The sequence below is a fragment of the Leguminivora glycinivorella genome, chromosome 8, assembly GCF_023078275.1.
Source record: "Leguminivora glycinivorella isolate SPB_JAAS2020 chromosome 8, LegGlyc_1.1, whole genome shotgun sequence".
In the NCBI taxonomy this organism is placed as follows: domain Eukaryota; kingdom Metazoa; phylum Arthropoda; class Insecta; order Lepidoptera; family Tortricidae; genus Leguminivora; species Leguminivora glycinivorella.
The window spans coordinates 24,167,472-24,239,560 of NC_062978.1; the positions used below are offsets into that span (position 1 = coordinate 24,167,472).

Consider the following 72,089-nt stretch of genomic DNA (forward strand, 5'->3'; position numbering starts at 1 on the left):
GCATGCATCATGATCATTGATGTTTTGGTAGTAGGTACATACATATATCCCATAAATAGGCAGAACACATGAACTACTTATGTTTCAGTGCCACTCTTCGCAAAAGGGGTTGAAAGAAATCGAAATTGCGAGATTGCAGTGACAGGTTGCCAGCCTCTCGCCTACGCCACAATTTAACCCACAATAGTAAGTAAATATTATTTTCCCCTCACTTGCTCGGAAACACGTGTTTTGTCCTTTAATACCAGCGGGTAAAAACGCATTTTATCCACTAGTGGATAAAGTAATTTGACCTTGAATAGAGGCAAATTTTCTGCTTTAAAATTGATAAAAGTGGATTAATCTACTGATGAAGATGTTTTACCACCTGTGGAACTACTGGAAGCAGTGATAAACGCGTTTTTTGCGTTGTACTTTCCTCGCTATAGTGAGGGGAAAAGTTTTGTGTTACACACGAGTGCAAATGTATTTTACTTCTCGTGTGTTGAAAAACTCGCAAGCTCAGGATTCTATTCTCGAACCACTCGCTTCACTCGTGGTTCAACTATAGAATCCTTTCGCTTGCTCGTTTTTCAATTCCACACTCGGCGTTAAAATACAACTTTGCACTCTTGTATAACAAATAACTATTACTGCACCATTTTAGCATTTTACATGTAAACAAATATACAGAATGTTGAGTGAGAGTATAACTAGGTAACCACAGGCGGTCTTATCGCTACAAAGCAGTAGTAGTAAAACAGTAGAAATGAAACATTTTATTTTTTATCATATCAGGCCAGTAGGTATCTACTATCTAGGTATGTAGGTATATTTCCAGGCTTGTATATTTATGATGCCATAAATGTACAAGCCTGGCTCTATTGTGTTGCGGTATCTATAACGGTGTTAAGCCATTTGAGGATAACCGCCTCAAAACCTTAGACGAAAAGCGCCAATTACGAAAAGAGAGACATAAGCCCTCCTACGTATACACTTATATTACTACACGTGCCAGTGAGTATTAAAAAGCAAGTTCGGCCTAGCCAGACACAATGATGATGATGATGATGGAGTCCGACCGATTTCGGCCATGGCGACCACTTCGACCCCTAAATAATGTTCCGACGCTCATGCGCCCGAAGATGGCTGATGTAGCCTATCTTTGCGGCGAAACTCCGTCCACATTGAGGACACGTAAGTACGCCGTGAGTGTAATTATAGGATATGGCAGCGGGTGGGCGGGCCTTGAGCTGGTCGCGTCTAGTATCGAGGTCAACTTTACGTTGATCCTCGAAATTCCGCACTTTATTAAATATCAACCTGCGCCATTCTGGTCGTTGTGCTGCCAAATGCTCCCATTGAGAGGGCTCTATGCCACAACTCTTCAAGTGACGCTTTTGGACATCCTTGAACCGAAGGAGTTGTCCGCCATGCTTTCGCTTGCCCTCCTCCAGTTCAGAGTAAAATATTCGTTTTGCCACTCTCTCCTCCGGCATACGCGATACGTGACCACACCAACGAAGCTGCCGACGCATTAAATAGGCCTCAATGCCACCAACATTGGCTCGTCGCAAGACTTCGGTGTTGCGCACTCTGTCGGACCATCTGATCTTCATGATGGAACGGAGACATTTCAGGTGGAAACGATCCAGAGTTCGTATATGGCGACGGTATACACACCACGCCTCGGAGGAACACACACAATAAGAGCACACGCGAGGAAACGTCCATAAATTGTAAAGGGTCGTTGTCATCAAAAATGTTGAAGAGGTCTATATTGCGTTGCTCTGTCTGCGCAACACTCTGTGCTTCCTCTCAACCCTAGCCAGCCACAATAAGAGCACACGCGAGGAAACGTCCATAAATTGTAAAGGGTCGTTGTCATCAAAAATGTTGAAGAGGTCTATATTGCGTTGCTCTGTCTGCGCAACACTCTGTGCTTCCTCTCAACCCTAGTTCAACTAACAACTGGGCGATCCGCGTTACATTACAAAGCATTTTCTAGTTCACGACACAGCCCCTCCCTCCCCCCACTGCATCTATTTATGAGTGATATAGAACAGGAGGTCAGCTTCAAGTAACGGCTCAACCACGACATTGGTATAAGCGCGACGGCGGTGAGCGGCGGCCATACATTGGGGCGAGACCAAGCGATGGGACTTTTCATTCGCACGTCGTATGGCTGCCGCTCACCGCTGTCGCGCTTAGACCAATGTCGTGGCTGGGCCGTAAGGCCTGAAATATTGGGCGTGCAGTGGCGCGGGGCTGCGGCGTGCATGTCAAACAATTGAAGCTCATACAAGTGTCCTGAGTAGACGCTGTGTGGAGTGGACGCACGCTCGCCCGCCGCCGCTCCGAGCGTCTACTCAGGCCTTACGGCTTGGCCATGACATTGGTCTAAGCGCGACAGTGGTGAGCGGCAGCCATACGTGCGAATGAAAAGTCCCATTGCTATGTCTCGCTCCAATGCATGGCCCCCGCTCACCGCTGTCGCGCTTAGACCAATGTCGTGGCTGAGCCGTTACACTAAAACAGAAGCATTAGTAAAAAATGTGTCTCAGTCTAAATTGCGAAGGCCGAAAGACAAACGCCCGAAGCGTCCAGAAAGTATGTGTACTTTGCGCATTGACAATAAATCCTAAGATTTGGCGTAAGCTTGTACTAAAGTGTTACGAAAGTAGTTTTTACGAAAGTGACTACTTACCATCTGATCTTCCGGTCAGTTTTTAGGGTTCCGAAGTCAACTAGGAACCCTTATAGTTTCGCCATGTCTGTCTGTCCGTCCGTCCGTCCGTCCGTCCGTCCGTCCGTCCGTCCGTCCCTCCGTCCGTCCGCGGATAATCTCAGTAACCGTTAGCACTAGTAAGCTGAAATTTGGTACCAATATGTATATCAATCACGCCAACAAAGTGCAAAAATAAAAAATGGAAAAAAATGTTTTATTAGGGTACCCCCCCTACATGTAAAGTGGGGGCTGATATTTTTTTTCATTCCAACCCCAACGTGTGATATATTTTTGGATAGGTATTTAAAAATGAATAAGGGTTTACTAAGACCGTTTTTTGATAATATTAATATTTTCGTAAATAATCGCTCCTAAAGGAAAAAACCGGCCAAGTGCGAGTCGGGCTCGCGCACAAAGGGTTCCGTAGCAGCAAATATAATAAACTTATTATGTCAATTTATACACCTGCCAAAATTACAGTTAAATCAACCTATCTCAAAAACTATAAGAGATACTTTGATCAAACCAAAAATCGTTGAAAGAGTTAATTAGCATGCATCACCTCTATTTTTTTTAGAATTTTATACCCCGTAGTTATAAAAATAGAGGGGGGGGGGGGACATACTTTTTACGACTTTGAGAGCTGATATCTCAAAAACCGTTCACTTTAAGAAAAATGTTTTTTAGAAAACTTTATATCATTTTAAAAGACCTTTCCATTGATACCCCACACGGGTATGTACATCGAAAAAAAAAAATTTCATCCCTCAGTTACATGTATGGGGGCCCCACCCCAATTCTTTTTTTTTACTATTTAGTGTCATAATTTTGTAGCGGTTCATACAACACATATTCCCATCAAATTTCATCACTGTAGTACTTATAGTTTCCGAGTAAATCGGCTGTGACAGACGGACAGACGGACAGACGGACAGACGGACAGACGGACATGACGAAACTATAAGGGTTCCGTTTTTGCCATTTTGGCTACGGAACCCTAAAAAAGTGCGTCCCCCCCCCTCTAACTTTTGAACCATATGTTTAAAAAATATGAAAAAAATCACAAAAGTAGAACTTTATAAAAACTTTCTAGGAAAATTGTTATGAACTTGATAGGTTTAGTAGTTTTTGAGAAAAATACGGAAAACTACGGAACCCTACACTGAGCGTGGCCCGACACGCTCTTGGCCGGTTTTTTAGTTTAACTACCCATAAATGTACGAATCATTTACATATATCCATAGTATCCATACTATTTAATATTATAAATGGAAAGTGTGCATGTCTGTGTGTTTGTCCATGTTTAACGGTAAAACGGAGCGACATATTGACGAGATTTTTTAAGGAGATAGTTGAAGGGATGGAGAGTGACATAGACTACTTTTTATCTCTTTCTAACACGAGCGAAGCCGCGGGCAAAAACTAGTAGGTACATACATATAATCAAGCCTGTATTCCATAAATAGGCAGGCAGATGACATGAACTACTCAAGTTTCAGTACCACTCTTGGCAAAAACTGGTTATTTGTTTGCATAATATACCAGTGAGATAGCAATCCTACACAATAATTTACTATCCTAAAAGTGTAGATGCAACCAGGTAGGCGGAAAACTAAATTGCTTACATAACACTGGTCTGAAATGCTGAAGACTAAAAAATAGGCGTAAAAAAGAATTGTCTCAAGCGACCTAACTCACTAGAGCCGTAAGAACATTGTTTGTCCTATACGCTAAGGGTCAAACTACGCTGGACCTTGGTTAAAAAGGAACCGTCTTCAAGATGCGAAGTAAACAAGACTCAGAAAATAAACACTTTTGAGTGAAATTACGAGGAAATGGTTTTAAGTCACGATTGGTCTACAGTCAAAGTTTGACATAATTTTGGCATTAACTAAATTAAAATTTAATGTAGGATCAATTGCTAGATAAATAACTAAAATGAATATTTGAGCAGTTTCCGAATACTTTGTACGTAGCCACGTCAGCAAATTTTAATTGATCCTATTTTGCTACCAACATTTAGTAATATAAGTCGACTTTCGTAAGATATATAGGTACAGGATCATTGCTATAACTAAGAAAATATAGATACTAGAGAACCTTAATGACGAAATAAAACTTACTAAAATCTCAATTCATCAAAAAAATCTTGGTAACAAAATAGGAATTTAACAACAACAACATACAACATACAATCACGCCTGTATCCCATAAAGGGGTAGGCAGAACACATGAAACTACTAAAGCTTCAGTGCCACTCTTGGCAAATAAGGGGTTGAAAGAAAACGAAACTGTGACATTGCAGTGACAGGTTGCCAGCCTCTCGCCTACGCCACAGTTTAATCCATATCCCACAGTCGCCTTCTACGACACCCACGGGAAGAAAGGGGGTGGTGAAATTCTTAACCCGTCACCACACAGCACACAGGCAGGAATTTAACTTTTTCCTTAATTTTGGTACAAACTTTTCGAGAACTGCTGATTTATTTAAGCTTCTCATCATCCTCCTTGTGTTATCTGCCCAGTGGAGCCTGGAGTCTGCTTTGACAACTAATCCCAAGACTTGGCGTAGGCACCAGTCTTTAAGAAACCGACAGCCATCTGACCTTCTAACCCAAAGGGTAGTTTCCTCACGACGTTTTTCTTCCGAATGTCGTCTGATTCTAATAAAATATTTAAGTTCGCTAACTTAAATATTTTATTAGAATGTTCAATTTTAATTTATTTCAAGTTAGTTTCAGATAACCACAAAATTAAAATTTAGAAAAAAACCCCAGACCGCGACATTGTAGACCGATTTTCATGAAACATGTCTAAGAACACTCCCAACTAACTCAGCTTTCAGACAAAAAAAAACGAAATCTAAATCGGTTCACGGCTACGATGCCGCAGACAGACACACACAGAGACAGACAGACAAACAGACAGACAAACACACAGACAGACAGACACGTCAAACTTATAACACCCCGTCGTTTTTGCGTCGGGGGTTAAAAACCAGATCTGCTTAAGCTTTGGAAGTAGTTATTTGAAAGAGCATTTAAGAACAACTTCTATTCCAAGTTTTTCAAATGGATTCGATTACGGACCCTTGAGTTCAACGACCTTACTTCTGTCTCTTACAGAATACTGAATAACTTATGTATTTGTACGCGACTGTTCTTAGTTACTAGCGTTACTGAAATTATACAGGTACACCAATGAAAAATTGTAGGATTTGTATGGTGATATTGGTGATGGATATCCTTAAATAGTACATTTCGATACAAGGGCGAAAAAGAGGAAGTTCGAAACGAGTGGCGATAAATTAAAACACGACCGAAGGGAGTGTTTTAAATCGACACGAGTTACGAATTCCCTTTTTGACTGAAAAAGTAATTAAGTTTTTATTTTATTTTTATTGAGAAAAAAAACTCTGATCCCACAGTCAAACTGTGAAAACCGTTTTGTGGGACATATGTTTTTGTTATAATTGTACCTCTTATGTTAATAAATAAATAAATAATAATACAATGTTGCCACTCTTTTTAGTCAGACTGTAAGTTAAGAATTTCACCCTTTTCTTCCCGTGGATGTCGTAGAAGTCGACTGTGGGATATGGGTTAAATTGTGGCGTAGACGAGAGGCTGGCAACCTGTCACTGCACTGTCACAATTTCGATTTCTTTTAACCCCTTTTTGCCAAGACTGGCACTGAAACTTGGTAGTTAGGGTCCCCCCACATCTAGCGTCTCGCGAGCGTCGCGTCGGGCCAACTGTATGGAAAAAGACGCCGCGTCGACGCGACGTCGACGCAGCGTCAGGCTTTGCCCGCTAGATGTGGGGGGACCCTTAATGTGCTCTGACTACCTCTTTATGGGATACAGGCGTGATTATTGTATGTATTATGTATCTAATACAAACCTTTTATTTTTAATTCGTTGCCTGCGTGCGTAGCCGAATGCACAAACGCTGGATATTATCGTGAAAATAAAATAATATCTGGGGGGCGATTTTTGAATCTCGCATACGGGATTTTGTCACTAAAATACCGGTTGAAAACAGTGATTTGCTTATTATTTTCAGTAACAATTTTCTGAATTCGAACTCGTGAGACTCAAAAATCGAACCCCTGTTTCGTAGCTATCTATCTCTATAGCTCTTGCGTATTGGTGTGACAGATGTAGACTGCATTTCTGTCGGCGTCTGGCGATGGCGTCGCCATTCGCCTAAGTCGGCTGGAGCGCGTAAAATAAGGTTCAAAGTTTCCAAGGGGCCAAATCCTAGTATTTTATAACTTGTATGTGCCGCCCCCGTCCCCCGTCCCCCCCGGCGTCACACTTCAATCCGATTGTGTTCAAAATGTCCTGTCAAAAGAGAGAAAAAGAAAATACCGTCTTTTGTTTATTATATCCGAGTTTCTCTTATTTCCCTTTGAAGTTTACAATAAAGAATTTGTATTGTGTTAACTTTCCACCTGAACAATACATTTTTGACTTGTTTTAATATTATTGTTTTAAAATCTCTGTCTGGCTCTGGCTCTGTAATTTGAAGTACGTCGATGTTGAGCACAAAATGCGAATTTAATCAATTTAATTATTATGTCAGTGGCCAAATTAGCGTTTCCTTATTTAACGCCTTTTTCAACACTGCCATATCCAAATAATATTGTACTTATCTGTGTTTATTTCACTATAGAGAGATTGATCTACACACTTCAGACATTGACACTTGACACTGACAATAAAATTCTGTGTCTATTTCTGGGTTGAAAAGTAACATTGATTCTCAGCAACCTCAGCGTCTATATTTGTGAGTGTGTTAAGTAAAGCGTCCCACTTTGTCGGTTACCATAAGAGATTCGCTTATATATTTATGTGAATAAATTTACAAAGCTGCTTTTTAGCAATCGAAAAAGTAAGATATTTTACTAAACACACTCACATTTCCTTGTTGCACGAATGGCGAAGTGTCACTATTTAATTGTGAAATAGGCCACTTGACTGTATTATGTAGTCTAGGTCTTACGTATATTTTCATTTCAAATCAGGCAGATAGACTATTCATTCTTAGTGCATTTTCACATTATAAATAAATAAAATAAATAAATAAATATTATAGGACATTCTTACACAGATTGACTGAGGCCCACGGTAAGCTCAAGAAGGCTTGTTTTGTGGGTACTCAGACAACGATATCGACGCTGGAAAGGCTAATTGACTAACAGACCATTTTTGGGCATATTGAGTTATATACATCATTGGAATCAGCGATTTTTTCTGCGTCTAACGAGCCAGGTTTCAAAACGATCTGAAGACTTTTTTGGCTTGTTAGCAATTTGGAAAAAGGCAATTTACTAAAAACATTTTCTCTAACAAGCAGGGACCGGAACCGCTTACCATAACCGGGGTTTTTCATAGGCTTATTTTAGAAGTTGTTTTAAAAACCCCAACCATAATGGTAACCTTTTGTAAGGGTGACTGTTTGATAGGGTAAGCCTATCTGATACAGTTAACTTAAATAACCTCTAACGAAAACCAAAATCAGTCTTAAAGGTTACCCTATCATTTTAGTTATTAAACCGTTTAAGCAACTTTAATCTCTGCGCACATTGAAATTCAACTTATTATTGAATAACCATAGCGAGTACAAGCTCATACGTATCGTCTCTAAACAAGTTTATGTCGATTCAAATAACGTAGTTTTATGTCGATTCAAACAATATTGGACTTTAAAACCTTACACTAAAATTTAAAACATAACTGACCTGAATTATCATAGTGTGTTTTGGCATTGAATGCATTCGTAGCGCGCGCCGGGTCGTTCTATTGTTTATCTATCTTACCCGTGCGTTTCCGAACAATTCTAGTTTTAGCTTTTTAAAGATCAACCTTTTGTTTGGCCGCCGGACCATCTCAGCAAAGACGCTCATACTCGAGAGCAAATTTTAGTAAAGAACTAACTAAAAAAATATTGTGGAAGAACAAAGCAAATAATTATATCGATATCTTACGATTCTTCTTCTTAGTCGTATACTCTTGTCAGAGTAGTCGTGGTCATTGGGGTCGTTGTGCTGCCTTTTGAATGGTTTCCCGCCATATTGCTCTATTTGCAGCGTTCCGCGCGCAGAGATTTAAGGGTGACCCGGTGAGAGCCCTCACTTGGTCTGTCCATCGCATTGAGGGGCGCAGTCTTATCTTACGATTGGATAATTGAAAACATCTTCTCAATTGGGCTTTGTTAAAAATGTCAAAATAGCTATTTATGCAACAAGTCAATTTCTGATGAGTGTCATATAAGCCGATACGAGTCGGAATTTCGGAAATCATCTTTGCGCACATGTTTCAAAGTTTTCAAACAATGCTTTACTTTGCATTGTGCGAGTAAATAAAAAAACATAATAAGACAAAATACTTTAGTAATTATTAAAATTAAAAGTTATGTTAGTACAATTTTCGAATTTGAAAGACATTGGTTTTATGGGACTTATAATAGTAAAGTTCAAAATAAAATAAAAAAATTGAAAATTAAAAAGCACTAGTGCGGAAAAGTATTACTTTCCACACGATTTTTATGGGACTGATAATGAAGTTAAAGTTAAGTTTAACTTCACTATCAGTCCCAGTCATCAGTTAAGTTAAAGTTAAAAGCAAAATAAAAAAAATGTTAAAAGCACCAGTGAATATTGTGGAAAAGTACCTACTTCTTTCCGCACAATTTTGCTTCATAGAAAACGCACTTTTCGAGCACATACATTCTAATAGCTATTTTTAAGGGACTAATAGTGAAGTTCAAAATTTAAAGAAAAATGAAAAGTAAAAAGCACTAGTGCGGAAAAGTAATTTCCGCACGATTTTGCTTCATAGAAAACGCACTTTTCGAACACATACAGTGCTATTTTTATGGGACTGATAGAGAAGTAAAAAATTAAAAAAAAAGTAAAAAGCACTAGTACGGAAAAGTACTACTTTCCGCACGATTTTTCTGGGATAGACAGTGAAGTTCAAAATTTAAAAAAAAATTAAAAGTAAAAAGCACTAGTGACTAGTGCGGAAAAGTAGGTACTACTATCCGCACAATTTTGCTTCATAGAATACGCACTTTTCGAGCACATACATTGTAATAGCTATTTTTATGGGACTGATAGTGAAGTCCTAAATAAAATAAAAAATTAAAAGTAAAAAGTACCAGTGCCGAAAAGTACTCTACTTTCCGCACGATCTTACTTTATAGAAAACGCACTTTTGTAATAGCTATTTTTATGGGACTGATAGTGAAGTTCAAAATTAAAAGTAAAAAACACTAGTGCGGAAAAGTACTACTTTCCGCACGATTTTCCGGGGACGGATAGTGAAGTTCAAAATGTAAAAAAAAATAAAAGTAAAAAGCACTAGTGTGGAAAAGTATTACTTTCCGCACGATTTTGTGTCATAGGAAACGCACTTCTCGAGCACACATACATTATAATAGCTATTTTTATGAGACTCATAGCGAAGTTCATAATTAAAAAAAAATTAAAGTAAAAAGCACTAGTTTGAAAAAGTACTACTTTCCACACGATTTTTCTGGGACGTATAGTGAAGTTCAAAATTTAAAAACATTTGAAAAGTAAAAAGCGCTAGTGCGGAAAAGTACTACTTTCCGCACAATGTTGCTACATAGAAATCGCATTTTCCGAGCACATACATTATAATAGCTATTTTTACGGGACTGATAGCGACGTTCATAATTAAAAAAAAAAAGTAAAAAACCCTAGTGCGAAAATGTACAACTTTCCGAACGATTTTTCTGGGACGGATGGTGGCCTTCAAAATTTAAATAAAATTGGAATTTAAAAAACACTAGTGCGGAAAAGTACTACTTTCCGCATGATTTTGTTTTATAGAAAACGCACTTTTCGAGCACATACATTGTTATAGCTATTTTTATGGGAGTGATAGTGAAGTTCAAAATTTAAAGTAAAAAGAACTAGTGTGGAAAAGTACTACTTTAAAAGTACCTACTACTTGCTGCACGATTTTGCTTCGTAAAAAACGTGCTTTTCGAGCACATGCATTGTAAACGCACTTTTTGAGCACATGCATTGTTATAGTTATTTTTATGAGACTGATAATGAAGTTCAAAATAAATAAAAATTAAAAGTAAAAAACCGGCCAAGAGCGTGTCGGGCCACGCTCAGTGTAGGGTTCCGTAGTTTTCCGTATTTTTCTCAAAAACTACTGAACCTATCAAGTTCAAAACAATTTTCCTAGAAAGTCTTTATAAAGTTCTACATTTGTGATTTTTTTCATATTTTTTAAACATATGGTTCAAAGTTAGAGGGGGGAGGGACGCATTTTTTTTTCCTTTAGGAGCGATTATTTCCAAAAATATTAATATTATCAAAAAACGATCTTAGTAAACCCTTATTCCTTTTTTAATACCTATCCAAAAATATATCATACGTTGGGGTTGGAATAAAAAAAAAATTCAGCCCCCACTTTACATGTAGGGGGGGGTACCCCAATAAAACATTTTTTTCCATTTTTTATTTTTGAACTTTATTGGCGTGATTAATATACATATTGGTACCAAATTTCAGCTGTCTAGTGCTAACGGTTACTGAGATTATCCGCGGACGGACGGACGGACGGACGGACGGACGGACGGACGGACAGACAGACAGACATGGCGAAACTATAAGGGTTCCTAGTTGACTACGGAACCCTAAAAGTAGGTACAAAACCTTGCTTGCTGTAAAAACCTACTTCATTTTATTCCCTTATAATATACTGATGAGTACGAGTAGGTCAATAATTGTACTATCAAATACAGAAACTAAATGACGTACATGTCAAATGGTAATAACTACGCAAATTCGAGTGCATGCGTCTGAGACAAGCTCTATCTATAGCAAACCAGTTTAAATGTAGAAAGACAACAAGGAACGGATAAAGCTTACCATAACTCAATGAAAACAGGTTTTAAAAACCCTATCGCGATAGGGTTTCGGAGTTAACTTAGTTAGTAGTTATGGTAACCTCATAGTAACAGATTCAATAAGCTTACCGTTTTAAAAGGTTACCTTTAAAAAAGCTTACCATTTTATTTAGTAAGTAAATTGATTGGGTAAGCAAATTGATGAAGTTAAGCCTAAAAAGGGGTTTTCCGGTCCCTGCTAACAAGCCACTTTTTTGACCAATTATTGAGATACTGGCTATATGTTAACGCCAAAAACACTTGTTTGGATGTTAGTCAATTTCGTTTAATGTAATTTTATATGTTTTAGTTTATAAGTAATTTTACCAGAATGAAAAAAATGTTATGATTGCACGTTAACCATTTATCTAGAACCGCGGTAGTAAAGAACTGCACGTTAGCCGTTTATCCAGAACCGCGGCAGTCAAAAACTGCACGTTAGCCGTTTATCCCAACCGGCGAAATAGTGGCTTAGGTGGTTTAAGCAAATATCCTAGAAATTAATAACACAACATTCTCCTTTAATCCATTTTACTTGTCTTTGGTAAATAAAAATTACATTTAATAGTCAAATATCCTGACCGAATAATTATATTTTAATTTACGTTAGTGAATTTAAATGAACTCTTCACTCATAGTGTAATGCGTATTAGGTATTTTAAAACCAAAAACTGACCTTGAGCGTAAACATTTTACAAGGGGGAAAGGGACGGGCGACTCTTTAGTCAACGCTTAGTGCTACTCGAGTTAAGACGTGACAGCTATCGTGCGTAATTGTGGCGATCATTCATTTCGGAGTGTTTAGAGGTAACATTGGACAAAAATCTACAATGGACTCTTCATATAAGAAAACTAGCAAACAAATTAAGTTCAGCCGCATACGCCGTTAGGAGAATCAGGCAACTGACTAATGTTGAGACAGCTCGCCTAGTGTATCATAGTTATTTTCACAGTTTAATGTCATATGGTATTCTGGTTTAGGGCAAAGTAGCTGACATACAGACTATTTTTGTATTACAAAAGAGAGCCATTCGTTCTATTTACAACTTAGGAACACGTGAAGAGAACTTTTCAAAGAAATAAATATCTTAACTGTAGTTTTCCAAAACATCTATGATAGTATCATTTATGTTGTTAAGAATTTAGACTGTTTCACTAAGAATTCTGATATCCATAATTATAACACTAGAAACAAAAATAAGCTCGCCATAAAGAAGTTTCGTGTCCGCAAAGTACAGAAATCATTTGTTGGGCAATGAATGCATTAATTTTTATAATAAGTTACCTGACACTGTTTTGAGATTACCCCTCCCAGCTCTTAAGAACTACTTAAAAAAATCATTGATATTAAAGGCTTATTACAGAGTCGAGGACTATTTGATAGATAAACAATATATGCATGGCCCGAACCAGAAACTGCAAAAAACAAATAGCAATTAAAATAATTGTATTATGTGTAGAGGACACAGTTCAGATAAGAAAGCACATAAAATATTTTATGTTTTGTAAGATCATAATATATAATATATGTACCTAATTAACTATTCATAAGAGCTTGTAACTAGGCCTACATGAATAAATATATTTTGAATTTGAATTTCAATTTGTACATATTTAATGATATTGAGATTTATATTATCTTTTTCTTCTGTGACAATTTGATATGTTTTCTCTGAAGAAGAACGACGTATTATTAAACTACAGTATAATTTATTGAAATTAATTTCCATAGAGTACCTACCTAGTCTGTTAATTTTTTTTGATGAATACTTTTGCATGTTAAATTTTATCTTGTTATTTAATGCATGTTAATTATAAGATGTAATGTATTGAAAAGAAGTGGCCCGCCGAGTTTCTTGCCGGTCCCATAGTGAAGGTGAGCGTCGAAGGTGCAATAGTAGAAACCTATGTCTGTTTTCGTACAATCAACAGCAAAAGTAAGTGTTGACCATCTTCCTTTTCATAATATAATAAGGTCTACAATCGAATAATGATCACTTACTTTTGCTGTTGCCTGCACAAATAAGTTTAACTTAATTAAAGATTCTTTCATGAGAAATACAATAGTTTTCAGTATGACATCTCATCTAAAAACAGGTGTTAGTTTTTGGTGAAGTGCCTTTTAAGCTGTTATACCAGTGTTTCATAATGTTTGCTAGTGGCTGTTATGCATTTTCTTCGATTCTAGTTTTGTTTGAAACGTCTTATTATATGTTCTTTTGGGTTGGGTTTTAAAGCTAATAGTCGCATAAGTTAAGTATCCGTTCCCTAAGAAACTATGAATATGGTGGTTAGACCTTTATCCTGACTTTGAAAAAATGACAATTGTCTAACGTGGACTTTATTTCGTAAATACGTACATATATCGGAATACAATCATATTGATCAAATAAACAACACAAATACCTCCAACTTCGTAGTACGTCATTTTATTGTATAATAAATAAACAAAAAGTTATGATTTTTTTTCCAAAAAAAAAAGTTTATATTGGCTCTCCTGTAAAGTTTGCAAAATGCACGTTAGTCAATTAGCCTTTCCAGCGTCGATATATATAATATATAAATACTTATATACATAGAAAACATCCATGACTCAGGAACATCTGTGCTCATCACACAAATAAATGCCCTTACCGGGATTCGAACCCGGGACCGCGGCGCAGCAGGCAGGGTCACTACCGACTGCGCCAGACCGGTCGTCAAATTAATCGACCGGGTCGGTATTATCCGATCCGATATCGGATGTCGGACCGATATCCCATACATTACAGGCGCCATCTTGGATTTTTTCCATTGAAATCCTTCCGACATCCGCTATCGGATCGAATAACGTGAAAACGGACTTAAACAGCGGATTGTTTGTTAATAAAATTCCCCAGCAGCCAAACTACAGTTCCCCAAATTTATAGTCCAGCTACGCCATCTATCACAGATATTATTAAATGATTGCGGAGTAACTAACAGATGGATCCCTGGTGGGCGCAGCGGGCAGCTGAGAGCTGATCAGCGGTTTTTATATTATTATAAGCTTATGACACTAGCTTTTTCCCGCGGCTTCGCTCGCGTTAGAAAGAGACAAAAAGCCTATGTCACTCTCCATCCCTTTAACTATCTCCACTTAAAAAATCACGACAATTCGTCGCTCCGTTTTGCCGTAAAATACGGACAAACAAACAGACACACACACTTTCTCATTTATAATATTAGTATGGATAACCTAACCACAAAATTAAAATTTTGAAAAAACCCCCGACAGTGACATAGTAGACCAATTTTCATGAAACATGGCTAAGAACACTCCCGAATAGCTCAGCTTTCAGACAAAAAAAAAATTAAATCTAAATCGGTTCATCCGTTCGGGAGATACGATGCCACAGACAGACACACACACACAGACAGACATACAAACAGACAGACATACAGACAGACAGACAGACATACAGACAGACAGACAGGCGGACGGACAGACGGACAGACGGACAGACAGACAGACAGACAGACAGACAGACAGACAGACAGACAGACAGACAGACAGACGTTTCGCCACAGATTATTAATAAGTTACTAACATAACAGTACTTTCACTTGCCCGCAAAACGACAAATACATACTTAACTAATAATAATAAGTTGCAGAAGGCGGTGATCTTGGACACGGCGCGGATAGTCCGACGGTTCCTCTCTCTGCAGCCCTAACCACCGGCAGCTTGGGCCCTGCCCCGCTGCTGGCGGCACCCTACATAGGTCAGGTTTCTTATAATGTGTTTATATATTTTGTATTGTTTTGTAAGTGGTTTTGTATTTTACTTTTAATAATCATAATTAAAGAGAATAAGTTACTACGTAAAACTCAGAAGAGTAGTAGGTACGTGCCACACGACTACGAGTGACAGTAAACAATAAACAATTTGGTTTTACACGGGGTCGCTCAACAACCGACGCTGGTGGTGAGCTAATCAAACAGATTTTCGATGCCTGGGAGGAGTCACAGGATGCCTTGGGTATCTTCTGTGATTTATCTAAGGCTTTCGATTGCGTCTGTCATGAAACACTGATCAGGAAATTGCACTACTATGGAGTGAGAGGATCGGCACTGAATTTAGTCAAATCTTACTTACACGATAGAATACAAAGGGTCGACGTGAATGGACAGCGCTCACCGGGGTCACTAGTCTCTATGGGTGTACCGCAGGGATCAATATTGGAGCCTTTCCTGTTCCTTATCTACATTAATGACCTGCCATATCTTGTAAAGACCCACCATGATATAGTGTTGTTTGCAGATGATACTTCCCTTATTTTCAAAGTCAAACGTCAGCAACAAACTTGTGAAAATGTAAACAATGCTATTTCCGAAGTAGTTAATTGGTTTAGTGTTAATAACTTATTGTTAAATGAGAAAAAAACTAAATATATTAAGTTTGTAACGAGTAATGCTAAAAATGAACAAGCAAGTGTCGTTGTGAAGGATGAGGAATTGGAACTGGTAGATAGTACAGTTTTTCTTGGCATAACTTTAGATTCTAAACTTCAGTGGGGTCCCCATATTGCTACCCTCTCGAATAGACTGAGCTCTGCAGAGTCTGCAGCATTTGCAGTGAGCAAGATCCGTCAGTTAACAGACGTGGAAACAGCTCGATTAGTTTATTTTAGTTACTTTCACAGCATTATGTCATATGGTATTTTACTATGGGGCAGTGCTTCAGAGATAAATACCATATTTGTTCTGCAGAAGAGGGCTATTCGAGCAATATACAAAATGAACCATAGAGACTCACTTAGAGATAAGTTTAAGGACATTAATATAATGACAGTGCATTGTCAATATATTTATGAGAATATTATGTATGTACATAAAAACATTTGTAAATTTAAGAAAAACTGTGATGTACATAATATAAACACTAGAAATAAGCATAAGCTTGCAGTGCCCTTCACTCGGCTCCATAAAATAAAAAAATCATTCATGGGTAATTGTGTAAGATTTTATAACAAACTTCCTAATGCCATCACTGAACTGTCTTTTAATCGATTTAAACATCATGTAAAGCGTATACTGATCTCTAAAGCCTACTATAGCACACAATAAATACATAATAAATAATTCTTATTAACTAAACATAGACTAGTATATTGCTAGGCCCAATTAGTGAGTTAGGTACATCTTTTTACCTTATAGTTAAGTTAATGAGTTAGTTTATAGTTACGTCTTCTTGATACATAATTATGATTGTGTTAAAATTGACAAGTTTTCTTAGATTATCTGTCTGTGGATTTAGATTACGTTTTTGGTTCTTGCATAATAGAGCCTGACCGGAAATATATGACTACGCGCCATCTTGCGGAATTTCATTAGAACTATTTTCTTCATACTAAACTGAACTATCACTCCATACATCAGAATAACAGCGCCCTCCTGACAATACTCATATATTAAGCCATAGTTTTAGTACTATAATAACATACATACAAATATTAGACTTTTTTCGGTGTTCCGATAATAATTCTTGTATAGTCGGTAAAAAAGAATCAATTTTCAGTTGAATTACATACAAATAAACGATATGGGTTATCATCATAATTAATTTGTCAGCATAAAATATAAAGTTCCAAACAGAACCGTAACTTTTGACACTGACATAATCCAGAGTATGAATCAGATCTTAAAGTTCGAGCGCGAGTGTTCACTTTGTAGACGAGACAAGTTAAATATGCAGAGATGTTCTGAATTCATTTAAATTCATGAAGACGTTTACCAAGCAATTAGGGCGACGTCTGAGGATGGGACAAGCGAGACGTATTAAAAACAATACGTATACTATTAAAAGAGCTGCTGGGCCACCCCAGAGAGTCAAGGCACATTTGTGATCGATGCGGCAGGAAATGCAGATCCGACATTGGCTTGTACAGCCATCACAGCCGATGTAGCCTGTAGAATACCTTCTCAGAATACGGTAGGTATATCTTTACTTAGTCGCTGCAACTAACATCTGTAGCCGAATGGCATTTCTCCGACGCAAAACGAAAACGAAACGCCGCGAAAGTTAGTCTGGCTCTGTCGCGCCAATACGCAAGAGCGATAGAGATAGATATCTACTAGCGTTTCGTTTCGTGAGCGTTTGTGCCATTCGGCTACGCACCCTGGAAAGATGCTGTGGCCAATGACTATTATAAAAATAGTTTAGTGTTGTTTATATCTTCATGACATTTTGATGGAACCAGCTCTTCCGTGATCACGACCGAAACATTCGGAGAAAAGGTTAATAAATGTTAATCTATCGCGTTCGACGCGTTGTGTTTTAATTTTGTTGTCGGTTTTCAATGAGGCGCTATTATCTATAACTTCTAAATTATTATTTATTTAATCGTATGGCAAATTATATCTAAAAGCAATCAGAGTGTAGCCTTGAGGTTGCTAAGCCAGGCTAACTTCTAAATGCGGTAAACAACACTATTACTATGTAGCTTTTGGTTAAAAACTTTATTTCGTGATTCTGAGCCTGAATATCAAATATATATTATAATTATATAAGTAGTTAAAAATAAACGTTTATCTAATTGTTATCTTCGTTCTTTTTATTTGTATCTTCTTATCTTTTATTTCCACGTGCTTATAAGAGGTTTCTAAAAATACAGCAATTTTTAAATCTTATAACTAATTCCTTGTATTATTGTCCAGTCCAAGAATGCTCCTTATGATAATGTCCTATATGTTTATACAGAAGGTCTAGAAAGCTCATCCGCTCGTGCATCGGTCTGGACCCTAGGCGTAGTTCAGTGTTTATCTCCAAATATGGCAGCTTGTCATGCGACACGCGTGGCCATTGCAGAGGGACCAACTTGGATGGTTTCGGAGTCGGATTTCTGGAAATATGACATATAAATAATTATTTGTTACCTTTTCAGAAAGCCAATATCAATAATCATCAAATAAATTAAGTTGGGATATCAAATATCCTTGTGGATTTAGTTAAAAAGGACTTAACGCTCCACACCATTGCCGTAGAAGTTGAAACACGAACTGTAAAGTGACAAAAATTGTCCTTTCTATAAATCGGGAAGTAGAATATCGTGAATACACACCCATATTTAGCAAAATTAGTCCAAAGTTCAGTCATCACATCTACAATAAACATGTCTTCATCACGCAGCCTCTCCTTCATGTAAGAAATGTCAAACAGATATCCCAACTCATCCGCATGCGCAGCACCACCCTCGGTATACGATACATTGTCTTTATCCTTGCAAAAACTCCTTTCACCAGAATATGAAAACATGTACAAATACATGTTTATTCCACTATTTAAATACTTTCCAACGGTTCTTAATATCGGATTGTATTGTCTAAAATCAGCAAATATGTTTACTCCCGGTCTCCTATTATCTGCAGTAAGATCTCCACCATAGTAAAACGACCTGACGATTTGTTTCATTTCATCTAAAAGTTTACTTTCATTTTTGAAATCATATGCTTCGAGAAGCTCGGATACGAAGTCTTTACTTTCAAATTCCTCTTTGCTCATCGTCATGATTTTAACGTATTCTTCGTCATTATTAAAGCCAATTAAAACATCGACATCTTTAACATTGTTCATAATAGCTGGGTATTTTGTTATATAGTTATTAGCTTTTTCGAAATTCTTTTCAACACAAGGTAAAAAAAACACACCAGGATACTTTGTCGCAGCAATAAGTTCATGGGGATCTACTTTGTTCAAAAATGATATAGCATCATTGATATCATTTGTTGTATAATTCAATCGCTGTGCTAATTCCAATGCAGCATCTAGGTTAGGACGCTGAATTACCCCATTAGTTAATAAAACGCCGCTTTGTAAAATCACTCTGTTATAAAGTGGTTCTTCTAAAAAGTTTTGATGCAAATCTACCGACATCGAACCAGCGCTATTTCCCATTAAGGTGATCTTAGTGTAATCTCCGCCAAAATATCGAATATTTTCTTTGATCCAGCGTAGCCCTTGTACCTGATCTTTTAAGCCCTGATTCCCGGGTATTTTTGGAGTATTTAGACAAAAGAATCCATATGGGCCAAGGCGGTAGTTGATGGCAATGAAAATAACATCATGCCTGACTAAGAAGCGTGGTCCGTAGATGTATCTGCTAGGAAATCCAAATTGAAATATTCCTCCAAATATGAAGATCATGACAGGCAAAGGATTATCAATGCTGGCGCTGTTCGGTATATAAATGTTGGTGTGTAGACAGTCAAGTTTCCCCGTTATTGTCTTGTTAAATTCTTCTTCTTGGGGACATATTGCGGTGTCATCCACTGCGTCAAATGTGCCTTTAAATCTCACTGGTAAAGAATTCTGGAAAGAATAAAGAATTGTAATGGAAAATAAGACCAGACTAATAGAATACCGTAATTAAATAAATAATTTCTTATTTAATAATAAAATGAAGAGAACAGAAAAATTATTGATTTAAATTATTTATTGATTTTTCTCAATACTTACACCAAAAACGTTGTCCGGATCAACTTTCGCATACGGAATACCAAGGAACATGGAGTAATCCCCGTCCGGGGCCCGAAGACCTCGGAAACTGCCCACTGGAGTATGCACTATGGGTCTGAGAGGCTCCGTGTCTGATAGTCTATCTGAAATTGACTCAAAAAAAAAAACATGTCGTGGCCACTTATTGCCTGCTTGTTCACAAAGATCTGAACAAGCTTCTATTGTTTTTGAGTTTTTTAAGCACCTCAAGATTCAGAAATCGAAGCCTTTGTTATATCTGTCTATCTATCTATTACTAGCTTTTGCTCGCGGCTACGCTCGCGTTAGAAAGAGACAAAAAGTAGCCTATGTCACTCTCCATCCCTTCAACTATCTCCACTTAAAAAATCACGTCAATTCCTCGCTCCGTTTTGGCGTGAAAGACGGACAAACAAACAGACACACACACTTTCCCATTTATAATATTAGTATGGATATCTGATGATGATTGTACGTGTGTATAAGTGGCCTACCTTTTTTTGTAATATGAGTATAAACCTTGTTTTTTCTTTCATTAAATTCGACACGCAGTTAGGTTCATCATCAGGAACCATACATAATAAATGAATTAAGTGTGAGAGGACCTTAGTCATAAATTACACTAAAGTCAGTGTCAAGTTTCTGACGGCACATGTCAAAACAAATAACATAAGGAAGTGGTAAGGTATGCCACACACGTGTTCAGTTTTTGTTTTTAAATGATTTGATAATTGTAAGAATTAGGACGCTAGTTTCTTAAAGAATTTGATCTAAAGTTAACGAAATCCAATAAAAACACGGTGCATGTTAGGGATGAAAATAGTGTAAAAATACCTGTTAGAGAAGCTTCGGAGTACTCTAGTGCTATTACTAAAAGGCAGAAAACCAGCTCCTTGCAGGTATGGGCTCTATTGAACATTGTGGCCTTGTGATATCTGTTAAAAGTACAAATTATCATTTATTTGTTATACATGGGTGCAAAGTTGTATTTGTGGAATTGAAAAACGAGCAAGTGAAAGGATTCTATAGTTGAACCACGAGAGAAGCGAGTGCTTCAAAAATAGAATCCTGAACTTGTCTAGTTTTTCAATACACGAGAAGTAAAACACACTTGCACCCGTGTGTACAGTCAGCCAATAAAGTGGTTTACGACCTTACCTTATGTGTTTGAAATAAAGTCGAACAGTGGTAAACCACTTTCTTGGCTGACTGTACCACAAAACTTTTCCCCTCACTATAGCGAGGAAATTACAACGCAAAAAACGCGTTTATCACTGCTTCTAGTAGTTCTACAGGTGGTAAATCATCTTCATGACTACATTCACCCACTTTTATCACATTTCTGGTTTTGTCGAGGCCTCAGACTGTAATAAAACATATGGGGCTAGTGCATTATAATACAAAACTAATTACCATGACTGAAAATAACAATATATATATCAGACAAGGTATTAAAAAAATGAGGCATCACAAAACGGAATAATAGCAGGTCACAAAAACTAATAACATTTGGTGCGGGTGACGTCATGTTGCATACAGGTGAAATAACATAAGATACTTTGCAATAATAAGGCCTGTAGTATAGATAGATAGATAGATAGAATACTCTTTATTGGCACACCTCAGCAAGAGATACAGAAAAAAGATACAGCGGAGACAAAACAAATGATTATAAATAGAGGCAGACAACAGGCGGTCTTAGTATATATATAATAAGGCCTTTTTTATGTTGGGGAAATGCAATTGCGCCTAGCAGCCGGTCCGGGGGAACCAGGGGCGATGACGGACTAACCAGTCTGGGACGACCGTCTAAAACTACCAACGAATTCTGTCTCCGACTTGGGTAGAGTGCCGCAGAGGTCACTATAAGCTTTCGACCGCGTGCAGTATAAAAATAAGGCTTACCTAACGAAAAATGGTGAAGGTACTTGCAAGTCTTGACACTTGTCGATAAGTAGTTAAATTTAAAGGTATGAAAATATAAAATGGTAATCCCGATTTTCAAATCGGCAAAGTTGTAGGCGGATTGAAATCATTCCACGTGTCACAAACAGCTAATCGTGTGAGTGCAATTCGATGATTAGTAGCAGCAGCATTGATAATTATGTCAGTGTTCTTTAAGAAACGTTGGTCAGACTTAGAACTGAAGCAAGCGCCTCACTATCCACGTGGTCTTGTCTGTACTACACCTACAGAATTTTTTTGAATCAGAGGACGTCAATCACGCCTGCTGTGACGGAGCGTTTGAGGCTGGTTGCTGAACACCTTAGAAACCAGGAGCTGTTTTCTTTGTTTTGATGTGAGATCTTACCTGAGCCACTCTTCATTTTCGACCAGTCTAAAACCATGGTCTCTTAGTAAATATTTTTTTAGTGTTAATACAACTATTTTATGTACAATTAAATGAAACAGTACAAGGTTTACTAGTAAGCAGTTTTTATCTCAAATATTTATTTATTATAAATTATTGTCTATTTTATTCCTCAGTCCATAAATGCTCTTTATGAAAACGTCCTATATGTTTGTACAGAAGGTCTATGAAGCTCATCCGCTCGTGCATCGGCCTGGACCCTAGGCGCAGTTCAGTGTTTATCTCCAAATATGGCAGCTTGCCCTGCGATACGCGCGGCCATTGCAGAGGAACCAACTTGGATGGTTTTGGTGTTGGATTTCTGAAAATGACAGTTAATTTTAACATGGATTTAGCCATTTTAGACTATGTGGACATATTTTTTTTTAAATAAATACGCCATATGATTGAAATATAATACATATTTACATCTCTGTTTATGTTTTTACGACGATAAAAAACTACTGTCTTACTGTCTGTTTTTTATCGTCGTCATCTAATCAATGTCACAACTGACAAAGGCATAAAAATGGTTGTAAAAATGACACACAAATTGGTAAAATGACTATCTAACGAATATGTTAAAAAAACAAAAGAAACTTCAGACAACTATAGCATTTTTAATTTAACTTATTCATGCATAAATTTATTAATAAAACAGTACCTACATTATGCTTAATGAAACAGTCTAGTGCTGTGCTGCATACATACCCGTATTTAGCAAAATTGGTCCAAAGTTCAGTCATTCTATCTACAATTAACATGTCTTCATCACGCAAAAGTGTTTTCATAAAAGAAACGTCAAATAAATATGCAAGGTCATCTGCGTGGTTAGCGCCATGTGTATGTGATCTATTCTCTTTATATTCCGAAAAACTCCTCCCACCAGTGTACGAAAACATATACAAATAAATGCTTTTTACACCGCTGTCCAGATATTTTTGAATACTTCGTAATATCGGATTGTACATTATGAAATCGGAAAATATATCTATGCCTGGTGGAGACCAGGCATAGATATATTTTCCGATTTCATAATGTACAATCCGATATTACGAAGTATTCAAAATAATAGGAGTATTATTTGCATCATTAATGTCATCGCTAAAATAAAACCTCTGGACTATCTGTTTAACTTCTTTTGAAAGTTTACTTTCATTTCTAAAATCATAATAAGCATCCAAAAGCTCAGACACAAAGTCTTTACTTTCATATTCCTCTTTTCCCATTGGAATTATTCCTGCAAATCCTTCGTCATTAGTAAAACCAATCAAAACGTCGACGTCTCTTATATTTTTCACATTAGGTGGATATCTCGTTATATAGTTATCAACATTTTCGAATTTCTTTTCAACACACGGTCCAACAAACAAATCCAAATCTGTTGTTGCAGCAATAAGTTCATGTGGATCTACTCTGCTGAGAAACAACAAAGCATCATTAATATCATTCGTTGTATAATTCAATTGCTTTGCTAATTTCAAAGGAGCATCTAAATCACCACGTTGAGTTACTCCATTACTCAATAAAGTGCCGCTTTTTAAAATCACTCTGCTATAAAGTGGTTCGTTGAGAAAGCGCTGATGAAGATCAATAGACATTGAACCTGCACTGCTTCCCTCTACAGTGATCTTGGAGTCGTCTCCGCCAAAATATCGTATATTTCCTTTGATCCACCTTAGCGCTTGCACTTGATCTTTTAAACCCTGATTTCCTGGTACTTTTGAAGTGTTGAGACAAAAGAATCCGTATGGGCCAAGGCGATAGTTAAATGTGATGACAATGACGTCATGTCTAATTAAGAAACGTGGTCCATAAGTGTCTCTAGCCGCACATCCGAATTGGAACCTTCCTCCATATAAGTGGATCATGACAGGCAAGGGATTATCAATACTGGCGCTGTGTGGTACGTGTATGTTGATATGAAGACAGTCAAGTTTTCCCATTATTGTATTGTTAAATTCTTCTACTTGAGGACACCTTACTGAATCGTCGACTGCTTCAAATATGTTTTCAAAGCGGACTGGTATAGATGGCTGAAATGATTAAATACTTTAATTGCAAAAATCTTACTTCATTATTAATTTAACTTTTATTGCTTTTTTAGTACTTACACCAAAAATGTTGTCAGGATCTACTTTCGCATACGGGATACCCAGGAACATAGAGTAATTCCCGTCCTGGGCCTGAAGACCTCTGAAACTACCCGCAGGGGTATGCACTACGGGTCTGAGTGATGCAGGGTCCAATGTAGTCTCTAAAAAGAACAACAAAGTTAGTGAAAAGTGGCGATGTGCCGTTCACGAAATTTTCTAGAGAACAGAGAAATTTATCGGAAACGTTCTCGGAAATTGCCGAAAACGGTCTCTGGGAGCTAAATCCTTTTTGTGACAGACTAGATAAATGATTCGGTTAAACCAGGTGTTTTTTGAAAAAAAAAAATTAAATCCAAATAAAAATAAATGCGGTTTGATACCTTAGCGTAAGATGCTTTGCGCACACTAGCCCCCCCCCGCACCTGACGCAACCCCCCCTTTTATACCCTAAAATATGTTCCAAAATTTATTTAATTTTTATTTTTGGGGAAAGTATACATTTTAGAAAAAAATTGTCAATTAAAGAAATAATGGTTATGAAATTCCCAAGAAGAAAGGTCTTATAATATTTTTTGATATCATGCACTATTTTCATGTTATCTACATACATAAAAGGCAAAGTCAAGCCCTGAGTGACTGACTGACTTAAATCGAGGTAAAGCCCAAACCGCTGATGCTAAAGAATCCAAATTTGACAAGTACGTTACTTATAAGGTCTACGAACCCGCTAAGGAAGGAATTTTCAAAATTCATCCCCTAAGGGGGTGAAATGGGTGTAAAAAATCGTATGAGGATCTACCTTTATTTTGAGAATATGAGCTTGAAACTAAAGACTATAAAGGTAAAATTACAATGGAAAGAAACTAATTTCAGCGTTTTTGGATTTTTATCCTTTAAGAGAGTTAAAATGAGCGGCCGCGGTAGGCCTAAGAAGCGCTGGCTGGACGTCGTGACAGCGGACATGGAAGAGAACAATCTCTCACCTCAGGATGCCAAAGACCGGGCAAAGTGGAGAAGGCTGAGCAGGAAAGCGGACCCTGGCGCTAGGCCGGGAAAACGCTAGGTTGAAGAAGAAGAGAGTTAAAATGAGGCTGGCTGAAGTTTGTATGAGGAATAAGTTTTATTTCAAGCTACAGGTTTGAAACTTGGTGAAAAGGTACTTCAGAAGGGCAAAAACTAGTAGCTTGATAAACTTTGTCAAAATTCTGAAATTAAACCACTAATACACATGACTATTTCATTAAGTACTGAGTTATATCGAACTTCAACAAAATAATGCACGAATATGGTAAGTGCTACAAAAAAAATGCATATAACTTTTTTTGTCTAAAATTTAATAAGAATTGATTCTTTCAAAGACACTTTTTCCCTAACTCTGATACTTTTCTGAAAAATGAAGAAAAACCGTAAAACGGGACCTATTTCGTGCTAAAAGGGGGTGTTACGTCAGGGGGACGGTAGGGAACGCTAGTGTGCGCAAAGCACCTTACCCTAAGGTACCATACTACATTAAAATTTTGCTGGATTTAATTTTTTTTAATTTCCCATACATTCGAACACAACTTGACCGAATCAAAAATACTCATGTGATCGCTTAGTACTTATAATAAAATTTATTTTACTACTACACATGCCATTGGAATTTGAACGCATAATTATACTTCTATTACTGTACTTTATACGTATATGTATCTTTTATTAATCCTACAAATTTTGTCTTACTTATGTACTAAGTAACCTGTATATTATAGGTAATATTTTTTAGGTTTTTATATATAACATGTTAATAGAAAATATATAGTTTACCTGTTACAGAAGCGTGGCATAATTCTTCTATAATTATTATTATGAGGTAGAAAACCACCTTTATGGCCTGAGCTCCGTGCAACATGGTCAGATTGAATACGTTTCATAAAATTTGATTCAGTGGTAAGTATTACAAATTTAGTTCCATGTGCTCTGCGTACCCCTTTTAGAAACACACAATTAGTCAATAATTATATAAGACTTCATTCAAATGTGTCAAGTCTTATACCAAGGTGACTTTCAATCAAATATATTATTTTCCAAAATATTTTTTTATCAATCTCACACTCACAAAACACAATAATGGTCTAATAAGCAAAATTACATTCCTATTTATACTTCAAATACTTGTTACGCTTGTAAATCCTGTGCGCGTAGCCGAATGCACAGACGCTGACGATAATATCTGTTTCGTAGCTATCTATCTCTATCGCTCTTACGTATAGGCACAACAGAGCCAGACTGCATTTCTGTCGGCGTCTGGTGTCGATGGTTGCCATTCGGGTACGCCGCCTGACTAGTAACATATGACTACGCGCCATGCAGCGGAATTTCGTAAGAACTATTTTTTTCACACTGCTGAACTGTCACGGCATACATCAGAATAACAGCGCCCCCTGACAACAGTCATATATTTCTGCTCAGGCCCCGAAGCCGAATGTCATTTTTGAGACGCAAAACGAAAACGAAACGCCGCGTCTGGCTTTGTCGCGTTAATACGCAAGAGCGATAGAGATAGATATCTACGAGCGTTTCGTTTCGTGAGTGTTTGTGCCATTCGGCTGCGTGCCCTGGGGGCCGATTTTTGAATCTCACGGCGTTCGAATTCAGAAAATTGTCACTGAAAATAGTAGGCAATTTCGGTGACAATTTTCTGAATTCGAACGCCGTGAGATTCAAAAATCGGCCCCCTGGCTTTAAACTATTGATCGAATTCACTTCTTCGCCGACAGCCAAAACTCACTTTTAAAGTTAATAGCCATAGTGAACCATATATTCATTACAACAAGGTTTTGTTTGCCATCTGAAGATGTTATTGAAAATATAATTTTCATTGTTTACCATGACTTCGTTATCTTATTGTTTTTAAAAGGAACTAATTCACTGTTTCACCAGGTATGATTTATTTTGTTATAAAATTTACATAACTTTAACACTAAATGCATAGTAATATGCAGCGCACACAACAAAGTCATCTATTTTAGAATCTTTAAGCTTATTTATTTATTTATTTATTTATTTATACAAGGAATTCCAACAGCTATGAATGATACAATATACATTTAGAATAGCAATACAGAGCCAATTATAGGAACTCACAAATAGAGACTGGATGGATAGTTTTTACACAGTAATTTAAATTATGATACACAATACACATGCACATGTGATCGAGATACCCAGTACATTGGATAACCTAAGTGGTATTAAGTAACTTGAAGTAAGAAACAAGATAATTATAATGAATGAATACCTATATGATACTAAGGTACATTAAGTATACATTATGTTGACTTAATTGGGTAGAACATATAAATAAGACAATTATCAGTTGAATTGAACAACGTGGACCAGACACAAAGTATTACAAATTACAGATTAGACTCCAAGGCATCAACAGACTGGCACATCACTACCTGCAGCATGCTGTTTAGAAGCAACGATTGACTAGACTTATATCGCGTATAATGAATTTACAATTCATCCCGACGTTTCGAACACTTTACAGCATTCGTGGTCAACGAGTGACTGAGGAAAAATTACAATGTGCAATTGCACATTGTAATTTTCCTTTCCCCAGTCACTAGATTTAAAGCTACCCACATACAAGAAATATGAATGAACCATGACCATAAATAATATAGATTTTTAAGGCAGGTTCACACACTGTTAATAAAGCTAGTTACACAATATTAAAAAACCGGCCAAGAGCGTGTCGGGCCACGCTCAGTGTAGGGTTCGTTGTGTAGGGTAGTGTAGGGTAGGGGTAGTTTTCCCTATTTTTCTCAAAAACTACTGAACATATCAAGTTCAAAATAATTTTCCTAGAAAGTCTTTATAAAGTTCTACTTTTGTGATTTTTTTCATATTTTTTAAACATATGGTTCAAAAGTTAGAGGGGGGGACGCACTTTTTTTTCCTTTAGGAGCGATTATTTCCGAAAATATTAAAATTATCAAAAAACGATCTTAGTAAACCCTATCCAACAGTATATCACATGTTGGGGTTGGAATTAAAAAAAATATCATCCCCCACTTTACATGTACCATTTTACCATTTTTTATTTTTGCAATTTGTCGGCGTGATTGATATACATATTGGTACCAAATTTCAGCTTTCTAGTGCTAACGGTTACTGAGATTATCCGCGGACGGACGGACGGACGGACGGACGGACGGACGGACGGACGGACGGACGGACGGACGGACGGACGGACGGACGGACAGACAGACAGACAGACATGGCGAAACTATAAGGGTTCCTAGTTGACTACGGAACCCTAAAAACCGGCCAAGAGCGTGTCGGGCCACACTCAGTGTAGGGTTCCGTAGTTTTCCGTATTTTTCTCAAAAACTACTGAACCTATCGAAGTTCAAAACAATTTTCCTAGAAAGTCTTTATAAAGTTCTACTTTTGTGATTTTTTTCATTTATTTTTTAAACATAAATGTTCGTTTTTGCGTCGGGGGCTAAAAATGGCGCGAAATTCAAATTTTATATGGGAATTAAACCTTCGCCCAGACTCCTCCCATAGCCCATTAACCAGTCCATCCAATTTGCAAAACAATAGGCTTATGACCTTAGTTCCCATCGCAACACAAAAGTGTTGCACTGGCAATAGTCTTTGCACCTGGCGGGGACCATCTTCGGGTGTATCACATTGTGCGCTCGGGGATGGTATCCGCCACGTGTATCCTTTGCCTTTAGATTAAAATGTCTTAAAGGGCCTCTGTGCTGTTGGCTTCGGCCCCACGCATGCCTCCCAAAGGTCCGGGACCCCATGGTCCCGAGATATGGAAAAGACAAATAATAATAATAAAGGTTGTAACACAACCAAAGCATGCAGCGAACGCAGACCTACTAGCCTCCAAGACGCCGCGCGGCGACACCGGTTTAGTTACCAAAAACCCCGCTAGATGTCGCTGTCAAGGTCCCATAGTATTTGTAGATCGCGGTGTTAAGATTTTTTACGATTTAGGCTCGCCGCTTGAAAATTGTTATGTATCGAATCATAGGTACGGACAATACTTACCTATAGTCCCCTGCTTCCCTCGTTGAACTACGCACTATAGATAAAACGTCTGACAAAGAGCCTCCTACCGACCCCCTAGCTCTTGTCGGCTGTGGAACTCGTCTTCGTTCTGAATTATAAGCTTGTACCGTACGTGTTATTGTACAATGTACATAATACACACCTCTCACGTCATTTCGGCATTTTCGGCTTTCCCTTCTCTCCCCGCACGCACCCCCGCTACAAGGTGTGTTATTAAAAATTGGTGACATAATCCAAAAAAACTAAACGGTCTGACACATATTATTTCATTCAGATTCTCAAATTTCGTTACGATTGATTAAATTTTGAAGGAGGAAACAATCGAGAGGGAAACCTCGATTTTAAAGATTTTCTCGCAATATCATTTGACTGAGTTGTTCTTAATGGACATTTTTTTTGTTAAATATAGTTAATAACTTTAGTATATTAAACTAGAATTCCCAAATTCAATTCCATTATAGCATTTTGCTCCTGTAGCGTCTTAAGATGAAATACTTATTCAAAGGTCCAAAGCTAGCGTAGGTCACACAAAACTTATATAAAACTAGAGATGGGCCGAATACGGACTTTGCCGAATACGAATATTCGGCCGAACATTCGGTTCAGCTGTTACCGAACCGAACATACGGCCGAATATTCGGTTCCACCATATTTTAAATCCTGGCTTAGAGTTAAAAACTCTTCAATGATTGGTAATGGGTACATTGGGTACTAACTAAGGCTCTTAATGTTCCTATAATTTAGTGCATAAGAAAATTTAGATGTTTGTTTCGTAAGCTATGTTATTTTTACTTTTTTACATAATTTACTGTAGGTAGGTAGGTAGGTATATTTAACGCATTTATAACCCCCTTTGGTGCTTAGAATCCTGAAATGGGATGTCATTATCCCATGAATTACGAAACAACTTACGCTATTTATTTACTTTGTTTATTCGGTAAATATTCGGCAATGTAACCGAACTATTCGGCCGAATACGAACATTGAAAAACTTGCCGAATATGCCGAATACCGAATATTTACCGAATATTCGGCCCATCTCTATATAAAACCCTTTGATCTTTTCACACACAGCTCGTAAGTTTTTACGATGTCCCATCCTCCGGATACTTGGTTCGAGTCCGGACTCGATCGATCGATTTAAGTCGTTAATATTTACCAGCGAGGAAACATCGCCAGCATCCTTGGTACTGTGCTTCAAGGGTATATTTTAGATATTAGCAAGTTTAGTCTTAGTTTCTTATACCGGGTGGGCCCTGTAACAAAAGCAATAACCCAATAACTAACCTAACCACAAAATTAAAATTTTGAAAAAAACCCCGACTGCGACATAGTAGACCTAAGAACACTCCCGACTAACTCAGCTATGAGACAGAAAAAAATATCTAAATCGGTTCATCTGTTCAGGAGCAAAGATGCCACAGACAGACAGACGGACGGACGGATGGATGGAGAGGACGAACGGACTGGCAGACAGACAGACAGACACGTCAAACTTATAACATCCCGTCGTTTTTGCGTCAGGGTTTAAAAAATGAAACTGTAGCGTATGCTCCTTAAACCGACTAACATTTGTTCAGAGACTTTTGAAAATAAGTTTTTGTCACCCTTGATAGTTTTTAACCCCCGACGCAAAAACGACGGGGTGTTATAAGTTTGACGTGTCTATCTGTCTGTCTGTCTGTGTGTGTCTGTTTGTGGCATCGTAACCGATTTAGATTTCGTTTTTTTTGTATAAAAGCTGAATTAGTCGGGAGTGTTTTTAACTATGTTTCATGAAAATCGATCTACTATGTTGCGGTCGGGGGTTTTTTCATAATTTTAATTTTATGGTTAGGTTATTCAACTCTAGGTCAAATAAAACTGGTACGAGTATACCGTGTTCTGAAATTTAGTTTTTGATGTTGCGGTTGATATTATCAATATTTGGCGCCACTATTTCTTATCTGATCGTTACTTTTATTACTTTACCAGTTTTGTTTAGTTTTGGTATACTCGTAGATTTTTGTATGAGATAAAATACTTGTTTTGATTTGGTTACGATAGCAAGCTTTTTCTTTTTTCGATACATTTTTAACATTAACCATAACCATAAATTAACCACACATGACAGGCACAAAAGCATCTAAATTCTATGCAAATTTTACTTAAAATAGCGCAGCGTGACAGTGACAAATCTATGAAGAGATTCTTCTCAGTAAGTATTTAATTTGATTTTTCATGTGACCGTGACTGATGACTATTCTTTCCAGATATGGTAAATAATTAAATGGCACCTAATTTTAAGTTGTCAGTCGTTTACATTCTCATTTAAATTTAGTTACTCGACGTATAATCATTGCAGTGATTTAAAAAAAAATTATCCCGTTGAATTGAAATCCTCCTTTTTTTTAAAGTCGGTTAAAAATCAAAACATCATTATCCATTTGTTTTTGGTGAATCTTGTCACTGATCTAGATTTGTGAAAAAGTAGGTTCACAGGAATTTTTCGTTCGTTCAGATATCAATTTAAAAAGCCTGTAATTTGTTTGTACTATGTTAATTTTCTTATGTATGTTTTCTACAATTTGTGTTTGTTGCCTGTCGTGATTATTTTCACCGGGTGGTTTTATCGGAAGATCTCAGCTAGAGGTCGCCAGCAATATTCTGAGATTAGATAATTTCGTGCCCCCCTCTGATTTGTAACATTTGCCTTTTTGTGCGTATGTTTACTTATAAATAAACTTTATTTCTATTTCATTTATTTTAAACCTCATACTTAAAATATACCATAGGATTTCGATGTTACGGATTACACTAGTCTGGTTTGTATAGTAAAGAAAGTCAAAACAATTCAAATATGTATTATCAGTATATTTTCAGAAGGCAAAAACTCAGGATGATCTCTAAGAATCATAGGTTTTACCTACTACTGATTACTATACATCATTCAACGCAGTCGGCCGAATTCCTGGAATCCTCCAGACCCGTAGTGCATACTCCAGTAGGCTGTTTCCGAGGTATCCAAGCCAAAGACGGGAACTACTCTATGTTCCTGGGTATCCCGTACGCGAAAGTTGACCCAAACAATGTTTTCGGCGTGAGTATTTTCTTCTCATTTTATGGAATTTAAAATATTTATTGTTGGTACAGCTATGAATATCACAATTCCATCTTCTATCAATTCTTTTATTGACAAGTGCGGCACTAAAGCTTGAGCAGTTTTATTATGCTCTGCATTTGGGTATAGAGGTGTAAGTTTCTGAATGTATGTTGTACCATATGATGTACCTGTGTATGTGTTTTGTTTCATGAGGTTCTGTTTCTGTACCGCTATCATAAAATATGCCCATATCTTTCCGTATGCAATTCTTTTGTATTACCCACTATTGGGAATAAATCAAATAGGTACTCGTAAAGATACCCCACAGTTTAGATATCCCCTTTGCCATTACAAAGACAACTTCAACACATGGAAAATAATTGTCAATATGAACAATTATTTACATCAGAATTCACAATATATTAATCACTAAAACAAGTTAAAACAATTAAGTACATTAGGTATTCTTACACTTTCATACTTTGATAATTTAAACTAAAAAAAATGTTAATAAGACATGTTCACATTTCAGCCTGCTATCCCGCACAAGTTTGAAGGAATATCAGATGCAGTCGACGATACTTCAAGGTGTCCTCAAATAGAAGAATTTAACCACACGTTCACCGGGACACTGGATTGTCTTCACATAAACATTTACGTACCGAATAGCCCCAGAAATAAACCCTTACCAGTGATGGTCCTAATATTTGGAGGAAGAATGAAATTCGGATTTGCAGGCAGATACATTTACGGACCTCGCTTCTTAGTCAGACATGATGTCGTTTTTATTTCATTCAACTATCGCCTTGGTCCATACGGTTTTCTCTGTCTAAATAATCCACAAGTACCAGGAAACCAGGGCTTAAAAGATCAAGTGCTAGCGCTACGCTGGATCAAGGCAAATATACGATACTTTGGCGGAGATGACTCCAAGATCACTGTAGGAGGAAACAGTGCTGGCGCGATATCAGTAGATTTTCACATGCAGTATCTGAAAGAACAACTGTTTAATAGAGCGATTCTGCAAAGTGGCGTTATATTAACTAAAAAAGTATTTAAAGATGCAGATTTCAACGCGCCTATACATTTGGCGAAACGATTAAATTTTACAACAGACGATGTTAATGAAGCTTTAGCGTTTTTAAACGAAGTAAAACCATATGAACTTGTAACTGGATTCAGAGACTCTGGGTTAGTTCTAGAACCGTGTGTTGAAAAGCAGTTTAATACAACTGAAAGCTTTATAACAAAACATCCAGATAATATAAAGATTGTGAAAGATGTCGACGTTTTAATCGGTTTTAATAACGATGAAGGCTATGTGGCAGTTAGTACAATACCAAAAGAAAAATTACAAAATGATGACTTCGTTTCTTCGCTATTGGATGACGATTTTCAATTTCAAAATGAAAGTAAGGTAGATGGAATAAAAACGATAATAAGGAACTTTTATTACGGCGATGACGTCTATGATGTAGATAATAGGAGACCTTATATGAACTTGTTTTCCGATTTTAGTATTAGCAGTCCAATTTTAAGAACTATCAGAAAATATTTGGAGAGTGGCTTAGACAACATATACTTCTACATATTTTCATATTCCGGTGAGAGGTGTTTTTCAAAAGATAAAGATAATATTTCATATACAGAAGGTGGCGCCGCCCACGCCGATGAGCTGGGCTATTTGTTTGACATTTCGTACATGAAAGAGAGGTTGCGTGAAGAAGATATGCTAATTGTTGACAGGATGACGGAACTTTGGACTAATTTTGTTAAATATGGGTACGTATTTTTGCTTTACACACTTAGTTTCAAGTCTTACTATAAGCAAAAGAATAATTACCGAAGTCTATTTATTGGAAAAATAAACTCTTAAAAAAAAATATTCAGCGAATAGGCCACAGGGGCACTTTTACACGTCACATGTACATATTTAGAAAATATTTAAAATTGAGTTGAAATTACAATTGATACTATTATATACTAATTCTAAGTTCTAACTAAAGTTAACTCTATACAATTAATTAGAGATATAGAAGGTCTCTAAATGTCGAATTACAACCAAGAACTACACTAAATATAAAAAGTACAAATACAAAAAAAAGTCTAAAATTACTTTAGAGGTGCAAATGACTCTAAATTTCACAACTAAAGATAAAATGTATATCTACTTAATCTAATTCTCCTTAGAGATGTATATGGTCTCCATGAGCCAAAATCATATATTTAAAATATTCACTAAAAGAAAGGAAACAAACGACAACCGAACAAAGTGTCCTAATTTAATAAAAATTAGAATTAAGTAAAGTTACTAAGTTACAAAAAGTGATTATGATGATATTAGGAAATATTACAAAAGTATCAGGAGTTCCAAATATTTACAATAAAACCACTGTAAGGCCGGGACTGTCACATTTCAAATTTTGAAATAAAACAAAAATGATACTGCAGCAAGTACAGTGTCTAATTTTTTTACTCTTTCAGAAACCCAACCCCAAAACCGTCAAAGCTGGTTCCCCTTCAATGGCCGCGGGTCACCCACAACAAGCTGTCATATTTGGAAATAAACACTACACTACGCCTGGATTCAAGCCCTGTGCATCAGCGGATGAGCTTCTTAGACCTTCTCTACAGAGAGTTGGATGACATCAAGAAACAAGAATCAAATATTTATTCGTGATAATTGTAACATACAGAATTACAAAGACAACAATAATAAAGGACATTAATTTGTTTATCTACGCTCAACAACGTTTTACCCAACGTTTCCACTTTTGCATGTTTCTGTTTCTGAAAAAAATATTTATACACACAAAACTGACTTACATTTCAAACTTTATGAATGCCACCCTCATTCGATGAATGAATTAATGAAAATAAATGAAGTTTATTCACAATTACATATTCACGTTCTCAGTGCATGTAGCATTATGTGTAGCATTTTAGGGTATAGGTACATGATACGTGCTGCATACGTCCTTTAACGGGCAAGACTCAAAAAAATCGTGAGTTCAAACCTCATCGCCATCCTGTAGTCCTAAAAATTCTGAACAAGAAAAAAATACAAAAAGATAGTCATACAGGGTGGTCTTTTTTGAGACCAGTGCCCTATAAAGGGGGCATCGCCAAAAATTTCACGTGTGAGCTAGATGTTTTTTATTTACGTGCACATATTGGGTACGAAAACTTGACTAGAAAACACGTGCGTCCGGAGGACATTTTCATAACGTTGCCAGGTAATGGTTGTTTAAAAAAAACTTTTTTTATCTTTAATAACTAAACAATATTAATTATTTGCATTAATGGCACGTTATATTGAGAACAAAAGACTAACCAAATAAATTTGTAAATTGTGATGCAAGAATTGAACTAGATAAAGCTCCAGATTGTCAGTTTACAGCCGTAAAATTTGGTACTGACAGCACACATTCTTCATTTTGAACTAGAGGCGGCAAACCTGGTTCAGGCTATGTCTTAGTAGGTTTTTGCAAAACAATGTAATCTACAATTGTTTGATTTTGGAATCTTCAAGATAATCATGATTGATAAAGTATTTTATTTATGTCATCAATAGTCCAAGGACGATACAAGTCTTATCACCAGAAATGTTAGAACCATCAATTTGCTCCAATTCGTCTATGATTAAAAAAAAAATGTGTTTATTAGAAAAAATGACATAAAATTTTACAACTATATCTGTGGTCCCACACTAGGCGAGGCCTGTGTCGTGGTGACCGTTCTACAAGAATTTCTACATAATATATTTAGGGGTATCCTATCCTTTAGACAATTATTACATTATTACACTACATTACATTACATTTTCTCTATCACTCCCTCCAAAATTATATAAATTTATTCATAAGTAGGTATATGGCAAAATTAACTAATCGCCTTTAGTTCTGAAGAGCATTTCATGATTAACTTCCGCCTTACCAAACCCTTCTGACAGGTGACTATTAGGCATATTCATATACTCAATCAAACTTTTGTGAAACTTTCTTCCTTCAAAAAAATGGCAGAAACTAACGTAGGCCACATATACAGGGTGGGGCCTGTAACAAAAGCAAAAAATTAAACTGTAGGCTGTACTCCTTAAACTGACCAACATTTCTTCAGCGACTTTTAAAAATTATGAAGTCTTTAATTTTCTTATTTTTCATACAAAATAAATATTAGCTTCAATGGACGCCATTATTGTTGTCATTGACGTTGTCAGTCACACTTTAGACTTAACAGAATTCGCAATACATTACCTCTTAGGAAAAACTTTCAAGGGTGATAAATAACAAAATACAAGTTATTTTTAAAAGTCGCTGAACAAATGTTGGTCTGTGTAAGGAGTACAGCCTACAGTTTAATTTTTTGCTTTTGTTACAGGCCCCACCCGGTATAGAAACAAAAGAACCGTCAAATTACTTAAAAAATATATATAAATATAGGAGTGATGCACTCAGCAATGAGATAATACGTGCATGTATCACATTGTGGGCACTAGTTTAGAAGGCTATAAATACGTGTGTGCATCACATGTGGTTCACATGGGAAAATGGGGAAAACGGTTGTCATAAATGATATTTTTGTAAATAAATATAACAAAATAATACAGTTCCGAATTATTTTACAAAAAATAAAAATGTACGCGAGGAGTCAATTTCTGGTTGTCGGTTACACAGGGAACGTGTTAAAGACTTACAAAGAGACTCTCAGGACGCCAGGGCAGGGAACAAAACTGTAATGGCACTGTTTGACGACCGATCTAGCTCAGCCGGTAGTGACCCTGCCTGCTGAGCCGCGGTCCTGGGTTCGAATCCCGGTAAGGGCATCTCAGTCAATCCGTGTAAGAAGAATGTCCTATAATATTTATCTATTTATTATTCAATTATTTATTATTTACTGTATACAACTTTCAATGTTTTCACTAAAAACATTTATCTGGATCAACTTTAGCGTACATGATACCCAGGAATATAGAGGAATTCCCGTCCTGGGCTCGAAGACCTCGATACTCGGGCTACCGATGAGCTGGCCCAAAATTGTGCAAATACGCAAAGTTTATTTCACTTTTTTTAGATACAAGTTCAATAGCTATATCAATAAGTAACTGCTTCTAAACCTTGAGACATTTGTACGATTGTCTATTCTATAATAACCAAAAATTAAAATTTTGAAAAAACCCCCGACCGCGACATAGTGGACCGATTTTCATGAAACATGGCTAAGAACACTCCCGACTAACTCAGCTTTCAGACAAAAAAAAAACAAAAATTAAAATCGGTTCATCCGTTCGGGAGCTACGATGCCACAGACAGACACACACACACACAGACAGACGGACAGATAGACAGACAGACAGACAGACAGACAGACAGACAGACAGACAGACAGACGGACAGACAGACAGACATACACGTTAAACTTATAACACCCCTTCGTTTTTGCGTCGGGGGTTAATAATTTCAAAAGCAAGCAAGAATTTAATAAAATAATATGATTTGTTCCCTACGTCGCTACCTTATTTGCTACCTTATTTGCCACCCTATTCAATAATCATAATATTGTTTCTCATAACATCTTATGCCATAATCATTGTTTACTATATTAATCAAGTGCCAGAAACTTTGTTTCCCATAAAGTCAGTTTCCATAATGTCATTTGTCAGAATCATCGAAATCAGTAATTACCACACTCCATAACATCATTTGTCATCCAAATTAGCGACCAGAAAAGTCAATTTCCATAATGTGTGTTGGCAGAATCATCGAAATGTGTAATTATCACAGAGACGACACTACTAGAAGTACTAGAGAATGAAATTGCTATCAGAAAGTAGGTTAAGTTAGAACTGTGACCCCTGGAAAATAAAACTGCTATCAGAAAGTAGGTTAGGTTAGGTTAGAACTGTGACCCCTGGAAAATGAAACTGCTTGAAAAGTAGGTTAGGTTAGGTTAGAACTGTGGCACCCTGAAAAATGAAAATGCTATCAAGGTTAGGTTAGGTTAGAACTGCGACCCCTGGAAAATGAAACTGCTATCAGAAAGTAGGTTAGGTTAGGTTAGAACTGTGACCCCCTGGAAAATTAAACTGCTTGAAAAGTAGGTTAGGTTAGGTTAGAACTGCGACCCCTTGGAAAATGAAACTGCTAGTAGAAAGTAGCTTAGGTAATAATATGAGCAACAATTAATATGGCAATAATTGCTTATGGCGTTTGAATATTATATTAAACCATATTATTGCACTTAATAATATGGCTAACAAATAGTATGGCATTGTATGATTATGGAAGGTAATGTTCGCATAAACAACCAGTATGTCATACAATTTTTATGGTAAACAAATCATTCGGGCAAATGAAATTCAGGCAAGTTAGATTCGGGCATATGAATATTATGTTAAACTAGCTTTTACCCGCGGCTTCGCCCGCGTAATAAAAGTATTCTTATTGAAACGTTTACAAAAACTAAGATTTTCATTTGGATCCGTAGGTTTCTTTGTAGGTACATCTGTCCGCGATTATTTCGATTAAGGTAAAGCGGGGCAATTCTCGACTGGAGGGCCATTGTAACTGATCTATTTGCTGTACGGTCCGGTTTTGGCTGACTGTACCTTAACCTATTGTTTTTAAAGAAATTCTTGCAATGATTGTAGAATTGTTACACAGCGACCACAGCGCAGGTAGTAGGTACGAATATGTATGTATTTTACCTATATAAATATTTATACTGGGGAAACTTCATACAACCCACATAGCCAGTATCTCGACGCTATGGTCGGTAGGGTAAAAAGTACTTCCTTGCATTATCGCTTACAATTTTTTTCATTTTGCTTATACTTATTGCAAACGTAAACATATAAAAGGCAAGCAAACAACGATCTTCTTACAGCACATTGAATGTAATAGTTATTACGGATGCAGGATACTCGCCGATGCCTACTTACTAATACCTTCCCACTGAGCCACCTGTATTTTACACTGCCTAGATATCGATTGCTTATTATTTGATTTACTTGACTTATATGATTATTCCGACCCCAATCCCTATTCTTATCCCCGTCCCTATCTCTATCGTTGTCCCCATCCCTATCTCTATCTTTGTCCCCGTCCCCGTTCCCGTCCCGTCTCTGTCCCCGCCCCTGGGATAAAAATAGGGGACGGGGACGGGGATATGGATAGGGGCCCTATCCCCGTCCCCGTCCCCTATTTTTATCCCTATCCGTATCCCTATCCCTATTTCTATCCCTATCCCTATCCCTATCCCTATCCCTATCCCTATCCCTATCCCTATCCCTATCCCTATCCCTATCCCTATCCCTATCCCTATCCCTATCCCTATCCCTATCCCTATCCCTATCCCTATCCCTATCCCTATCCCTATCCCTATCCCTATCCCTATCCCTATCCCTATCCCTATCCCTATCCCTATCCCTATCCCTATCCCTATCCCTATCCCTATCCCTATCCCTATCCCTATCCCTATCCCTATCCCTATCCCTATCCCTATCCCTATCCCTATCCCTATCCCTATCCCTATCCCTATCCCTATCCCTATCCCTATCCCTATCCCTATCCCTATCCCTATCCCTATCCCTATCCCTATCCCTATCCCTATCCCTATCCCTATCCCTATCCCTATCCCTATCCCTATCCCTATCCCAATCCCAATCCCAATCCCTAATCCCTATCCCTATCCCTATCCCTATCCCTATCCCTATCCCTATCCTATCCCTATCCCTATCCCTATCCCTATCCCTATCCCTATATCCCCCACCCCCACCCCCACCCCCACCCCTATCCCTATCCCTATCCCTATCCCTATCCCTATCCCAATCCCAATCCCAATCCCAATCCCAATCCCAATCCCAATCCCTATCCCTATCCCTATCCCTATCCCAATCCCAATCCCAATCCCAATCCCAATCCTAATCCCTATCCCTATCCCTATCCCTATCCCTATCCCTAACCCTATCCCGTCCCTGTCCCTGTCCCTGTCCCTGTCCCTGGCCCTGTCCCTGTCCTTGCCCCTGTCAAATTATCATGCTAGGAGGTGAACTTTGAAAAATCCTTTCTTAGTGCTCCTCTAAGGAACTTCCGTGTCAATTTGAAATCTCTTGAACCAGAAGTAAAGATAAAAACTAAAGCTATACTTATGGCTATTTTGGATATTTTAACCCCATTGCACAACAACAGGGGAGAAAATTTCTTTTCCACCTCATTAGATTTTAAAATCGTTGTATTTATCGTGATCAGCGACCCGATAAACCATAAAAACGATACCCATATTGTGTTTTTGACTTTACCCCCCTTGCACCCCTTTAGGGGTCAAATTTTCAAAAAACCTGAAACATGTATTTAGTCATAATATGTCTTTAGGAATCCTCCTGTGAAGTTTCGAATGTTAGTCAAACTAATCTTGTTTTCCCATACAAACTTTGAACCCCCATTTCACCCTTTTAAGAGGAGAATTTTGAAAAATCCTTTCTTAGGGCTCCTCTACGCCTATGTGCCAAATATGAAATCTCTAGGACCAGTGGTTTCGGCTGTGTGTTGATATATCAATCAGTCAGTCAATATCTTCTTTTATATATTTAAACCCCATTGCACCACAACAGGGCAGAAGGTATTTCACTTCCGCCTCGTTAGATTTTAAAAACGTTGTATTTATCGTGATCAGCGACCCGATAAACCATAAAAACGATACCCATATTGATTTTTTTACTTTATCACCCCCCTTTTCACCCTTTTAGGGGTTAAATTTTCAAAAAACCTGAAACACGTATTCAGTCATATGTCTTAAGGAATCTTCCTGTGAAGTTTCGAATAAAATAGTCCAACTAATCTTGTTTCCCCATACAAACTTTGAACCCCCATTTGACCCCCTTAGGAGGTGAATTTTGGAAAATCCTTTCTTAGTGCTCCTCTACACCATATAAGGAACCTACGTGCCAAATTTGAAATCTCTAGGACCAGCGGTTTCGGCTGTGTGTTGATATGTCAGTCAGTCAGTCAATATCTTCTTTTATATATTTTTTTGATATTTAAACCCCATTGCACCACAACAGGGGAGAAGGTATTTCACTTCCGCCTCGTTAGATTTTAAAAACGTTGTATTTATCGTGATCAGCGACCCGATAAACCATAAAAACGATACCCATATTGATTTTTTGACTTTATCACCCCCTTTTCACCCTTTTAGGGGTTAAATTTTCAAAAAACCTGAAACACGTATTCAGTCATATGTCTTAAGGAATCTTCCTGTGAAGTTTCGAATAAAATAGTCAAACTAATCTTGTTTCCCCATACAAACTTTGAACCCCCATTTGACCCCCTTAGGAGGTGAATTTTGAAAAATCCTTTCTTAGTGCTCCTCTACACTATATAAGGAACCTACGTGCCAAATTTGAAATCTCTAGGACCAGCGGTTTCGGCTGTGCGTTGATATGTCAGTCAGTCAGTCAGTCAGTCAGTCAGTCAGCTTCTTCTTTTATATATTTAGATGACTGTCGGGCAAACAATAGACAACCTTCAACGACACCTACGGGAGGAAAGCGGATGGTGAAATTCTTAACCAACACCAAAAAGCTCTTCTTCTATTAATAAAATAAATTAATGTGTTATCTGTCGTGGCATCACCAAATGGGCCCTACGGAAGATCAGCGCTGGCTACATGGCTAGCATCATGCTGAGTTGGGTCCATTTCATGATGAACATTTTTATGTCATTTTGTTCTTTGCCATTTTATGTTTGATGTCTGTACATGTCCGTACATGTTATGTGATCGTCATGAATAAATGTCTTTTATCTATATCTTATCTAAAATAGGTAAAGGGGGAATCAGGAACAGTATCGGGTTGTTATTGACAGGTTAAATGTGCCGTGAATCGATTCCTTGTCACATTCACAAAGCTTTGCGTTCATTGAATCGTCTTGTAGAAAAGTTAAAAAATTGGTATACTGAAAGATAATCTTATTAGAGGTCTGAAAACGGATAAGGTCGTTTTTAGTTTAGTTAATAACCATCAGGTTGATTCTACCCATATGAATTGATAGACAATAGAATAAACAAGTAATATTATTTTATTACGTTCAAAATCAAATCGTTCTTGGAATGTCTTTAGCAAACTTGTAAACATTTTGTATGGGTCGTACTTATTTAAATTTGTTATTTCCCTGTGCTAACCGCGAAAGGATGAGGTATCGGTTTTTCTCTTGTGTTTAAATAATTAGGAAAAACAACGTAATTAAGCTATGATGAAGCCAGGAAAACATATTGCATCTCCTTAATTGGATTCAATATCAAATTTTATCTAAAAGAAGCATTTTAATCATAAAAAACTACTAAAAGAAATATTTACTGTCCACAGAGGAAAATACTTAAGGACTGTTGTAAAGAAATTCACACAAACAGAGAAATAGACACATGTAAGGGTTCCGATTTATTTATTTCGGCTACGGAACTTTAAATAAAAAGGTTTTGGAGTGGCAACCATGAACCAGAAAATAGTCAAGACGAAGAAACACAAGGTTGAGATTTCAAAGAGATGTTGGATGAGGATAGCGTATGACCTGTTGTTGCAAAGATCCTTGGAGCAGTCCTAAGTTTAAAACCAACTGAACTAATGTAACTAAATAGCTGTGTTCAACTACGCTCCTTACAGTAATTCGCAGAAGACCAGCGTTGGTACTACTAAGGTAGGACCGGACATGCTAAGTGTTCAAACTGATAGTTAGAGGTCTTTGTTTTTTTTTCACTGTGTATGCATTGTAGGACTGTGATTTTATACTGAAATAAATTATATTCTATTTTATTCTAAGACTGTACGTGTTTTGGTTGACTTGATAATGCCTAAACCTATTTTTTTCATCCATTACTTTGAAATAAAAGTGTGAAAATATTGCATTGTTTATAATTATGTCCATCCCCTGCTTCATTTTTCAATCTTGCATTATTCACTTTTGATAACGTCTTAAATGCTTGTACAAAAGGTCTAGAAAGCTCATCCGCTCGTGCATCGGTCTGGATCCAAGACGCAATTCAGTGTCGATCTCCAAATATGACATCTTGTCATGCGAGACGCGCGGCCACTGCAGAGGCACCAACTTGGATGGTTTCGGGGTTGGATTCCTGAAATAAAGATGCGATTTGTTTGTTGCTTAGCATATAGGCAGGTACTCATCTTCTAACATACAGATTGCATTTTTCAACCACTTGACAACTGAATTTGGTAATTAAATTTCTTCGATAGCACGAGGTGCTTAAATTAGAATAATTTAAATGAAACACGTACCCGTATTTTACAAAATTAGTCCAAAGTTCGGTCATCTTGTCTACCATTAGCATATCTTCATCACGCAACCGCTTTTTCATGTAAGAAATGTCATACAAATATCCTAGTTCATCTGCGTGAATAGCACCCCCGACTGTAGATGTTACATTTAAGTAGTCTTTGGCATAATTCCTTTCACCGGCAAATGAAAACATATAGAAATACATGTTTTCTATGCCACTATCCAAATATTTTGTAATAGTCCTTAAAGTAGGGCTGTTAGTAAAAAAATCACCATATATTTTAATTTCAGTTCTCTTGTTTTCTGTACATTGATTATCATCACCATAGTAAAACAACTGAACAATCCTTTGTATATCATCTGAAAGCTGACTTTCATTTCTAAATTCAAAATTAGTTTCTAAAAGTAAAGACATCAAGTCTTTACATTTATATTTACCACTTTGTAAGTACAGACCTAGTAGCGAATAGCCTTCGTCGCTAGTTATACCAATCAAAACATCGACATCCCTTTGACTGACGATTTTCACGTTTATTGAACTTTTCGTTATAAAATTTTCAACATTCTTGAATTGGTTTTCAATACATGGTCCTAAATTTATACCAGAAGTCTCTGTTGCGCCAACAAGTACGCGCGGCTCTAATTGGTTGAGAAACAATAAAGCTTTATTTATATCAGCCGTTGTAAAATTCAGTTCCTTTGCTAATTTTATAGGAGCATATCGATCAGGTTCTAAACTCCTGCCAACATCTCGAGTCAATGCAACGCCACTTTGAACAATCGCTCTATGATAAAGTTGTTCCTGTAGATAATACTGGTGAAAATCTACAGACACTGCACCAGCACTGTTCCCTGCTAAAGTGATTTTGGAGTCGTCTCCGCCGAAGTATTTTATATTTTCTTTAATCCAACGTAATGCTTGCACTTGATCTTTTAAACCCTGGTTCCCAGGCACTTTAGAATTATTTAGGCACATAAAACCATAAGGGCCTAGCCGATAGTTAAATGAAATGAAAATTATGTCATGTCTGACTAAAAATCGTGGGCCATATAAGTATCTGCCTGCAAATCCGAATAAAAATTTCCCCCCAAATATGTGAACCATAACAGGCAAGGGATTATCAATACTAGCACTATTTGGTGCATAAATATGGACGTGTAGGCAGTCCAGTGAGCCACTTATTATTGATTCTTCAATTTGGGGACATCTTGAGTTATCATTAATTGCTTCAAATATCCCGTTAAACTTGTGCGGAATAGAAGGCTGAAATTTAACACAAAGATTAGTTTGGATTTGGTTTAGAAATAGAAAGTGTCAAGGAAATAAAACATCTCACAATGAGTTCTAGTTTTTTTTTTCTTATATTGGTTTCGCATTTAAAGAGTACTTGTTATAGGTAGAAAGTGACGGTCACGATGATCAACCAATAAACTTGTGTTCTACACTAACCTTCTAATGAGAACAAAAGTAGTTTTTTGATATTCTTGTAAAAAGAATCAAATCATTAAAAGAAATGGTAGCAAAAAAGTACTTACACCAAAAACATTTTGCGGATCAACTATCGCATACGGTATACCCAGGAACATAGAGTAATTCCCGTCCTGGGCTCGAAGCCCCCGGTAGATGCCTACTGGAGTATGGACTATGGGTCTGGATAACTCAGAACTCACTGGAAGATCTGAAAAAAAAAAACACATTTAGACAAATTTATTAAAAACTAAAGTGGGACTGGGCAGGCCACGTTTGTCGCATGCACCCGGATAGGTGGGCCAGCATAGCCACCAAGTGGATGCCTCAAATTAAGCGCGGACGTGGAAGGCCCAGACGGAGATGGCGGGACGACTTTGACACCTTCATGACTAATTGGCCAGAAATAGCACACCAACGGGAGCTGTGGAAATCACGGGGAGAGGCCTTTGCCCAGCAGTGGGACACATAAACGGGCTATCTAAAAAAAAAAAGACAAATTTTATTCACAGGGTTGTCCGTGAAGTTACGGTCTCAGAATTCCATCACCCCTTTTCCTTCGGTTGGTGTCGTAGATGTTGATTGTAGTATAATTATGGGTTTGAATGTGGGGCGATTGGCTAGCAAGCTGTCACTGCAATAACACAATTTTATTTTCTATTGACCCTAAATTAAAATAGAGGCCTGAGTTTATGCATGTTCTTCATAATTATGGACATGACTAGAATCACCCATAAATACCCGAGAAAGAGCTGTGTGACCTTCTAGTGACCGAGTGGCAACAGACCGCACAGGATAGGAGCGAATGGCGGAATCTAGTGTCGGAGGCCAAGATCCACATTGGCAGTAAGTAAGTTTTCCTAGAATCATATTATATCCGAGCCTAGCAAAAAGTACCTAATATAGTCGAACCAAAGACCATCGGACACTATGAACAGAAAATAATTTCTTACCTGTATCTGAAGCTTCAGATAATTGTAATACAATTAACAGTACATATACAAATATCCGACAGGTTACCAGAACCTCAGAGAAACTTAATACTTTTTGTCTGAAAAAAAAAAAGAATTCACTATTATAGAATTGTCATGTTCAGAGCTTAATGTTTCAAATGTCCACTGCAAGTACGTTACTGTTGAGGCATTACTGCTGCGGCGTTGACACAGGTACTTTCACTGTCGATATCCTTTGAAATGAGCTAAAGTCAGGATTTAAAACGGTTCTTATCTAATTATCGTGACCATGACGATCTAACTAGTAAGAAAGTGGTCGGATAAGCTCGTCACGGAAGATAAATAAAAGCAGACAAATCGATATTTTATCATTTACATTCCTAGATTGTAATTAATATGAATAAATAAATAAATACCATAGGACATTCTTACACAGATCGATTAAGTCCCACGTTAAGCTCAAGAAGGCTTGTGTTGTGGGTACCTGGGTACTCAGACAACGATATATAGAAAACATCCGTGATAGGAACAAATATCTGTGCTCACCACACAAATGCATGCCCTTACCGGGATTCGAACCCGGAACTGCAGCTTAGCAGGCAGGGTCACTACCCGCTAGGCCAGACCGGTCGTCACAAACATATAAATAATTATAACGATAGATAATTGGATACGTATTGCCGAGGTGATCTCACTAGAGTTTAACGGAGAGATGAATATGTAAACATTTTATATAACCTCCTGACGTGTGTAGTGATCTTCAGTGAGTTTTTAGTTATTATACGTGGTGCATGTATGAATCAATTCAACACTGCAGGCCAATTTTTGAGTCTCACCCGTTCGAATTTAGAAAATTGTCATTAAAAATTAAAAGCAAGTCACTGTTTTCAACCGGTATTTTAGGGACAAAATCCCGTATGCGAGATTCAAAAATCGCCTTCTGATTATTGTTTCAAAGCCCAAATACGAAGGCCAAATACTATTCTCCACATATCGTACATATCCGCATTGACTTTATAATATAAAAATAATAAAAGTATTGTATCTATACATAGTAAGAATAAGAATAATTTATTTGCTTTAAACAATACCAATTACACGGGTGTTAATGCGATGGGTGGTAAGTCTCATGTTTAACCATTAATGGTATGCAAACTACACATGTACACAAACTATATACAAAAAACTTATAAGAATATCATGCAAATTTATACATTATTCAATTTTATACATTTCATTCCTTTAAAATATAAAGTCATTCAAGGTTAATTAATTATTTTTCATGTTCAAAAACTCTTTTGTGTTATAAAAATTAAATTTTTTAAGCCATTCATGCAATTGTCGTTTGAATGCAGTAATATTTAATTGTTTCAATTCGTTTGTTAGTATGCATACAGGCTGCTGTATTTTGATAGCGGGTCTGTCTCCTAGCTAGTCTGTCTGTCTGATAGCAGCTACCCGATCTCGTGATGCTAAGCGAAAAGGGTACGATTTGTCGTTGCAGAGATCTCTGGGGAAGACCTACTGTTAAAATGGGATGTTTTTCGACAGCTTCGATGATGATTGCATTTAATTTTTAATGAACTGGTTTCTTTTTCTATTACTTTTTTGTATACTACGTCGGTGGCAAACAAGCATACGGTCCGCCTGATGGAAAGCGGTCACCGTAACCTATGGACTTCTGCAACTTAAAGAGTGTCACTTGCGCGTTGCCACCCCATTAGAAACTTGTAAACTCCCTTTTGCTGTGTTAAGTATTGGGTTGGTAAGAAAGTAATGAGCGAACGATTGAATTCCACATAAATTTTTTGAGAGAGTTCTAGAATCTTCTATGGTCGAAAGTATATAAAGGGCGAGTCGCACGGTTTCTCGTCAGTCATTCACTAGCTGTCGCCGAGCTAATATAAGGAAGAAAATGGACGAATTAAAAGTGCATGTAAGGCATCGCTTACTATATGAATTTCTGTCTGGCCATTCAGCCGCCGAAGCAGTGCGTACTATATGTCAGCGTGTTGCTCCTGAAGTTGTGTCTGAGGCCACGGCGAAACGATGGTTCCAGCGGTTTCGTAGTGGCGACTTTTCATTATCAGATCAACCTAAGTCTGGTCGATCGGTGAATATTGATGTAGCCAAATTAAAAACCTTAATTGAAGGAGAACCGAGGCTAACGAGTCGTACTCTTGCTACCGAGTTAGGCTGCTCTCATGTCACCATAGAAACACATTTACACAAGTTGGGAAAAAACTACAAATACAGTGTTTGGATACCGCACGAACTTGATAGAGATCAACTAAACCGCCGTGCCGATATCTGCATACAACTTCTGTCTTTTCGCCGCACATTCAACTGGTTGGACCGTCTTATCACTGGAGATGAAAAATGGGTCTTATATATAAATCACACACGCAAACGTCAGTGGCTAGCTCCAAACGAAAAAGGAATAGAGGCACCAAAAACAGAGCCTCACCCGAAAAAAGTTATGCTGTCCGTTTGGTGGGATATTCATGGTATTATTCACTGGGAACTCCTACCAAGTGGAATGACTGTTACTGCATAAGTATACTGTAATCAGCTTGAAAATTTAAACCAAAAAATCTGTCAGAATCGTCCACAGCATGCTAAAGTTTTTTTCTTACACGACAATGCTCGCCCACACATTGCAAAAGTGACTCGGCTAAAGCTATTGGAGCTAGGTTGGAAAGTGATACCTCATCCACCGTACTCTCCAGACTTGGCACCTACGGATTACGCATTGTTCAGATCGCTAAGCAATGCCTTGAATGAAAAAAAGTTCGATGATCAAGCCCATCTACGACAGTACATAGCTGAGTTTTTTGAATCTAAACCTAAGAACTTCTTCGCTGATGCTATTCATTCTTTACCAGAACGATGGAGACAAGTAGTAGATAACGAAGGCCATTATATTTTTGATAAATGATTAAAATAATAAATTAAATAAAAATTACTATATTGGTTATGATTCGCTCATTACTTTCTTACCAACCCAATATAAGCACACAGCGAAAAGGAGTGTACAAGTTCTAAGGAGGGTTCGGGTTGCCAAAGACTCAAAGGACAATAGACGGAACAAATTAGTTCCGTAAGTCCTCCCGTCGTCAGCATACCGCACCCTCGTTGAACTTGACGTTGACTTTGAAATAAAACAAGCAAAACATATTTTTTGTATAATGATATTGTCTTAATGATTCTTCCCTGTTCCATTGATATTCACTTTTAATAACTTTCAAGGTCCAGAAGATCTAGAAAGCTCATCCGCTCGTGCATCGGTCTGGACCCTAGGCGTAGTTCAGTGTCGATCTTCAAATATGGCAGCTTGTCTTCCGATACGCGCGGCCATTGCACAGGAACCAACTTGGTTGGCTTCGGTGTTGGGTTTCTGAAATATAGACTTAAATTGAAAAACAATTTTATAGCTATTCATTGTAATATGACAATGTACCAATTATCATTCACCTAAAACTTTTATATGTCAGGACCATACTCTTAGTTATTTCGGTCACATTTCACGTCGCCCGCCAGATAGCCTCGAGAGAATAATTATGACGGTCAAAGTTGAAGGCACGAGACCTCAGGCACCTCCCCCTACTAGATGGTGTGCTCAAATTACTGCACCCATGTGATTAAAACTGCACGAGGCCATGCGCTTGGCGAGGAACAGACGCCTATGGAGAGACCTAGTCTTCAACAGAATGACATGATGTCACGATCCTCAGCATTGAGGGAACGACTAAAGAAGAGAAGAAAACTTTTATGGTTTATGAAGATGATGTAACATATACACTTCCAAATTTCAAAAATCAAGATAAATATAAAAGCAATAATACAGTCTCATAAATATTATAAAACACGTATACCCGTATTTAACAAAATTGGTCCAAAGTTCGGTCATCCTGTCTATAATCAGCACATCTTCATCACGTAACCATGCCATTAGCCATGTCATGTTAGCCATGTCATACAAATATCCTAGTTCATCTCCGTGAATAGCACCTTCGATTGCAGTTGATACATTAAAGTAAACTTTAGCATAATTCCTTTCACCGGCAAATGAAAACACATAGAAGTACATGTTGTCTATGCCACTATCCAAATATTTTTTAACAGTCCTTAAAGTCGGACTGTTAATACAAAAATCAGCATACATATTTATTTCAGGTCTCTTGTTACCTGCACATTGATTATCATCACCATAGTAAAACAACCGAACAATCCTATGTATATCATCTGAAAGCTTTCTTTGATTTATAACTTCAAAATGAGTTGCTAAAATCGTATACAGGAAGTCTTTACACTGTAACTGACCATCTTTTAAATACATATCTACTAGCGAGTAGCCTTCGTCGTTAGTTATACCAATCAATACATCGACACCAGTCTGACTAACGGTGTTCAAATGTGTTGGGTATTCCGTTATATAATTATCGGCGTCCTTGGATTTCTTTTCCACACACGGTCCAAAATGTATACCAGAATACTCTGTTGCACCACTGAGTACATGAGGCTCTACTTCATTGAGAAATAATAAAGCCTTATTTACATCATTCGTTGTAAAATTCAATTTCTTTGCTAATATTATAGGAGCATCTGAATCAGGTTTGGAATTCATAACCATTTCTTGGCTTATAACAACGCCACTTTGCACAATAGCTCTATTATAGAGCTGTTCTTGTAGATAGTACTGGTGGTAATCTACTGACACTGCACCAGCACTGTTTCCTGCTAAAGTGATTTTGGAGTCGTCTCCGCCAAAGTATTTCATATTTTCTTTAATCCAACGTAACGCTTGTACTTGATCTTTTAAACCCTGATTCCCTGGCACTTTAGAATTACTTAGGCACATAAAACCATAAGGGCCTACGCGATAGTTAAATGAAATGAAAATAATGTCATGTCTGACTAAGAAGCGTGGGCCATATAAGTATCTGCCTGCATATCCGAATAGGAATTTCCCCCCAAATATGTGGACCATAACAGGCAAGGGATTATCAATACTAGCACTATTTGGTGCATAAATGTTGACGTGAAGGCAGTCTAGTGAGCCACTTATTATTGATTCTTCAATTTGGGGACATCTTGAGGTATCATCGACTGCTTCAAATATCCCGTTAAACTTGTGCGGAATAGAAGGCTGAAAAACATAAATAATTAATTATTATTTTGGTATTGAATCTTTATAAAATTACCAATGTACATATAAAGAAAGAAAGGAAGTTTATTATCAGAATTAGGTTTCTACATTTCTGGGGTCTCCGCGCACTAGGCTGTGCCTGTGTCACGGGGAACTATTTACATTGTATTACTGAGTTAGTTACAATTTTATAGAAAACTACTTAAAAGTTATTACCGTAACCTACCTAAGTTACCTGACCATTTAACTATATTAAAAGTAGTAAATGGACGTCTTTCTTTGTAAAACGAAGAAAATTATTTTAAAGAATAGTAACGGTTGTAGCAAGAAAGCACTTACACCAAAAACATTTTGTGGATCAACTATAACATACGGAATACCCAGGAACATAGAGTAATTCCCGTCCTGGGCCGGAAGCCCCCGGTAGCTGCCTACTGGAGTATGGACTACGGGTCTAGATAACTCAGACCCCACCCGAAGATCTGATAAATATACAATTAGAAAAAGTTTATTCACAGAGTTGCGTGTCTAGTGACGGCCTAAGAAATTCATCACCCCCTTCCCCATTTCGTCCTTTGTGAGATATGGGTGATGGTAAATGCCTTAAATATAAATCTTAAATGCTAATCCCCTTATTCGTAAACGTAATGTAAAGGTATCAAGCCGATAAATTTAATTTGTCCCTTTCCGACGTATTGGTGTGATAGAAAAGGACAAACGAACTTTATCGGCTTGATAACTTTAGAGTACCTACGTTTATGAACCCTGCCTATGTGGCCTGTTTATGTGCCTGTGTGGTGACGGGTAAAGAATTTCACCACCCCCTTTCTTCCCGTGCGTGGGTGTCGTAGAAGGCGACTATGGGATATGGGTTAAATTGTGGTGTAGGCGAGAGGCTGGCAACCTGTCACTGCAATGTCACAGTTTCGTTTTCTTTCAACCCCTTATTGCAAAGAGTGGCACTGAAGCTTTAGTAGTTTCATGTGTTCTGCCTTTATGGGATACAGGCGTGATTGTATGTATGTATGTACGTTTATGAATAAGGGGGTAGGAGTGGCACTGGAACTTCAGGAGTTTTATGCGGTATGCGTAATACCTACTTGGAAATACAGGCATCAGAGTATGTAGGTATATCTATGCCAGGCATAGGCACAAGGTACCTATCTATGCCAAGAATTAAATATCTGTGCCAAGTGAAAAAGTATACTCAAATCATAGACTAATAATTAAGGAAAAAGTTATAACTCATACATCAGTAAATGCAAGTTATTTGTAGTGACATCTAGCGTCACCCACGCGTCAACTAGCGTAAATTATCAGTACTGCTAAAAGTTAATGCTCAACAATTTTTAAGTAATATTACAATATTATTAATAAGTACGATGTTTTCAATTATATCTGCTTGTAATATAAGTTGTAAACTGTTTTAATATTAAATTTAAGGCAGATGTAACACTGTTGACACCTGTGTCAAGTAGTGGTACTGATAATTTATGCTATTTGACGAGTGGGTGACGCTAGATGTCACTACAAATAACTTGCATTTACTGATATGAGCATTAATTAATTAGCGTAGGTTGTGAATATAACAAAAATTAACTCACTGTCAGTTTTGTGATAATGCCCGTATGGAGAACCCTTCCCATCTATGAATCGAATCCAGGATCTTAAGCAAGTTGTTATGAAAATGTATTATTTTACCTGCATGTGAAACTCCGGATAATTCAAATACAATTAAGAGTATATTCACAAATATCCGACAAATAACCAGAACCTCCGAGAAATGTAAAACTTTGTGTCTGAAAACAGAGTTCAGTATTATTATATATTTTATATTTCTTGTCATGTTTACAGCATATCCCCCTTATGCATAATTCACTAAGTTATATATCAAGCAGATAAAGTTCATTTATCCTTTTCCGACCTATTATTATATTGTATTGTATCCCAATTATGATCATTTAACTTTAACTTTGACATGTAAAATTTTTAATTTTGTTAATAAATGAAAATGAATAATTATGAATATTGGCACGATAGAAAGGGCCAAACGAATTTTATCGGGTTGATAACTTTAGAGAATATTTATGAACAGACATCGGATTCCGTGGGGCGAAACTTCTTGACAGCTAGGGACTTCCTATATCGATAAACTCATTTATCGATACTAGTTCTATATACTAGTGACCGCCCCCAACATTGTGTGTGTTTTTTGTAACTACTGTTCTGAAGACCAGTATGAAATTCATACATAGCGTCTAAAATAAATAGCGTCGAAATAAATTGTGACGAGTAAACTTTTAAAAACGTTTTCAAAAAAGAAGAAGAAAATTGAGTTCTTATTTTATTATATAATGTTTTTTTTTTATACTACGTCGGTGGCAATCAAGCACACGGTCCGGTGTGGTGGAAAGCGGTTACCGTAACCTATGGACGCCTGCAACTCAAACAGTGTCACATGCGCATACTCTTTTAATAAAAAAATATTTTATAAGCAAACCTTTGTGTGATCACTAGTATTTAGAACTAGTATCGATAAATGAGTTTATCGATATAGGAAGTCCCTAGCTGTCAAGAAGTTTCGCCCCACGGAATCCGATGTCTGTTTATGAATGAGGAGGTAAGCGTATAAAATTGCCACTGCAACTACGTTACTCATAATTATTTTTAAAATCGGGACTTAATCGAAACCAAATCCAAGAAGTTGATAATCAAAACCAAGTGCGGGTAGTTCAAAAAACTCGCGAGGCTGTCAGAAGGTGTTGATGTCATTTTAAGCCAGTCTTCTCCGAGACCACGGGGACAACGCCGTCACTGAAACGTTGGAGGTCAATTTAATATATAGTCATACGCGATTAAGTCCCGATTTTAAAAATAATTATGTGTAATAATCGTGAAAGTTTAAACTACGCTACTGTTGAGGCATCACTGTTGCGGCGTCAACACGTACTGGCATTATCAATAACATGTGAGAAATGTATTCGTATCGGGGTTTTAACCAGTTCTTATCAACATCGTGATCATTCCAATCTAGCTTGTACATTATAAGTATATCACGGAAAAGAAATAAAAACAGACAAACTAAGTGCGTCGTAGGCCAATAAGTATTTCAATTTCAAGTGATTTTTCCCGCACATTTTTTTTAATACCACGTCGGTGGCAAACAGGTATACGGCCCGTCTGATGGAAAGCGGTCACCGTAACCTATGGACGCATGCAACTCAAGGAGTGTCACATGCGCGTTGCCGACCCATTAGAAAGGTGTACACTCCTTTTTTGAAGAACCCCGGCCATACTGTATACCATCGGGAATACCTCGGCAGGGATTTGCTGTTAATAGGTCTTTTTGCATCTAGGTATGTTTACTGCAGTCCTGCAGGACAATATACTATTTTGTTCCCACGCCCACGGTAGTTATGAATTGTTAGAACGCCCAGCGTTTTAAATTGGGCAAAATGGCGAGAAGTAACCGGTGTCCTCTGCGACCCCAGGATACCGGTGAAGCTTAAGGGTCTTGTGTACAAGAGCATCATCCGACCAGTCTTACTATATGGTAGCGAGACCTGGCCTGCTCTCGGAAGGCATGTCCAGCAGCTTCACGTCACAGAGATGAAGATGTTGCGGTGGATGTGTGGCGTTACGCGACTAGATCGCATACGTAACGAACACATCCGTGGCAGCCTCGGAATCCGTGACGTGGCGGATAAGCTGCAGGAAAGTCGCCTCCGATGGTATGGCCACATACGCCGCAGACCGGTAGACTACGTCGGAAACAGATGCCTCAACCTCACCGTCCAAGGCCCTAGGTCACGCGGCCGCGGTAGGCCTAAGAAGCGCTGGCTGGACGTCGTGACAGCGGACATGGAAGAGAACAATCTCTCACCTCAAGATGCCGAAGACCGGGCAAAGTGGAGAAGGCTGAGTAGGAAAGCGGACCCTGGCGCTAGGCCGGGAAAACGCTAGGTTGAAGAAGACTTAGGTACATTAATTACCTACTTCATTCAGACTAAGGAGGTTTCAATCAACCAAGGATTTTTGTGGCACTATCAGATGTTGGCTATAAAAAATATTGTACGTTATAAATAGTGAAATTTATTTATATATTATTTACTACTAGCTTTTTCCCGCGGCTTCGCTCGCGTTAAATTCTAAAATTGCAGAATGCTCCATACAAAATTGTACCCCCCCCCCCTTCTAGAGAGAAGTGGGGAGTTACAAAGAGACAAAAAGTAGCATATTTTGTTATTTCCATCCCTTCAAGTATCTCTACTTAAAAAATCACGTTAAATCGTCGCTTCGTTTTGCTGTGAAAGATGGATAAACAAACAGACACACACACATACCCATTTACTGTATAAGTATGGATTATTTTAGTGGGTTTTGCATTTACTTAGTAAATTTTACTCCAGTAAATCGTTATAATTCGGGTTCGAATCCCGGTAAGGGCATTTATTTATGTGATGAGCACAGATATTTGTTCCTGAGTCATGGATGTTTTCTATGTATATAAGTATTTATATATTATATATATCGTTGTCTGAGTACCCACAACACAAGCCTTCTTGAGCTTACCGTGGGCCAATCAATCTGTGTAAAAATGTCCTATGATATTTATTTATTTATTTATTTTTATTTATTTATAATTAATACCTATACAATGTGTGCCTATCACCTTAGTACCTACTTAACGAATGATTTACTCAAAAATACTACAAAAGCCCCAATTTCCAAACGGTGTGGAACTCATAAATCAGGATAAGCCTACACGTACAAAAACATATCGTTTGGCTTATCACCTTTTTTCCATACTCTTATATAGCCATATATGTATATTAGGGTGGAGCGAAAAAACACTTTTCTGGAATTAGCAAACCTAATAGTTATCAATCAATGCCTTTTAGTCTATGAAGCCTTTGTGCAAATTTTCAGCTTTTTAAATCAACATCTTCTGCCTCCGCATTAGGGTTGAAATTTTGAAAATCTCATACAAACCTATAAATTCAACTTTTAGATAAAAAAAAATTTTCGACAGTATTATGTTTAGTATATGTTATTGATACATATCATTATGAGAAACTACAAAAAGTTGCGAAAATAGCGTCAAGAATCGCCAAAGTTTGTCTAGTTTCAGTACATTCGCCAAAATAGCCGCTAAAATACTGAAAATTGGCGATTTTTAACGCTATTTTCGCAATTTTTGGTACTTTATTGTAATAATATGTATCAATAATGTATACTGAATATAATACTGCCAAAAAACATTTTTTATCTAAAAGTTGAATTTTCAGGTTTGTATGAGATTTTCAAAATTTCAAACCTAATGCGGAGGCAGAAGATGTTGATTTAAAAGGCTGAAAATTTGCACAAAGGCTTCATAGACTAAGGGGCATTGATTGATAACTATTAGGTTTGCTAATTCCAGAAAAGTGTTTTTTCGCTCCACCCTAATGTATATGTATGTATATATTTTTAGTTAGTTTATGTATATATATGATTGTACTTATTTATGTACGTATATTGATGATGCATGTAGTATTTAGATAGTGACATATCTATTTAAATTTCTGTTTTATTTTCCGCACCAATTGTAGGTAAGTTTCTGTTTGGTCCAATGGTTGACTGGTAGAGAACGCCATTTGTACTTTATGTTGTGCAATAAAGGTTAAATAAATAAATAGCCCTTTTAAAACATTCGGATGAAATCTTTAGAAATACATAATTCGTTTTTTATCAAAGTTGTGTTCTAAGAATTTTCACTTTAAATGACTATTACATAATGATAGGCATGAAATTACGAGCTTTGGCGTATAGAACTCGCTTGCAGCATTTTAAAAATATTTATGTAAATTGTACAGTAAAATTCATTCCTTAGTCTACACATATTACGAGTATAGATTTGAGCATTTTTTATACATCATCCCCATCACCTTATTATTATAATATTTTTACAGAACGATAACAAAAACACCTCCATTTCCAAACGGCGCGGTCCCATAAATCAGGATAAGCCTACTCGTACAAAAAACATATTTGGCGACGTGTCGCGCAAGCTAGCGTTCAGTTGTTCAGTTTCGTGTAAGGCCTGAGTGGACGCTCGGAGCGGAGCGTGTCGGGGCGGGCGAGCGTGCGTCCACCCTATGCAGCGTCGACTCAGGACACTTGTATCAGCTTCAATTGTTTGACATGCACGCCGCGCGCCCCACCCCGCTGTCGCACGTAGGCCTTACGGCCCAGCCACGACATAGGTCTAAGCGCGACAGCGGTGAGCGGCAGCCATACGTGCGAATGAAAAGTCCCATCGCTGTGTCTCGCTCCAATGTATGGCCGCCGCTCACCGCTGTCGCGCTTAGACCAATGTCGTGGCTGAGCCGTTACACTTAGCCTTTTGGCCAAGTAGAAATGGGAGGAATAAAAGTTTTGACGTCGTAACTTTGAGCTGGTTAGGACCTTAACATATCCGGGTGGTTCGAAGGAGTCAAACCGATACGCTAGTGCTTCGGTTAAAAAATCTAAATGGTGCTCCCACATTGGCTATATTATAAAATGTTATATAACATATTATGACAGGGACAGCCTTATCTCAATTCCATCGTTATTTCCTTGTCACACAATGTTATATAACATTTATAACAGCCAGTGTAGGAGCACCAGAAACAGAGTAATTCCCAAAAAGTTTGTACATTTAAATCACGTCTCCGATTTTGATGAAAATTGGTAGGCTGTGAGAGTCCGATGATGCAATGGAAGATCCACTAGGTTTTCTAAAATGTCCTAGGTAGTTTATATGAAACCTTCCTTTTCTGTTTCCAGATTTATATGTACATTTTCGGTAGTTGATCCTGGATTCGGTATATATAAACTTAGTGGATCTTGATCAGCATCATGAACTGAGTTGACTTGCGCACTCTAAATAATAGCTACTAATTTAGTTGCCATATTATACTGTTGTATTATTTACTAATATAATTTCGTATAACTGTAATATAATTATTATTGTAATATCTGTTATTCTTAAGCTGTAATTGTTAATATTTTGTATTACTTGTCAAAAGTGCTTATTTAATTAAGCCTACTTGAACAAATATTTAAAATTTAAATTGAATTGAAATTGAACTCTATCCGCTTACCAATTTTTATGAAAATCGAAGACGTAATCCAAATGTACAAACTTTTTAGGAATTGCTACAAATTGTTCAATTGAAATATCGTCCTCATTTAAATATCGCCAACTATTGAATATTATGAGACAAAAGTTTCATTGAAATTCACCGGGAGCGTCCCACGTCATATTAAAATAGTCCATTTAATTGGTTTTCGGTTGATAATCGAATGTGACGATTCAATGAACTTTCATTTATATCGTATATTTTGGTTCTGCTTCCTTTGAAATAAGGTTTTTAATCAAATGAAGCTCATTGTACACAGATTACATAATGCTGAAACATCACTTCCGAATCAGATTCATCATCGTCATCATCGGATCACCACCATCGTCGCCATCAACAACAACATAATCATCATCATCGGCATCTTAATTTCGACTCAAGACCGATTCGATTCCCGGCTCGGCCACCGGTGGACTTGGTCGCTTTTTAGTGCTTATTATATTATGATATCTATATCGGATTATTATTCGAACTAATCTGAGTTCTAACGTCAAAAACATAATTTTTTTTGACAAAAAGTATGAAAACAAATGTCGGTCCCAAATAAATCATAATAATCAAAATTCGCCTGTAGTTTTGTTTCAAATCATTGTTATTACGCCCACGACCCACTTTTACGTGCCCAATTTGTGTTGACCTCACTGTAATAGGATCCATTTCCGACGCGTTCATTGCATGAGTAAAGTGATTTCAGCATAATAGGCTGTTTCGCTGCGTCAAATCAGCTACTTTTATTTTTATGAAATACTTTGGAATATAGAGTTGCGGAGTTCCGGTTTATTGTAATCCAAAGGTGACATAGCTAAACAAATAAGGTTAGCAATTCCCAATTTGGATCACGTCTTGGATATTGATAAAAATTGGCAAGCAGATAGAAGTCCATGATGCTGAGCATATTATCCACCAGCCAGTAGTTCGTATGAAGCTTTCCTTTTTTGTTACCGAAAACGTATAGAAATCTGATAACAAAAAATATTTCATACAAACTACCTGGAACATTTTGGGAAACCTGGTGGATCTTGATCAGCATCATGAACTCTTATCAGCCTATCACGGGCGGCTGTAGGATTACAAACTCGAGTTATTAAAGCCCTCCACCTTCGGCGTCGAGCTTCAAACAGCATCTCGTTCGTAATCCTTCACTTTCCGCCTTTAATACAATGTGCTGTTTCAGCCCTTGAGGACATGTCAAAAAAAAGTGAAATTTAATGAAACTTCCTAATTTATTTGAAATTGGCATATCTCCCAAAGAATTTAGTAATCTGTACCCATTTGGGATCCACATAGTTTGCCGACCCTTCCTGTTATCTTTTGTTAACTAACTTTCCAGTTATCCTGTAGTTGGCAGTTAGTTAGCGGTTATCATTAGTACTCTCTTTCATGTGTGTAATTGGCATACCCCGGCCGGCGAGAGCAAAAATGCGTCTGCTCCTAGTGCTTAATTAAATATCGACTATTCTATCGACATATGGATGTCGATAGAACGATTTAAATATTTTGAATGACCTTAAATGAATAAATAATTATATTTCAATAATACCTAATACAATAAAACAATTACAAAATCAAAATTTAAGTCTGGAAGCCAGTTTAACTATAGTTCACAAGTTGAAAGTGCACTTGTCAAAATTACGGTTACATCCTCAAGGTAAAGTTATTCACAATAAGTTATCAGAATGTGTTGAAGAAGAACGTTGGCATTTTAACTTTAAACAATTTAAATAAATTGATATCTGGCAGAGAAGTGGAACTATGTACCTAATACAGAACAAATTCATAATCACTATGAATTATTTCGTTTTGCTCCGATTACTACAGTAGATTTAGAACGGTCCTTTAGTTGGATGAAATGGATTTTATCGGCAAGGCGAAGGAGTTTAAAATCAGAAAATTTAGAAAAAATGCTAATTGTATATTACGAAAATTACATAAAATACTGAATAAATACAAACACTTGGTTTTAATTTTGTTTACAACAATAATTAATACTTCTGCATATCATAACGGTGGTCCAGTACATTGTGTTGTTTTTATCGACATCGACCAAAGTGTGTGTCCTCGCACTATTAAGCTGTCAACGCATTTTTGCTCTCGCCTTTTGTTTTGTTTTGTATTTTGTAGGATTTGTATTTTATTTTATTTTATTATAACTGGGCTTACTCTTGGCCACAGACTAGGCATAGGCAAAGACGTGGCCTACGATGGAGTGAGCTCGCCCAGAAGATGCCTGTTCACCCTAGATTTACAGTTATATGAGCTACATAATATTTGAGTTATGATAATATGAGCCAGGAAATATATCTTATTGACGTTTCCTGTATAGCAAAACGGCGTAATGCAGAGCTCAAACAGCTGAAGTTTCCAGTGCCACTCTAGGGGTTGGAAAAATGAGCAATTGCAGTTATATTCTGCCAGTCTCTCGCCTTCTTCACAATCGAACCCATATCCGACAGCAGACTTCTGCAAGACCCATAAGAAGAAAAGGGTTGGTGAAAAAAAATGTTGATAAGGAATAATTCAAAACTGAAATTCTCAATTTTTCCTTGAATACAGTTCAAGTGGGGTTGGGCGGGACACGTCTATCGGATGCATCCGGAGAGATGGGCCAAGGTAGCGACCGAATGGGCACCAGAAATAGGCTAGCTTCCTATACTTAAAATAAAATATTTTATGCAGTGCACGAAATAAAGCACCACATAATATGGACGGTAGTTATTTTTAAACATAATTTCTATTTAATAAATATAAATAAATAAATATTGGGGGTAGGCTTGTGTCGTTCACGAACTATGAACTGTTAGGAATAAAATCCCATCAATGACCGAAATGAACTGAATCTTTCCGTGGTCTGAGAATCGGTCTTTGCTCATTTAGTTCAGTATAGGATCGGCGAGCGCGAGCGGTTTAGATCGAGAACGAATGTGTGACTGCGCCGACCGAGAGCGAGAGCTACTTAGCAGAGCAACAAAAAAAGTCAAGTTTTCATATTAAACTTCGGTTACTTACAACCTTTCGGCCCGGAATGTTACTATCTGTGGACTATTCGTATAATTTTGACACTATTCGGTCCCATTCGTTCTGATCTTTCCAACCGCAGTGATCGCTGGTCTGGCTGAACTAAATGAGCAAAAGACCTAAAAGAGCGAACTAGTTCATGGGAGCGATTGAGCGAGATCGGAGCGCTCCGATCAACGAACGAAACGGCACAAGCCTAATTGGGGGACACCTTACACAGATCAACCTAGCCCCAAACTAAGCAAAGCTTGTACTATAGGTGCTAAGCGACGATAAACATACTTAAATAGATAAATACATACATATATACATAGAAGACATCCATGACTCATCAGGAACAAATATCTGTGTTCATAATATCACACAAATAAATGCCCTTACCGGGATTCGAACCCGGGACCGCGGCTTAGCAGGCAGGGTCACAACCAACTACGACAGACCGGTCGCCAAAGTCAAAGGGAAGATAACGAATTGACCGTGACGCATTATGAAACTTCCAATTTTATCACTTATCCACGTGGACAAGACATCGGACAGTCTCACACTGACATACTTACCAAAGCCTAACGGATACTTTATCCACATAGACAAGTGATAAAATTGGAAGCATAATACGCTGGCAGATTTTATTCAAAAACTGTCGAATTGACGAGAAATTCGATGTAAAAGCGTGTAGAAGCAATATTAGAAATTGTGGAATGCGTTGATTGGTACGGCGGCACGAAATGTCAATACTAGTGCTGTTTACATCAGGAAAATAGGTATGGGACATATTCAACTAGGGAACAAATCAAATTATTTTATTGAATATTTTTCGATTTGTTCTTTTTTCAAGTAGTCACACTACTATATATAAATTATAAATTTAAATAGATATCATACCCACCAGTGGGCCCTGTCGTTTTTTCTTTCGTGTATGATATCTATTTAAATGTTTGATGGGACATATTGGGGCGGATTTTTATTTTGTTGTAGTGTTTTGAAAAACTTGTGTTTTTATAAATGTTGTTAGTTTGAATGATAACAATTGTTTTTTCGTGTTCATTAGTCATTCATCTACATAAAATTCAATGAAATTAATAGCATTTTTGTAAGAACTGAGAAAAAAATGAACTTTAATCGGTGTTTCTGGAGCTTGGTGATCCACTGAGTTACAAACTTACTAATGTATAAAAATAACAAAAAAGACGTATATATGTGAAATCTTTTATTAATATTAGAAATCTTAACAAAATGAACTTAAATTTAAAACAAACAGTAGAATAAACACATAAGAACCCTCTAAAAATCACTTTTACATATCCACTGAGTGACATTGTGGTCAAAAAACTTCAAAACTTTTTCGTAAAAACATTAAAATCTGTAGAAAAAGTATCTATAAACTCCTATTAATTGTAAAGAAGATGTTAGATTTATATAATATCACACTCACAGGTAGGTAAGACTAACAAAATCTTATAAAAATTTAAATTTACGTCTAAGAAATTGCTAGGACAATTTCTCAGTGGAACGTAACATAAAACTAAGGGTGCGATTAACATGGAGCTAATTTAACTACGTCAAACAATTAAGCAAACTGTTTTTACGTGGATGTTAATATCTCAAATAAAAAAATAAAAAATTAACTGAGCCTATTTCAGAAAAAGTGTACATATTCAGTGTCTTCAAAATATTTAGTTTTTGGACTCATTTTACACCTCATGTATGAAAGTTGAGGCCCTTAATTTAGTAATTTGTTTTTCTTTGTATATTGCATCACATTCATGAAAATAATTCAATTTCCATATAAAAAAGTGACGATAATTTTTTTTTTCATATATATGATGTGAAAATATAAATGTGTACCTATAACGCGGCTTTATCGTTCCACTGAGTTACTTTTTGATCCACTGAGAAACAATATTTCGCAATGGAACGTAACGGTTACGACTTTGAGAAACAAAATTCTGGTTGTAAATTAAATTATACAAACTCTTCCTATAAACGTTATATATTATTAAAATAGATAAACTAACTAGTAATATGAACAGGTAGTTTCTTAATAAAATATACAACATACCTTCGAAAACGTAGTCACTATGTGGAACTCAGAAACGGACCTCTAAAAAACGCTCGAACAAATCCTCTCCCTTCACGAGTTGTGCTGTGCGACTGACAACAAATAACCAATATGGCGTACACGGCAAGACATTATAATGTTGCCAGAATAAAAAATAACCTACCACTTTAGTAGTAAAATAAGTAAATATTGACGAAATTTCTCCGTAACTCAGTAGGATTTTCCACAGAGCTACATTTTGTGGTTTATGTTTGAAATGATTTTTTTGTATTCTAAAACTATTTTTGATAGGTAAAACGTTATTTAAATTAAAAATGAATGTACAAAGAAACAAATTAGTAAATAAAAACATATTCTTATGATACAAAAAATAATATTTTAACGCCTATGAAACATAAACACTTCATGGTAGGACATGGGAAAAACAACACTTTTGTTGACTTCAAACAGAAGTTTTTATTAAAAATATGACTAATATTCATTCAAAACTAATAATTTCTGAAAGACAATTTATTTATTTATGCATAAATATCAAACGCCTGTAAAAAAGTTATATAGAATTTGTGCAATCTTTGTCAGAAGAGGTAGGACATGGCAAATTTGGTACCATACAACAAAAAAAAAATTTGCCCATTGTTATTTATTTGTAAATACAGGATGTAGTGTGAAAAATCTGTCCTTCGTATCGTTGCTCTTAGCATTTTTAATTTTGTATTATTTTCATGTTCTACCATATGGATGAAATACAGTGTACCAACATTAGGAGATAGTATTGTTAGTAACTTTTTAATGACAGTTATTTGAGTGCCGGAAGGGCAATTTTTTTTTTTTTTAAGTTCCTCGCCAAACTACTCATGCAGTTTGTTGGCGAGACAGCGCTCTTTTTTTACAAAGCTATGTACCGTTCTTAAGTTTGTGTCTGTGATATCTTGTCGGCTGTCAGTTGTTTCTGTTTAGCGTGAATGTATATTTTGTTTAATGTTTGTAAAATAATTAAAACCAGTGAAGAAGTATAACGTTTTTATATTTATTAGCAACATAGGAATCACCAGGACGTGGCCCACGGGATGGGGTATCATTATGGAAACGTACGAACGTGTCATGCTACTTCAGTCAGTCTCAGTACAAGACGTACTGACATTGACTGAGCTAGCATGACAAATACGAACGTGTCCGGAAAAACACGAAGGAAAATCTTTTGGCACTACATCTGTATAGTGGTAGACGTTAAACTTTAGTGACATATATTCCATTTAAAAATATACTTAATACTAGTGCTGTTTACATCAGGAAAACAGGGATGGGATATATTTCCTTTATTTATCTTTTCTCTTAGATTAGGTTATTTTATAATATGATTATAAAAGTAAAATACAAAACCACATACAAAACAATACAAAATATATAAACACATTATAAAAAACCTAACCTAGGGTGCCGCCAGCAGCGGGGCAGGGCCCAAGCTGCCGGTGGTTAGGGCCGCAGAGAGAGGAACCGTCGGACTATACGCGCCGTGTCCAAGATCACCGCCTTCTGCATCTGGCCCTTTATCCAGCCACCTAGCGAGAGTCTCTTAAGATGTTGGTCGAGACTCTTCGCTATGAGACCGTTTGCTGAAACGACTATCGGAACAATGATCGTTGATTCAACATCCCACATGGCGGTTATCTCGTGAGCCAAGTCTAGGTACTTACTGGACTTGTCCTTCTCGGCTTTCACGAGATTCTCATCATGGGGGATGGTGATGTCAACGAGCACGGCCCGGCGTTGCGGTCGATCTATTATCACAATGTCAGGCTTATTGGATATATTTCTTTCTCAATAAAATAAAAAAAAATATATATGTTTCTTTCTCAATAAAATAAAAAAAAATATATTATTATTATTTATTTGTGAATACAGATGTAGTTCGAAAAGACTTTCCTTCGTATTCTTCACACTGAAACGTTCGAACGTGACTACTTCAGTCAGTCTCAGTACAACATATACTGACATTGACTGAGCTAGCATGACAAATACGAATATAAAAACTTTCTAGGAAAATTGTTTTGTACTTAATAGGTTGAGTAGTTTTTGAGAAAAATACGGGAAACTACGGAACCCTACACGGAGCGTGGTGGTTTTTTCTTTGTTTATTTCATGTTTATAGTATAAATAGTAGTGTGACTACTTAAAAATACAAATTACAATATTTTCTATGAAAATAATTAGATTTGTTCTTAGATATTTATTTCCAAATTAAATTATTCAAAACTCGTTAGTCACCTACTAAATAAAACAGATAATCAACCCATCCCTAGACTTAGCGGGATGCTAATCCTAATGAATTGGAGGCCACAGGTAAATAGGGGGAGGTGGGGCAAAGCGGGCGTGGGGGCAATGTGGACCGATGGAGTGGAACTATTTGAGGCACTTGCCGCTCGTTAGTTGCTGTCTCGTTAGGTAATTACTATTGCTGGTTTGTGTGAGAGTGTGTTACAATGTATGATAGTTAAGCCTTTATATAGGTTTTTTGTTGGTTTAGCTAAGGAGAATAATATTATTAATTTATTACATACTAGCTTTTGCCCGCGGCTTTGCTCGCGTTAGAAAGAGACAAAATGTATGTCACTTGCCATCCCTTCAAATATCTCCACTTAAAAAATCACGTCAATTCGTCGCTCCGTTTTGCCATGAAAGACGGACAAACAAACAAACAGACACACTTTCCCATTTATAATATTAGTATGGATACATGGCACATGTCAAAGTTAAATTTTTCTATGGGAGCTTGAATTATTTTTCGCGATTTCAGTCCCAATGGCACTCAGTGTGACCTAAACTTAAAGTACAGTATAATAAAGAGTACTATCGTACAGTATGGCCACTCCCGCTCCCCGCTGACCGCCCACCCCCTCTCGGTTACCTCACAGTTACCGCCTGTCAAAAACGTGAACAGTCAACCTGTCATATATCTCACTCATACAAGCATAGTACGCGTTCACCTACACGAGCTTATAATGTGTGCTAGGAACGCGCCTCTTTCATGTATTTGATCGCCAGTTTCCGAGATGTGCTTAAAGGGTACCCATGTTTGCTTTTGTTCATACATACATACATATAGGTACATACAAACATACAATCACGCCTGTATTAGGAGAGGCCCATTAAGAGGTAGGCAGAGCACATGAAACTACTCAAGTTTCAGTGCCACTCTTAGCAAATAAGGGGTTGAATAACAACAAAATTGTGACATTGCAGTGACAGGTTGCCAGCCTCTCGCCTACGCCACAATTTAAGGCGATATATTTCCGTAGACGCTGCACGCACTCGTTTTTTGAAGCCGTTAAAAACATAGGAAAACGCAATGGAAAAATCTGAAAACGATATATGTTAAATTTCAGGATCTGGTGAGTATGTTATGGAGTTGAACAACATGAATGTTACAACTTCGCTCGATAGAAAATGACTCCAAAGTTACCTCTTCTTTTAACAATAAATCGTTCCCATAGCTAGGATAAAAACTTTTTTGACTTGTTTTTTACTTCAATATATAGCTAATAAGATTATCTAGACAAATCTGATGAGTTTGTACCGGTAGCGTCATTAAAATAATATAATATTTACCAAATACTACCAAATCCGCAACGGAAAGATGGAACAACTATGAACCTAATTTTAAGACCTGTTACTAATCCTGTTTTTGCAAAAAAAAAAAAAAATTTGAAAAAAAATTTGAAATCGAAAACATTTTCGATGGCACTTATGGCCTCTTCAGTCGCGCGGCGGCGCTTTCAGAGGATGGACCTGTGTCAGTTTTTTCCGCGTGGTCACGTGTCATTGAAACAATGGGGAACAAAGCTTTGAGAAGGCAGAAAAAATAATTGCGTGCTAGAAAACAAATAAATAAAGAAAATTCTAATCAAAGACTGTGAAAAGGGAGGAAAATGATAATTTATATATACTCGTAAGTATTTCATTTTCATATGATGTTATCAATTGACATTTACGATATCTAAACATCATAGATTTTAGAAACCCCTAGACGACGCGTCTGTGACGTCATTACAGCACAACTTTTCCACTTGGAAAATATATGACTGATGTCCAGTTAGTGAAGAAACTTACGTATAATTTTCATAAAAATATTGAGTTGTTAGAAAGAAAAGGCGGCGGTAGGTACAGTACTGATTGAAGATCAGGTAGGTCTGTCTTTCAAAATTTGGTATAAGGTTAATTAGATCGTGCTACCCTCCGTCTATATTTTTTCTGTGTCTATGCCAAACATGTGGCCAGCCTGACAGAAATTTTGTTTGACAACTATCGCCATTTTTCCACAATAATTAAAAGATTTCAGTATTTTAACTTCTCACTAAATTTTGATGAAAGTCCATAATCATACATTGATAAAGCTGGACATTTTTTATTTTATTTGGTGAGTATGATTACGGTACTTTATATTTACAGATATTTGACTAATTTGCAAGATTAATATGAATCCGTCAACAAGCTGTCTGACTCCTTTGACAACAGATGATACTTGATATGAATATACTTGAGAATTCAAGGTAGGCATAGAATGGTATTGATACTTTATCTTGTGCTAGGTTGTATTTTATTTGGAGGTACGGTAGTGGCGGTAGTGCCCCCGCCAACACGAGTCAAGCGAAGAGAAAAGCTGTTTTCTTGAAGCATTTTGTCGTTCTTCTGAATCCTCGAATTTTGGGTCTGGTTTAAACCAGATTAATATAATTGTCAGGATATGATATCAATAGCAACTTTATTAAATAGACAAAGTTTTAATTGCATAGTTTTCATACTTTTGATTTTATTCATATATTAAAATATAAATAGCATATATTTCATCAGTGACTGGATGTGATTTCATCATGTTTGAATGACGATCATCAAAATTTACAAGTAAGTAACCTGCTATTAGTAGGTTCATAAACAACAAGAATAAAATTCGAATCTTTGGCATGTATACAGCTTAAAAGCTTTCAATATGAAAATGAAAAAGCGTTATTTATTCACGACTGACAAAAATGTGTATTTTTAAACAACAGTGACATGACATAATAAACTTTTTACATAAAGTCTATTGTCAAAGAAGCTGAATGACAGTTACTGTGTTCTGTTAACTATGCTGTTAACAATATGTTTATAAGAAAAAACTTCTACATGAAGTAGAAAACTCGCCGAGATGTTAATCTTTCCCCTCCTCCCTTCAGTTTTTCATATATTAATTTTCAGTTTTTTTTATATATTCAGGAAAACCGTAAAAGCTACAGTTATGATGTTTAGGAGATCTTTGCAGGTAAATAGTTGTAACTCGTAATTTTCAAATTGTGCTCCTATTTATTACGGGACTAATGCTGAAAACGCAAAAAAAATATCTTTTTTATACATTTCGACTGTCATTATACAGCTCATTTCTATGGAACATCCAATTTTTTTTTCGTGGTTTCAGCATTGCACCCTTAATAAAAGTTGTTCATAATGACCTCAAAAGTCACTATGAAAAGTTTGAATGGTCCTTTTTATTTCACCCTGTCGTTCTGTAGCTAAGTGCGATTACTAAGAAGTTTCGACGATGGCAGTTGGAGAACCCGAAAAAATCGATAAAATTAATTGTAGTTTAGGAACGTCCTTAAAAGCTCCGACAACGCTGACCAAACACACTGTAACTATAAATCATTAGTATTACTTACACAAATGATGAAACCTAATAAAGAAAATAAAGGCGGTGATCGTTTACCATCAGGCGATACAGCTGCTCATTTGCCTCCTATTTCATGAAAAAACTAAGAAAGCCCAGTTAAAATACGGCGATCATTGTACTGCGATCCGTCTGTGTCATGCTGCCGCGCGAATTTGAGTTCCCGTGTGCGACAAGCGAACAGAGCCGCGCGGGCGGGGCTGCCCGGACGCCGCGCACCTCACCCCCTTGGATTGGTTAGTTTGACAGATCATCTCGCCTTAATTCATATCCCACAGTCGCCTTCTAAGACACCCACGGGAAGAAAGGGGGTGGTGAAATTCTTAACCCGTCACCACACGGGCAACACGGGCGGGTGCTTTTGTTCAGATACATATATTATTTATTGTATTAAAATGCACGTACTTACTTACTTAATTAGGTTTTGTTATTATTTGAAAGAGATGAGATTATGACAGATTGCGAAATTGAGATCGATAATGAAAGTTTGGAACAAGTGAAAGAGTTTGTGTATTTGGGAACGTTGTTTACAAGGGACGGTAAACATGGAAAAGATATTGAAAGGAGAGTGAATGCTGGGAATAGAGTGAATGGAGCACTAAACGCTTTTATGGGCAGCCAGAAAGTGTCGCAAAAAGCACGTCTGGCGGTGCATAGAGGAGTTTTGGTGCCTACACTTATGTATGGTAGTGAAAGTTGGGTGTGGGAGAAAAGACTTCAAAGTCAAGTGAATGCCGTAGAAATGAGAGCGTTAAGAAGCATGGCTGGTGTAAAGTTGAGTGATAGGATCAGAAATAGCGTGATAAGAGAGAAGTGTGGAGTGGATGTAGATGTGGTGACAAAGATTGAGATGGGTATGTTAAGGTGGTTTGGGCATGTAGAGAGGATGGATGAGAGGAGATTAACGAATAAAGTATATGAAAAAGGAGTGGAAGGGTCAGTTGGTAGTGGAAGACCTAGGCGAACTTTTCTTGATCAAATCGGGGAAATATTGCAAAAAGGCCAGGTCAGAAGTACTCGAAACCGACGAGCGTGTATGAGAAATGTTATGAAAGTGTGTGAAGCGAAAGTGGTTTGTCAGGATCGTAGTAAATGGAAATCCGTGATCTCTGCCTACCCCTCTGGGAAACAGGCGTGATTGTATGTATGTATGTATGTATGTTATTATTTCTATTATGTACTAGTTTTTGCCCGCGGCGCTCGCGTTAGAAAGACACAAAAAGTAGCTTATATCACTCGCCATCCCTTCAAATATCTCCATTTAAAAAAATCACGACAATTCGTAGCTTAGTTTTGCCGTGAAAGACAGACAATAAAAAAAAAAAAAACAAACAGACACACACACTTTCTCATTTATAATATTAGTATGGATAATAACTTTTTAATTTTGTTGAATTCATATTATTTATTGCAAAGTAGACATGTAAAAGTGCCCCTGTGGCCTACTTACTGAATAAATGTTTTTGATCTTTTTTTAATTTTAATTTGATTTGACATGCGCAAAATATTGCTAATTGACTGTATTATTTGGTTTTAATAAATGCCCGGGTTTTTAACACACTGTATATTTTTTCTCGTGACGCTATCGAATAAAATATTCCAACCGAAGATACTAAGGTATAGAAACAAAATAAGGTCGAACAATACTTAAATCTTGTAAACCTGACAATGCGGGCAACAACTTGGAGCCTCTAAGCCTTCATTTAATTGAAAACCGACACCTAGAGGTTTGTTTTTATTTTATTTGTAAAGGTCTTAAAGTAGTTCAGATGGCAAGCGCTTTCGTAAAGCTAGTGCCTACGCCAAATCTTGGGATTAGTTGTCAAAGCGGACCCCAGGCTCCCATGAGCCGTGGCAATATGCCGGGATAACGCAAGGAGGATGATGATGTTATTTAAGTAGTTTTGACGTCATGATCCTCCTTGCATTATCCCGGCATTTCGTGGGAACCTGGGGTCCGCTTTGACAACTAATCCCAAGATTTGGCGTAGACACTAGTTTTACGAAAGTGACAGCCATCTGACCTTCCAACCCGAAGGGTTAATCAGATTGTCAAGAAGATGCGATGATTTTACGCTATATACGGGATAATCCATTTTGTCGGTTACGAGTGTTACGACGTAGCACTACGGCCGTAGCTCAGCCGTGATTATGTTTACATTCAGTACCAGCGCGTGCTACGCTCTATAAACGTAACCTATAAAATGGGTAACTACCAGGCCTTGTTGGAATTAGTCCGGTTTTCTCATGATGTTTCCCTTCACCGAAAAGCGACTGGCAGATACTAAATGATATTTCGCACTCAAGTTCCGAAAAACTTAATTATTGGTACGAACCGGGGTTCCAACCCGCGACCTCCGGCTCGAAAGTCGCATGCTCTTACCGGTACCGCTTCTCCGTCCAGCGCTTTCAATTGAACGTTTAATAAAAAATCAAGTATGATATATCTCGTTACCTACGAACACGAATTAACTCGGCCTTTTTGAAGGAGCTCAAGGTAAATCCATGTAAACCCGGCAAAACCCGTGAAACGGGTCCCGGAGAGGAAG

The 72,089-nt window shown here is 37.1% G+C and overlaps 4 protein-coding genes across 7 annotated transcripts; 1 reads left to right on the forward strand and 3 right to left on the reverse strand.

Annotated features, from left to right (window-relative positions):
* Nucleotides 1-18,204: 18,204 nt before the first annotated feature.
* On the reverse strand, nt 18,205-26,674 carry LOC125229138 (juvenile hormone esterase-like). Its single transcript, XM_048133918.1, has 8 exons — nt 26,390-26,674; nt 24,602-24,744; nt 23,544-24,523; nt 22,666-22,809; nt 20,972-21,072; nt 20,161-20,262; nt 18,726-19,242; nt 18,205-18,506 (listed from the first exon to the last, which is right to left on the reverse strand). The coding sequence occupies exons 1-8, from the start codon at nt 26,472-26,474 to the stop codon at nt 18,311-18,313; spliced, it is 2,268 nt and encodes a 755-aa protein (XP_047989875.1). The 5' UTR covers nt 26,475-26,674; the 3' UTR covers nt 18,205-18,310.
* Nucleotides 22,557-23,483, reverse strand: LOC125228774 (juvenile hormone esterase-like). The gene is made up of 2 exons (XM_048133450.1): nt 23,199-23,483; nt 22,557-22,809 (listed from the first exon to the last, which is right to left on the reverse strand). The coding sequence occupies exons 1-2, from the start codon at nt 23,456-23,458 to the stop codon at nt 22,614-22,616; spliced, it is 456 nt and encodes a 151-aa protein (XP_047989407.1). The 5' UTR covers nt 23,459-23,483; the 3' UTR covers nt 22,557-22,613.
* A 5,316-nt stretch (nt 26,675-31,990) lies between the features above and the next one.
* On the forward strand, nt 31,991-35,469 carry LOC125228824 (acetylcholinesterase-like). Of its 4 annotated transcripts, none has more exons than XM_048133512.1 (4): nt 31,991-32,131; nt 32,525-32,741; nt 33,277-34,526; nt 35,229-35,469. In XM_048133512.1, exons 2-4 carry the CDS (start codon nt 32,541-32,543, stop codon nt 35,422-35,424), a joined length of 1,647 nt encoding a protein of 548 aa, XP_047989469.1. In that variant the 5' UTR covers nt 31,991-32,131; nt 32,525-32,540; the 3' UTR covers nt 35,425-35,469. The 4 variants fall into 4 exon arrangements, with proteins under 4 accessions (XP_047989469.1, XP_047989470.1, XP_047989471.1 ...); XM_048133513.1 differs by having other exon boundaries at nt 31,992-32,131; nt 32,514-32,741; XM_048133514.1 differs by lacking the exon at nt 31,991-32,131 and adding an exon at nt 32,217-32,360.
* An 8,165-nt stretch (nt 35,470-43,634) lies between these two features.
* LOC125229063 (carboxylesterase 4A-like) lies at nt 43,635-46,714 on the reverse strand. The gene is made up of 5 exons (XM_048133839.1): nt 46,634-46,714; nt 46,454-46,551; nt 45,569-45,711; nt 44,032-45,296; nt 43,635-43,868 (listed from the first exon to the last, which is right to left on the reverse strand). Exons 1-5 carry the CDS (start codon nt 46,642-46,644, stop codon nt 43,694-43,696), a joined length of 1,692 nt encoding a protein of 563 aa, XP_047989796.1. The 5' UTR covers nt 46,645-46,714; the 3' UTR covers nt 43,635-43,693.
* Nucleotides 46,715-72,089: the final 25,375 nt, after the last annotated feature.

Bases quoted from the DNA above. Each gene is read 5' to 3' on its own strand.
- LOC125228774 (XM_048133450.1), bottom strand. From the start codon at position 23,458: ATGTACAATCCGATATTACGAAGTATTCAAAAATATCTGGACAGCGGT. The intron at 22,810-23,198 runs GTATGTATGCAG...TGTCATTTTCAG, and splicing joins ACCAATTTTGCTAAATACGG to AAATCCAACACCAAAACCAT.
- LOC125228824 (XM_048133512.1), top strand. From the start codon at position 32,541: ATGATCTCTAAGAATCATAGGTTTTACCTACTACTGATTACTATACAT. The intron at 32,742-33,276 runs GTGAGTATTTTC...TTCACATTTCAG, and splicing joins ACCCAAACAATGTTTTCGGC to CCTGCTATCCCGCACAAGTT. The intron at 34,527-35,228 runs GTACGTATTTTT...TTACTCTTTCAG, and splicing joins ACTAATTTTGTTAAATATGG to AAACCCAACCCCAAAACCGT.
- LOC125229063 (XM_048133839.1), bottom strand. The intron at 45,712-46,453 runs GTAAGAAATTAT...TTTTTTTTTCAG, and splicing joins ATCTGAAGCTTCAGATACAG to ATCTTCCAGTGAGTTCTGAG. The intron at 45,297-45,568 runs GTAAGTACTTTT...GTTAAATTTCAG, and splicing joins ATCCGCAAAATGTTTTTGGT to CCTTCTATTCCGCACAAGTT.
- LOC125229138 (XM_048133918.1), bottom strand. From the start codon at position 26,474: ATGTTGCACGGAGCTCAGGCCATAAAGGTGGTTTTCTACCTCATAATA. The intron at 21,073-22,665 runs GTACAAACATAT...TACTTTTAACAG, and splicing joins ATGAGCTTCATAGACCTTCT to ATATCACAAGGCCACAATGT. The intron at 20,263-20,971 runs GTATTTTTACAC...AGTCAATTTCAG, and splicing joins CTCCGAAGCTTCTCTAACAG to ATAGACTATCAGACACGGAG.